The following is a 72,089-nucleotide window of genomic DNA, read 5'->3' on the forward strand; positions in this document are numbered from 1 at the left end:
TTTGAGGGTTATGTTATTTTAGACCTTGTTATTCAGTGTTATTTTTTGACCATATGGGGAGTAGAATGTTCTGAGGCCAGGTTGTTAGCCTTCATTTCAAAATAAGATGCAACTTCTCTACTTGTCTTACACTGATTTTTCTTTTGCATCAAGGTGTGTGGGAACCCATGGGTTAAATTAACAGGGTTTACTGAAGATTCAGTGTCACTCCACCCTGATACTTCGAGTTGAATGGTGACTTGTTTTCTACAGTTTCAGTTTGGGCTTAACTTCCTCGCCTTTTACATTGCAACTCATCGTGTTGACTGCAATTTTGACCCATCAGCACTCTCGCCTCACTACACACTGCCTCTGTTTGTAAACAGGCTCCCTCATCTTCAGCACCATTATCCGCCTTCCCTGCAAATCTACTTGCATTGAATGATAGACAGCTCCGGACACTGGTTGCACCATGCTCAACTTTTTGATTCCTAACTTTGTCAGAAGTCTTACCAACATCTGCCTCCACAAACTTTTCACTGGCTTTTCAGGCACTCTGGGTCCTATCATCAACTCTACCATACAATTACTAACAAACACAGACATACTGCACAGCATTAACAGCAGTGCCGTGCAATGGCTCTAAAGTAGAGCATTCATTCATAGAAACCGAAAAAAGAGTTATGGAATGAGAACACCAAAATGGCAGAGTAAATTAAGAAACTAAATTGAAACTTTAAGAGCAGGAATAGCATACCCAATATAAAATGAATATCCTGAGCAGGAAGGTTAAAAAGAAAAGCTCTTATTTAAAGGACAAATCACAAATGATCCATCAAAATATCATCCTCGTATTCCTTTAAAAACTATATATTAAGTTGTAATATCCTGCATCTCGCAACTAATCACCACTCACTTAGACAACCACAGTATACTTACAGAAGCGCAGAAAGGATGCTGTAAGGCTATGAAAGGATGTAAAGAACAATGATAATAGACTCTGCAACTGTAAATCAAGTCCGACAGAAATGTATGTTGTTATATTGACTTCCAAAAAGCACTTGATTCTGCCCGCCACTCGTAGTTAATAGATGTCTGTAATATATATGAACTACACCCAATACTTGTGAAATTCCTTCAACATCTGATGAAGCATTTGCAGAATCCAAACAACCAATCTACTAATGACCAAAAAAGGCCAAATAACATTATCAAAATAAACTGAGGCATTTTCTAGGGCAACTTTGCAAGCCCACTATTGTTCTGTCTGGTATGAAACCTACTCTCCAAATTCCTGAATCGAAAGAAAACTGGATATCAAATCTGAAGCAACAAAACAACTTATACCTTGACACACCTTCTATACATGAACAGTTTGAAATTAAATGGTCCTTTATCAGTAAAGCTAAATCAAATACTTCAAATAGTGGAACTATTTTTAAAAGATATACACATAAATTTTGGACTGGATAAGTGCAGAATATTAAACATAAAGAAAGATGCAATAGAGCTAACAGAAACAAAACAGCATCAGGGGACAATACAACCAATGGATGAACATGAAACAGATAAGTATCTGGGATATTAACAAGCAAACAAAATAGATCATAGTGTGACAATGGGAAAACTTTCAATGAATTTACTTCAAGGCTAAAGAAAATCTGCCAAAATAAGAAAAATATAACAAAAGGCATTAAACAATTTTGCGAGTCCCATATTCTTTCTCTCACTCTCCTTTTTCTCCCTCTGTCCCTCTGAATATACCCCTTGCCCATCCTTTGGGTCCCATCCCCCCCGCCGCCCTCCTTGTCTTTCTTCCCGGACCTCCTGTCCCATGTTCCTCTCGTATCCCTTTGGCCTATCACCTGTCCAGCTCTTGGCTCCATCCCTCCCCCTCCTGTCTTCTCCTATCATCTTGGATCTCCCCCTCCCGCTCCAACTTTCAAATCCCTTACTCAATCTTCCTTCAGTTAGTCCTGACGAAGGGTCTCGGCCTGAAACATCGACTCCACCTCTTCCTAGAGATGCTGCCTGGCCTGCTGTGTTCACCAGCAACTTTTATGTGTGTTGCTTGAATTTCCAGCATCTGCAGAATTCCTGTTGTTTGCCCGTATTCACGTATTCCTTCGGCATTATATCCTTTTGGTCTGAAAGTGAACTGGAAAGTTTGCAAAGAAAAATCAGAACTGAAATTACAAATGTTAGAAAACACCCCGTATAGTAGAACATGCTTAGATTAACACGAGGACAGAAGGAAGAAGACGATTAACAGCATTAAAATTTTACACAGCAGTCAGACCAATCTTCTAAAATTACCTTTTAATTAACGAAAACAAGATTCGGCACCCCAGGCAAAAACATGCAAATCTGATAAGAAGTACACACCACTAAACTTAAACGAGAGGACAACCCCGAAAAATGAAGAAATTATCACTACAGAAGAAGTTGAACAAACGAAGAGCGTGACCCCCCTCAGGAAGACATCCCCACGATCTGAGCAGACTAGATGTTGACAAGGAAGCGTCGAATGCTGGTTCAGAGTTGGGGACATGTTCCCAGAAACAGCAGGCTCCTTGTGGCAATCCAGGACACAAAAATATCAACAATGCATAAATATAATGAACAAATTCCAGACGATAAATGCGGAAATGTCGATAATCCCGGAGCGCCTCCAGTGGCAACTTGTGTAGAGCAGCAGAACTCTCAATGGATATGATTCATTATTCTCGTTGCAGCCAGATGCAGCTAAAAACACAACTGTTTCAAAGGACAGTACAGTTAACAAAGATGTCTTAATGCGATTAAATGTATTATCGCTGCTTAAAACTGACGGAAACAATGCTGACGTACTTCTCGCGGATTCCACGTAGGAAATGTGGCCTCGGGTCAGGGATACAAGTGCGTTTTAGGAGACAGGTTTTTAAACTCCCAATACCGACTCTCTTGCTGGCAAATGTGCAGTTTCCGGTGAATAGAATGGATAATATCAGAGCTGGGATGCTGACCATGAGGACATTAGGACCGCGTGTGTACTTCACGGAATCCTGATGAACCCTTCCGTGCCGAATGTAGAAATTCAGATCGATGGGGTCACGACAAACCATCAGGATAGATCTATAGAGTCTCTCAAAAGCAGAAGCGGAGGAGTATGCCCAGGGGCAAGTGGTGTTCCACAGGGGTCGCTGTTGGGACCACTTCCTCATGCTGTATATAAATGACTTAGATGATGGAATAGATGGCTTTGTTGCCAAGTTTGCGACGATACGAAGATTGGTGGAGGGGCAGGTCTTGTTAAGGAAGCAGGTAGGACAGATTAGGAGAATGGACGAGAAAGTGGGAAACGAAATACAATGTTGGAAAATGCATGGTCATGCACTTTAGTCGTAGAGATAAAGGTGCGGACTATTGTCCAAACGGGGACAAAATTCAAGAATCTGAGATGCAGAGGGACTTGGAAATCCTCGTGCAGAATACCTCGAAGATTAACTTGCAGGTTCAGTCGGTAGTGAGGAAGGCAAATGCCATGTTAGCATTCATTTCAAGAGGTCTAGTATAAAAGAGCATACAAGCATGCAATACAATACATCATAATAGAATACAGGGATGTAATGCTGATGCTTTATAAGGCACTGGTGAGGCCTCACCTTGAGTACTGTGAACAGTTATGGGCCTCTCATCTCAGAAAAGATGTGCTGGCATTGGAGAGGGTCCAGAGCGGGTTCACAAGGATGATTCCAGGAATGAGAGGGTTATCGTCTGAGGAACATTTGATAGCTCTGGGTCTGTACTCGCTGCAATTCAGAAGGATGAGGAGAGATCTCATTGAAACCTTCCGAATGTGAAAAGACCAAGACAGAGTAAATGTGGTAAGGATGTTTCCCATGGTCAGAGATTCCGGGACAAGAGGGCACAGCCTCAGGATAAAAGGGCGCCCTTTCAAAACACAGATACTTAGAACTCAAAACAATTAGAAATATAGATGGCTATGGGGAACTCTAGGTAATTTCTAAAGTAAGTACATGTTCGGCACAGCATTGTGGGCCAAAGGGCCTGTATTGTGCTGTAGGTTTTCTATGTTTCTATGTTTCTAGATGCAGAGAAATTCCTTCAGCCAAAGGGTGGTGAATTTGTGATTTGTTGCCACATGCAGCTGTGGAGGCCAGGTTGTTGGGTGTATTAAGGCAGAGATTGATAGGTTCTTGATTGGACATGGCATCAAAGGTTATGGGCAGAAGGCCGGGATCTGGCATTGAGGAGGAGAAAGAAAAAAGGATCAGCCATGGCTGAATGGCAGAGCAGGCTGGATGGGCTATATGGCCTAAACATGTTCCTATGTCATGGTCTTATGATCAATTCCTCTTGGTGCACAAATATATCAGTGCTGTCCCAATTTTGCTCACCAGACCTGGAATATCTTGCAGGTAAGTGTTGTTCATTTTGCCAATCACGGGAATTTCCGGGATCATTTTAGTAGTGATATACATTCCACCTCAGGCCAATGTCAATCAAGCTTTTGATGATCTGAGCAACAGGATCAACATGCACGAAACAGCGAAACCTAACGCCTTCACCATCATTTTAGGGGATTTTAACCAGGCCAGTCTGAAAAATATCACTAAGCAATCACCACGAACAGATCAATTGCAATATCAGAGGAAACAGCACACTAGACCTTTGTTTCAACACTACCAAGAATGCCTACCATACTATTCCTGACCCTCACGTCGGGAAGTCTGATCACCTGGCTGTACCTCGGGTTTGTGCTTAGCCCATTGCCCTACGCTTTCTATAGCCATGACTGTGTGGCTAGGCAGAGCTCAAATAGCATCTATAAATTTGTTGATGATACAACCATTATTGGTAGAATCTCTGGTGGCGACGAGAGGGCGTACAGGAGTGAGATATGCCAATTAGTGGAGTGTGTCACAGCAACGACCTGGCACTGAAAGTCAGTAAGACGAAAGGACTGATTGTGGACTTCATGAAGGGGAAGACGAAGAAACACATACCAATCCTCATAGAGAGATCAGAAGTGGAGAGAGTGAGCAGTTTCAAGTTCCTGGGTGTCAAGATCTCTGAGGATCGAACCTGGCTGTACAACTGCTCCCTGAGTAAAGGGAGAGACTGAAGACTCCAGCACCAGTAGTGAGGACAAAGAAGGTCTGGACAAGGGAAGCACAGGAGCACTTACAGGACTACTTTGAATCAGTGGTCTGGGCCGTATTCAGGGACTCATCTTCGAATCTGGATGAGTATGCTGTTGTTGTTAGCGACTTTATTTAAACCGGTGAGGATGAGTGTGTGCCTACAAAGACTTGCTGTACATTCCCAATCCAAAAGCCGTGGATGAATCAGGAGGTGTCGTATGCTGAAGGCTAGATCTGTGGCATTTAAAGATCTCCACCCGGGTCTGTAACAGAAAACCAGGTATGACTTGGGGTGGGCTATTTCAAGGACAAAGATAAAATTTGGCACAAGGCTGGATGTGACATCGGATGCACGACAACGCTGGCAGGGTGTGCAGGACATTACTTCCTACAAAGCGAAACCCAACAGCATGAATGACAGCGATTCATCACTACCAGATGAACCCAATGCCTTCTATGCCCGCTTTGAAAGGGAAAATATAACTACAGTTGTGAAGAAATCTGCTGCAGCTTACGACCCTATGAACTCTGTTGCAGAGGCTGATGTTTTTAAAGAGTAGTCTCTAAAGAGAGTGAACTCCGGCAAGGCGGAAGGTCCCGATGGCGTACCCAGTAAGGTTCTGAAAACCTCTGCCAACCAAATGGCGAGAGTATTCAAGGACATTTTCAAACTCTCACTGCTGTGGGTGGAAGTTTCCACTTGCTTCAAAAAGGCAACAATTATACCAGTGCCGAAGAAGAATAATGTGAGCTACCTTAATGACTATTGCCCAGTAACACTCACATCTACAGTGATGAAGTGCTTTCAGATGTTGATCATGCCTTGACTGAGCTCCTGCCTCAGAAATGACCTGGACCCATGGTAATTTGCCTGTCACCACAATAGGTCAATGGCAGTTGCAATCTCAATGCTCTTCACATGGCTTTAGACCACCTGGACACAGAAACACCTATGTGAGGATGCTGTTCATCGACTATAGCTCAGCATTTAATACCATCATTCCCACAATCCTGATTGAGAAGTTACAGAACCTGGGCCTCTGTACCTCTGGTTGTGATTTTATCCTTGACTTCCTAACCGGAGGACTACAATCTGTGTGGATTGGTGATAACATCTCCTCCTCACTAATGGTCAACACTGGCACACCTCGGGTTTGTGCTTAGCCCACTGCTGTACACTTTCTATAGCCATGACTGTGTGGCTAGGCAGAGCTCAGATACTATATATAAATTTGTTGATGATACAACCATTATTGGTAGAATCTCAGGTGATGACAAGAGGGCGTACAGGAGTGAGATATGCCAACTAGTGGAGAGGTGTCACAGCAACAACCTGGCATTGAACGTCAGTAAGACGAAAGGGCTGATTGTGGACTTCAAGAAGGGGAAGATGAAGAAACACGTACCAATCCTCATAGAGAGATCAGAAGTGGAGAGAGTGAGCAGAGTCAAGTTTCGGGGTGTCAAGATCTCTGAGGATGGAACCTGGTCCCAACATATCGATACTATTATAAAGAAGACAAGACAGAGACTACTCTTTATTAGGAGTTTGAAGAGATTTGGTATGTCAACAAATACACTCAAAAACTTTTATTAATGTACCAAAGTGCATGACCCTGTACTTTCCAACAAAAATAAAGAAATAGATAGAGAAATAAATAAATGAGCAAACAAACAAATGCTGAGAAGATGAATTGTATAGTCCTTGAAATGTGTACAGAATACAGACATGATGATTTTCCTTGTATTTACATTACTGAATAGTTGCAATCTCCCTGAATGGGGATGAATCACTTCCTCGCTTCCTTCATTATTTTCTTGGAGAATGGGAAATGCAAAAACAACCCTTTCTGTCTATGATAGACTTTGGTCCAATGGCAGAAAGAGGCAACAGATTCTGATCCACCCAGCAGCAACAAGTCAACAGTCTCCGATTACCAACAAATCACGTTGTCTGTACAAGGCAGTGAGGGTACTTGCACCACCTTTTGTTGGATGAAGCCCAATCTGTTTCCTGGTCGTCGATCTTTTCACCATCAAAACATGCAGACCTGTATCAGGGAATGTAAATAGATTCAGTGGATTTTCTCCAATGAAGGAATGTATGATCTAATAAGACCATAAGACCCCAAGACATAGGAGCATAATTAGGCCATTCAGCCTATGGAATCTGCACTGTCATTTCATCTTGGATTGATGTCCATTCCTGTTCCTGACTGAGGAGAACCTGTGGGAGGTGGTTCGTGTGGTAGGGGGATAGAGACAGCACAAATATGACTTTTCACAGCAGACTCCTTCCCCTAAATGCTGTGATCAAAGCTGTGCTTAACACTGCAACAGTTTTCCACAGTTTGCTCCAGATAGGTTGAGATCCAAACACAACTGGTTACATTGTTTCCCACTTTATTCTGTCTCACTTTTCTTGTCAGGACCAGTTGCCTCCCCAAACTCAGTTTCAGGATGGATTGGGAATATCAGAAGTTACGATTAAATTACTAATGAATGCATCTTGTGTTTCTTGATTGCGGATAATTCAGGGAAGAGACTAATCTGAACTCACAAATATTGATTCCATTTCTTTACGGAATCACGCATTTTATGAGAAAACATTTTCTCTGATTTACCAGCTCACTAATTTGAGATAACCCTCAACATTTAATGTCGCAAGTGTCAAAGATCAAAGCAAATTGATAACCAATGTATGTACTGTATATGTCCCCATATATTAGCTGACATTCATTTCCTTGTGACCATTCACAGTACATACAAGAAACACAATCGGATCAATGATGACTGCAAACAAGCAAAGTGAAACGTCAATAACTGTGTCAATACAAAGAGAAAACAAAAAAAAACAATAACAACAAATCAATAAATAAATAATATTGAATACAGGAGGCCTAGAAAGTGATTTCATAGGTTCTGGAATTAATTCAGAGTTGAGATGAGAGAATTCATCATTCACTGTTCAAGAACGTGATGTTTGTGGGAATTTAAATGTTCCTAAACCTGGTAATGTACAACCTAGGACCACTGTCTCTCCTTTCCAATGGCAGTAGTGGGTAGGGAGCATGGCCCAGATGGTGGGGTTTTGAGACCAATAGCATCTAAAATGACTTTGTGCTCTTTAACTTCCCATTTTTGAACCCTGCTCTGTTTTTCTTTTCCATCGAAGCTCAGCAGCATTGAGCAACAGTGATATCCATGTCTTGAAATAGAAAGGAAGAGGAAGTTTGAGGCCATGTTGTTTCATAAGAGATAGCATCAGTGACTGTGCAGAGTGAGACTGGGGACCACAGCTTATTGTGTGTCTCTGTACTTGGACCGTTGCTGCTGAATCTCTGTCCTTCAACACATCTCTCTTCCCACAATGTAGACAGCCTCACTACAGTCTCACTTCAGGGAAAGGATTGGTTTAAACAGAATGTAAAAACTGATCACTTGTACCTTTTGATCTTTTAGTCGACTAGTTCTTCTGTTCAACCTGAAACACTCAGCATCTGTGGAAAGAAAAACACAGTAGATTGTGGCAGTAAGCCTTTGTCCTGAAATATAAATTGTTTCTCTTTATTGACCTTTATAACATGGCAAATATTTTCTCTTTTTACATTAGTTTGCTATATTGCTTTATCTGCTTTTCTCAAGTTCGTCAATGAAAGGGTGTTTAGCTGACTTTAGCAACTGCCACTTGCCATGAAACTGTTTTAGACCATAAGACATAGGGGCCCAAGTAGGCTATTTTGCCCCTCAAGTCTGCTCTGCCATGTCAACTTGGCTGATCTATTTTCCCTGTCAACCCCATTCTCCTGCAACAGAAATTCCTCCTCATCACCGTTCTAAATCGATGTCTCTCTATTCTGAGATTGGGCCTTCTAGTCCTAGACTCCCTCACAATAGGGTACATCTAATCCATATCTACTCTATCTAGGCCTTTTAACATTTGATAGGTTTCAATGAGATACTCCTCAATCTTCAAAATTCCAGCAGATGCAAGCCCAGAGCCTTGCAACACTCCGGAATCGTTTTTGTGAACCTCCTTTGAACTTTGTCCAATGTCACACATCTTTTGACAGATAAGGGGCCCACAGCTGCTCACAATACTCAAAGTGTAGCCTCACCAGTGCCTTATAACGCTTCAGCATTACATCATTGTGTTTATATTCTAGTCTTCTCAAAACTAATGCTAACATTCCATTTGCCTTCCTCACCACCGACTCAAACTGCAAGTTAACTCTTGGGGAATCCTGAAAGAAGACTCCGAAGTCCCTTTGCACCTCACATTTTTGAATTTTTTCCCCATTCAGAAAATAGTCTCTTTTTATTCCTTCTGCCCACGTGCATGACCATACACCTCCCAACACAGTATTCTATCTGACACTTCTTAGATTCTACTAATCAGTCGTACAATGTCGTACCGACCAATCATTCGTTGTGCCAAGATTTCATCCACCTTATTCCAAACGTTACATGCATTTAAATACAGAACCTTCAGTCCTGTATTCTTCGCCCTTTTGAATATCGCCTCTGTTGTACAATATAGCTCTTTTGTCTGTCTGTATTTGTACCCAATCATTGACTTGTCCTTCCTTACATTCATGTTACACCTATCATCTACTTGTAAACCTGCTGGCTCATCTGCAACATTGGCTGCCCACTTGCTTTCCTGACAGTTACCCGGGTACCTGACTCCAGGATCTTAGGGGTGACTATCTCTCTGTAGCTCCTATCAATTACCTCCTCAGTTGCCTGTACGAGACAAAGATCATCAAGCTGCAGCTCCAATACCTTAAAAAGTTCTCTGAGGATCTGAAGTTCAGTTCACCTGGTGTCGATGTGATTATCCGGGATGAAGGAGGTCTCCCAGAATTCCCACATTTCTCAAAAAGAACACAACGCAGCTCCTGGAGCCATCCTCACTGTTGCAACTATGTACCAAAAGATGAGGAATGGAAAATGGAGAAGAAGAAACTTCCAGTTAAGTACCTCACACAAACTTGATAAAACTATGGTAGAAGTTATTGGTGGAAAATATGGAGACGGTGCAGAGGAGATTTTCAAGGACGTTGGAGGGACAGAGGATGAAAAGTGACGTGATAGATGTGTATAAGATGATAAGAGGCAATGATCGTGTGGCTAGGCAGAGGCTTTTTCCCGGGGCTGAAATGGCCAACATGAGAAGGCACAGTTTTAAGGTGTTTGGAAGTAGGTACAGAGGAGATGTCAGGCGTAAGTTTTTTACATAGAGAGTGGTGAGTGCGTAGAATGGGCTGCCAGTGACAGTGGCGGAGGCAGATACAATAGGGTCTTTTAAGAGACTCCTGTAAAGGGTACATTGAGCTTAGAAAACTAGAGGGCGAGGGGTCACCCTAGGTAATTTCTGAAGTAATTACATGTTTGGCACAGCATAGTGGGACAAAAGACATGTTTTGGCTTGGTTAAAAGGCTAGGTTTTCTATGTTCCCAAAACAAAGCCTCCCACTCAAACAGTTCCACTCACACAATGACCACTCCAACAATGGATGCTCTGTTTGTACCTACCATATGTTTATTTGTCCTTGCTAATGATTGCTGTTTCTTCGGGCCATCGGAAAATGGCGAATCCCGCGAATACTCTTTCTTACATCTGATGCATGGACCTGTGAAGTGCCTTCTCTCTCTCTCTTTCCCAACACAGCTAGGCTGCTGGAAAATTTCCATTGATTCTTCTTTTATTCTAGTGATGAATATCAATTCCTTAGTTTTCTTTTTAATTTTGTTCTTCTGGTTCCTTAAGAAATGTTCTTGTGCTGTTGTAGGATTCACTGTCAGCAAGTGGAACAATCATCATTGATGTGAGAGGAGACAATCTTCCAGAGCAAATAAGGTAGCTTTTGATCTGAAATTTATACAGAGAAGGATAAATGCCTATTTCAGTCATTGTTATCGTCAAAATGTCTAAATGCATAATGAATTTTAAACAATAAGTGTTCCACATTTGTCTAGCTGGTGATGATTTAGGTTCAGATTTTACACAAATCAAACATTGGTTATTTGAAATTAACAATGTAACAGCGCAGAAGTTAAAAACCAGAAACAAACACGTAAAATTCTGGAAGAACTCAGCAGATGAAATAAATGTAGAAATAAAAACAGAGGCTATGTTTCAAATAGAAGATCAATCATCAGAATTGAAAAATACTGTTGAAAAAATGCAAGTTGTCAGGAACAGAGTGTGTTGAAATTGATGGATTGGACAATGTGGTAATATCTGAGGGGTAAGGTCATAATTGTCATGGAACAAGGTGTTGATGAAGATAAATATATGAGAGGTTCATGAGGGCTTAAACAGTGAGAGGCAAGAACAAACAAAGGAAAGTAAAAGGAGATTTTAAGACAGGGCTGAACAAACTACTCAACAGGTTGTGCCATGATCATGGAGAGAGTAAAAAATGAACCAATATTAGAGGCTGATGTTTTACCAGAGAAAAGACAGATCATGGAGACATAGAGAAATCATGGTACTTCATGCCACTAATTTTGATATTGAGACATGAAAGTTGTATTGTGCCTCTGTGGCAGCTGATGTGCTGTTTCTCAAGCTTATAGTAGGTGTCATTATAACTGCCCAGTCGATAGAACAGAGGTAGGTCAGAGTGGAGTTAGAATGAAGAATTAATTTGACATGCAACAGGAAACTCTTTGTTGTTACAAGGCAGTCACCTGATATGCATTTGGTTTTTCCATTGTCGACGAGACTAACTTTCAGACAATTAATACGGTATATTAGATTGTGAAATGTGCAAGTGAATCTCTGCTTCAGTAGCTTGCAATGTTTCAGTTCTGGGATAACGGCAGGGAAGTGGAATAAAGGCAGGTGATGCATGTCCTGCAGTGGTCTGGGTAAACGCTGTGACTTGGTGAAGATAATGATGCAGCCGAGGGGGGACTGTACTTTCAGAATGTTTATACCAAAGACTTGTCTACCGGTGGAATTTTGTTAAAGAAAACAGAAAGTCCAAAGGATGACCACTGAAGTCCATCAGTTTTAATGAATACCCATCACTCACCAAATCAGAGAGGAAGCTGGGCAATTTCAGAAAGTGATGGGTAGACATGTTTTGTGGAGGTGTGTTTGCATAGAGGATAGCCAAACGCAATTACAACACCAGAGTCATGGGTTTAATTCTCTCATAGGGTATGAGGAGTTTATACATTTTCCCCATGACTACGGGGATTTCCCCTGGATGCTCTGGTTTCCTCCTACATTTGAAACATGCACAGGATAGTCTGTGAATTGGTCACATGTGTGATAAGTTGGAACAGGCTCGTTCGGCTGGAAGGGCCTGTTACTGTGCTGGAACTCTAAATACGAAAAAAATCCAGAGATAGACTGTATGAAAATGTGAGCAGAGTGCAAATTTTCAGCACAAGTAAAGAAAGATTTGAGTCCTGTACAAGGGTAGGAAGCAGAGTCAATAGATCTGACATTGTAGCAAAGAAATGGTTGAAGAAGGGAGCCCAAATTGTGTAGAAACTTCTCCACCTGTAGTGCTGTGCAAAAGTCTGAGGCACATATATATAGCTAGGGTGCCTCAGATTTTGCAGAGTACTGTAGTAATTTTATATATTTCACTCTACTTCTGATGCAAACGATCAAATTTCATCACACATGTGAGTGATGACATGCCTGATTCTGATATGGGTCTCAATTGTGGATGGAGAATGGGAAGGGAGCAAGGAGAGGGGATCATAGATGGGAAAATGGTAAGGACGATGGGAGCGTGACATTCTGTTGTGATGAATAAATCAATTTTCAAATACCTTGCCTGGTGTCTCAGGACTGGGTGTGTCTGCACCCGTGCCATCTCCCAATCCTGGCACTGCTTCTCTGCCACCTGTCCCACACCCTCGCCATTTCCAACATTGTTTGCTCTTGTCAGATTTACAACGTCGTTCTCCTCTCAACATTGATAAATACAGTATACTGTAAAAGTCTTAGGTCCTCTCTGGTTCTCTGACTGCCCTGGATCATTTAACTTTAATCAGTTGCAAAATGCGTTTCAAAAGGGAAAACTGACATTGTACACTGGGCAGACTGTTAGTAAGACTTTTGTGCTTAGACCATTGTCGGGTCTCTTGGAGAGGTTGGAAATGAGGATTACACCAGTATTGTTGAGTAACAAGTTTAGAAATTCATGTCAACAATGATGACAGACGAATAGTGAATGTCCATGTAAGGATGGACCAAGTCACAGAGTCGTGAGAGTACAGCGCAGAAACAGGCCCTTCGGCCCATCTATCCCTGAATGAGATGAAGATCTTGCTGTTCCTTGCTTTCCATATTGCTTTCATGTCAATGGAGAATGTTGGATTCCAGGGTGCTGTTAGAGAAACTGTTGCCATATCACCTTCTTTATGGTGGGACCATGAGTCTACAGTGAACCAACAGAGAAAGGAATCAGTATCTGAGAGTATCAATAGGCATCTCTTCCCGGCGGCCAATCTATTCTGGATATCAGTGAGTGTCTTTTGTTGTTAGAGCCTCACACTTCCATTAAATTAGAGAACATTACTTTATATCTCTCACATACACTGTCAATGTCAGAGAATAAGAGAAGCATGAGACCTCACTGCCCACCTCCTCACAACATCCTGCTCTGATCTGGTCCATTGGCCATTTGGCTGGTTCATTAGATTTTCTGATCATGTCAACTGTCAACAAGTGTTTGTTGGGATTTGCTGATACTCATTCCACAACATGATGTTACCGTGGAGACCTGATCAACACATAGGCAGACACAAGAATATAATAATTTTTCTGACTTCCTATCCTCAGTTAGATCAATTTGTTTAGTTCCCGACCAGTGCAAATTATAACAGTTCAGGACAATTTTAACAAGTGTGCTGTTCTTTACTGTTCTCACAACTGAAAGAGGAACCAAAACGATGCTGTCATTTTCTTTGGAAATGAAAAGAGTAATCTTTATCTATATTGTGACAGGAAGAGGGTGTGACTGTGAACAGTTACAGTTTGCAATTGGAATGAGCAAAATACTTTGTTTCTCTTTCCTTCAGACTCCGAGGTGTTAAAAACATTGACTAAATCCACTCCAGATTTACTTCTGGTCATTTCAGAAGACTGGATCTACACGTTTCAGTATTTGTTTCACTCTGACAGGGAAAGAGATGGAACCTGTGAAATGAAGTTTTAAGCTGGCTGCAGCAAAATGTCCTCTCTTGTGATATTCAGTTTATTTGTTTCGCTCCTTCAGTCTGGTTTCACCCAAAGTAAGTACTTTAGCTCACCGATTAGTCACTGTTGTTTTCTGCATTTTCAGTGCTTGTACATATCAGGAGGGACTGTGGATCCAGTGTGTCTGGACATTTAGTTGTTCCTTCAGTAAGGTTGTACGCAAGAAGTTAAAAGAAAATGACGTGGATGGTATTGGGTGTAATATGGAGATGTGCACCAAGGATATTCCAACAATTCAGGTGCTGTGGATATAGTTCAGCAAAACAGGTGAAGCGGACTGGAACTGAATTATTCAGAGGTTAAAAGAGTTCAAGATGATCTTACCGAAACATACAAAATTCTGTGGTGTATAGAGTCAGGCCAAGAAAAATGAAAAAAAAAAGATCTTTTCTGTATACTAGTTATTGTTCAGGATTTTCAGTTGTATAGAGCTGTGTACACTCTGTCATAGCAAGTACAGCGATCAATAGCATTCTGGATGTTCAAGGAATTATGTAACATGGGGTCAGTAGAAGAAAGTGGTGCTGAGGGTCAGGTCAGACATGATCTTGTTGAATGATATAGCAGGAATGATGGGCTGAATGGTATACTGCTGCTTCAATATTATTACTTATTGAACAAAAAGGTTCTTGAACAAAAGGGGATAACGACACACATTTAAGTACTCTTTTATCTTTCTACTTCATGCTCATTATTTATTGCTATTTATTTATAACTGCATTTGCACAGATTATTCTCCATTGATCCTGTTTACAGTTACTGTTCTATAGATTTTCTATGTAGGCGCACAGAAAAAGAATCTCTGGGTTGTATGTGGTTCCATGTATGTACTCTGATAATATATTTCACTTTGAACTTTGAATTTCTTGAAGTCATACACTGGTTATTCAGAAAACAAGTGTGCTCTTGATGTCCACAGCTCCACACCTTACAATCTGTCTAAAAATTCTTTCAGCTTCCACAAGACAAACAGCATCTCAGCTACTTTACCTGGAGTTTGGAGGAGCCATCACATTGCTTAATATTATAAATATATTTTAGATGGGATACTTGTGTCCTCAGAAACTGAACAGGACAGCACAGCAATGGGCTATTCTTCCCACTGTGTCGATGTCAAACATGATGTCAATTTAAACTGTATGACTGTCTGCACATTGTCTATATTGTTCTCCTCCTCTGTCTTCTCTCAAGCTTGTTTAAACACCTCTTCAATGTTGCTCCTGTATCTGCTTCTACTAACTTCCCTGGCAGCAAATTCCAGGCCCCCTCTAATCTCTCCTTATAAAAACTTGTCTCATAAGTTTCATTTAAACATTCCCTCTCTCACATTAAAGCTATGCCATCTCGTGTTTCACTTTTACACACTGAGAAAACGAGTATCTCAGTTATGCCTCTTATAACTAAAAAATTCTCCAAAATCTCTCCTTGGCATTGGAAAAAAAGCAATACATTTGTCTAATTTCTCTTTATAGCTAATACTGTTTAATTCAAGCTACATCCAGATGAGACTCTTTCCCAGCTCTCCAAAGCCTCTAAACTGTCCACACTTTCTGTTTCACTGCGACTGGAACAGCACACAACACTCCAATGTGGCGTAACCAATGGTTTACACAGCTGCAACACAACCTGCTGACTTTTATACTCAGCACCCTGACCATTGAAGGCAAGTATACTGCGAGGCTTCTTTACCAATCTATCAGAGACCAGTGGACTCGTACCACAAGGTGCTTGTGTACATCAGCAGCCCTGTGGGACATGGCATTTACTGTATATTTACCTCTTGCAATTGATGTCCTCAAGATCAACACATCACATTTGTGTGCATTAAATTCCATCAGGCATTGCACTGTCCCAATTTATAACTGGTCTGTAAACTGCTGAATTCTATGACAACTTTATTCATTATCCACAATCCACTAACATACCAAATTCCATTTTTCTCCAAATCATTGACATATATCAATGATCACTGTGGTACATGACTGGCAACAGACTTCCCGTCAGACTGACACCAATCTACCACTTCCCTCTGTCTCCTATGGCCAAACTGATTTGGAGTCCCACCTATCAACTCTCCATGGATCCTATGTGGTTTTATGTTCAGTATCAGTGAATCACTGGGGATCATGTTGAAAGCTTTACCATGTCTGTGTATACAGCATTCACTGTCCTATCCTCACAAATCATTTGTTATCTCCTCAAAAAATGTCAATCAAGTTTGTAAGACAAGATGCCCCCATGCAGGGCATGCTGATTATTCCTAAAGCTGGTTGTCCAGATGTGAGAACTCCCCCTCCTAACAGGATTTTCAAACAATTTCCATACAACTGATGTAAGACTCTCTAGCGTGTGTGGATTTTGTGAATAAAACATGTGAGATTCACCTGGCTTGGGTCTTATGTGCCTTGGTTGGAATAGCAACGTGTCTCTGAGCCGTCCTGGGGTGTGCTGACACCCACATGGTCATGTCGTGATGCAGAGGGTATGATAATGGAACCATCCAGGTCCTGTGGGCTAATTTAAGACAATCTTCAAAACTACATTCAGGTTTACCTTTCCGAACTACAATAAAAGTCTTTTTGCTCCTTTTTCCAATGCAGAATAGACGATTGTAAGAGGGCTTAAGGAGGGATTGATGTGCATCATTGCAGACAAAAAGGAACGAGGCGGAACATAGGTCAACTGGAACCCAGTAAAGCTGTATGGCGTGGTGTGAGATAGGAAAAGGATTAAAGGAACTGATTTCTCTGAGCAAGGCAGATCGTTGCTGAGAAGCCAACCAAGTAGTCATGACATCAGGAATAAAATCACCCGCAGATAATGCCACTGCAGATAAACCAACTCACCTGCTGAGGGCAGCAAATCATGTTTTAGAGCCATTCCAAAACACAGGAGGACCCACAGGAGATGATCGTGCCAATATTTGACCATCAGAAGGGCCCTGAGAGCTGTCTTTAAGGAATAGTGAAACTGCTCACACAGGCCATTGGATTGCGGGTGATATGCTATGGTGTGATGTAGTTTAACACCGAGCTTCGGGACCACTGCAGCGCAGAGGTTGGGTGTGATTTGGGGACTACGGTCAGAAGAACTATCAGGTCGGGCCCTGAACCGAGTGACCCAGTTATTGTTGAATGCCCAAAACACGTCCACTGCTGTCATTGACACTCCAGAGACAAACTGTAGCCACCTGGTGGTGTGGTCCACCATGGTAAGGAGGTGTGTGAACCTACAGTTGTGGGCGGTGAGAGGACTAACCAGGTCCACTTTAATGTTGTCAAACCGTCTCTCTGGGACATGGAAAGCTTTGCCGGTGCCCGCATATGACAATTAATCTCGCACTCCAGTCTCGCGCAACCTTTCTAAGGCCATGCCACACAAACTTTAGAGCAACCAGTTTCGGTGAAGCCTTGTCGCCAAGTTGCGAAAGGCTGTGAATGGAGTTATAAACTGTCTGCCTCCAGTTTGCAGGCACTATGGGGTGAGGGCAACCAGTTGAGACATCAGATAGGAGAGAAACTCCAGCGTCCCTTCAGCACGTGACCTCTATCCTGTAAGCCTCTATTCGGTAGTTTGGTCGGATGCCATGCCAGCTTAGTCAACCCTGATGTGTACGGCATCAATGGCAGGCCATGAGAGGCAATCAGCCACAGCATTATTTTTCCCTTCAATGTGCTGTATGTCAATCATGAATTCCAAAATACAGGCCAGGTGGCATGGCTGCCATGCAAACCAAGGGCCTGATTCTTTGGCCATCACATACACAAAGGGTTTGTGGTCATTGAACACTGTAAACTGCTAACCCTCCAGTAGAAAACAAAATTGACAGATGACCAGATGTAGACCACGGAGCTCATGGTCAAACATCCCTCAGAGGGATAGAGGATCCAGCTGAAGAACATAAACGGCTACCACTCTCCTGTAACCAACTGTCCACGCACGGCGCACACAGCAGAGACTAAAGAGTCAACAGTGATGGCTGTAGGTTATTGGCGAACAGGTGCGCCTGTTGAATCATGCTCGAAAGAGCTTGTTTAGTCTCATCAAATGCTCTGATCATGTCTGCTGACCACTCAAGAATGTGACTGGAGCTCTGCTTTTAAGGGCACTTTTCAATCGGAGCAGAATTTTAGCAGTTTGTGGAATTAAATGGTGATCGAAATTCATCATACTTTGAACTCTTTCTGTGCTTCAGTAGTGCGAAGCGGTGGAAGTCCATAATAGTGGTGCCCTTGATAGCTGGGGCCAGAAGGTGGCAAGAAATTTGATAGTAGACAACCAGAACAGGCATTTGGCGGGATCAATAAGCATAGAACGTTGGCTTAAGCACTTGAAAAGTATTCGGTTTTGGATGTGCTGGTGACAAGAATGTCATCCAGGTAAACAAAAAGATCATCTGAATCTTTTAACATAGAGTTGATTAGGCATGGCATTTTCAGCCCCAGTGGCAGGCATAGAAACTCAAATAGGCCAGACGGGTTTATAAACATGCAGCTTTGGGAATGTTCTCACTGCATGTTGGCAATGAATGGTAGCTCCTGAGTAAGTCCACTTTAGAAAATTTCATCTTAATGACTAAACATGCTGAAAAACCTTGAATATGTGAGTCTGGGCAATAATTGGGTGTGGTGGTCTCATTCTGTTGGTGATAATCACTACATGGACGGCAACCACCATCGGGCTTAGTGACCATGTGGGGAGGTGAAGCCCGAGGGCGATTCGACCCATGTACAATGTCAAGCATTTCCGTGTTTACAATCTCAGCTTTTGTTTTGGCCAGCTTTTCTGATACTTGTCTACACGGACGGGCATGGAGTGATGAGCCAGTTGTGCAAGTGTGGTGCCCAATCCCATGCTTTGTGACTATAGTGGAAACTGTGGGTTTGTTGAGGTTTGTGAGTTTGCCCAGCAAGTGAGTGAATTCACATGTGCTGGTGCGTAGAAACATGGGAACATAGAAAGCCTGCAGCACAATACAGGGCCTGTCGCACACAGGAAATCTGCACCAAGCAGATGTCTGGCAAATTTAGCCAAGACAGAATCCCATATGTAGCATCATCCACTGAAGCATCGCGTCACGTGTCGTGTCCCTGTTGCCACTGGCAGCCTCCATTGAGGATCCTTTGCTCTCTGCCTTATCGACGATGCCAGCAGCACACTCACTTCAGCAGCAAGATCACACAGCTAGTGTCACCAGCACATCCACTGCCAATTTCTCTCACCCTCCTCTCCACGCTAATACTGACCCCTGTCGATGAGCAATCAGAGTAAATTTTGTCTATCATCCCTTTTCAATGTCAATTGTTTTGTTTCAATGATACATGACTGTAGCCATGACTACATTGAGCGTAGAGTATTATTGCCCATTTGTATTTGTAATGGATGCCACCTTGGTAAAGCAGGCAACATAATCAAAGTCTCCTTTCATCCTGGACATTCCTTTTTCTCCCCAATCCCATCGGGCAGAAGATGCAAAAGTCTGAAAGCATTTATCATCAGGCTCAATGAAAGCTTCTGTTCTGCTGTTGACGACAATGCAATGGATCTCTAGTACAATAAGATAGATTCTTGATCTCACAATCCACCTCATCATGGCTTTGCAGCGTATTACTTGCCTACACTGTACTTCCTCTGTATCTGTAACAGTTTATTATGCATTGTGTAATTGCTTTCCCTTGTCCTGCCTGAAGTGCTGAAGCCATTATATGAACTGTGTAGAAGGCAGTTTAACAAAGCTGCCTCACCACCCCTCCCACAATGTGTATCTCCCACACCACCCTTCCCACAGTGTGTATCTCCCTCACCACCACTCCCACAGTGTGTATCTCCCCCACCCCACCCCTCCCACAGCATGGAGTTCTCTCACCATCACCTCCCACAGAGTGGATTTCCCTCACCATCCCTCCCATTGCATTGTATTCTCTCACCACCCACCTACAATGTGGAGTTCCCTCACCATCACCTCCCACAGTGTGTATCTCCCTCACCACCTCTCCCACAATCTGTATCTCCCTCACCACCTCTCCGACAATCTGTGTCTCCCACACCACCACTCCCACAGTGTGTATCTCCCTCACCACCCCTCCCACAATGCACATTTCCCTCACCACCCCTCCCACAGTACAGATTTCCCTCCTGTCCTTGGTACATATGGCAGTAATGAACCATCTTACCATTTTAATTGTGTTAGTGGTTTTTTTGTGATCAACTGATAATTGTAATACTGCACCAATGGAACATTGATACTGAGTGAAATAGAATGAAACGTTTGTGATTTCATGTTGTAACATTTTCATTGTTTCTCTTTTTTAACAGAAAATCCAAAACATTTTTATATTTTTGATAAAATAGATATAATTGTCTTCACTGGACTGGACACAGTGTGTATCTCCCTCACCACCCTTCCCACAGTGTGTCTCTCCCTCACCACCTTTCCCACAGTGTGTATCTCCCTCACCAACCCTCCCACAATCTGTATCTCCCTCACCACCCCTCCCACAGTGTGTATCTCCGTCACCACCTCTCCCACAATCTGTATCTCCCTTCATCACCCCTCCCACAATGTGTATCTCCCTCACCACCCCTCCCACAGTACAGATTTCCGTCCTGTACCTTGGTACATATGATAGTAATGAACCATCTTACCTTTTTAATTGTGTTAGTGGTTTTGTTGTGTTCAACTGTTAAAATAGTAATACTGCACCAATGGAACATTGATACCGAGTGAAATAGAATGAAACATTTGTGATTTCATGTTCTAACATTTTCATTGTTTCTCTTTTTTAACAGAAAATCTGAAACATTTTTATATTTTTGATAAGATAGATAAAATTGTGTTCACTGGACTGGACATTCCTGGAAATGGCTCTGTTGGCTGGGATTGGAAACCAAGCTACAAGCAAGGCACACAGCAACTTGTGACATTTTATAAAGATGTATCCGGAGGGTGGAACCCACGTTGGGAAATACACTTCAAACGCTATGGCATCTTTCATGTTATGAACAATAAGGCTGGTACCATTGATCTGATAATTACTCAGCCCACATCTAAATTTGCAGGATCTATCATCTTGGTGCAAAGAGAGCCCAGTTATGAAATCTTGAAGCAATATGAAATTTTTGCGATCAAAGGTAAATGGGACAAAGATTTGAAAAGTGTAAAAAATGTTTTTCTTCATGAATAATTTACTTTCCAGTACTGAACGTTTTACAGGGATCATGTGAGGTTTGTTTTCTCTGCTCATTTACACTCACAGGGAGAAAGTTCTGTTCATTTTGGTAAACACAAAATAATCTGCAGATGCTGGGGTCAAAGCAACACTCACAACATGCTGGAGGAACGCAGCAGGTCGGGCAGCATCCGTGGAAATGATCAGTCAACGTTTTGGGCCGGAACCCTTCGTCAGGACTGTAGGGGAAGGGGCAGAGGCCCTATAAAGAAGGTGGGGGGAGGGTGGGAAGGAGAAGTCTGGTAGGTCCCAGGTGAAAAACCAGTAAGGGGAAAGATAAAGGGGTGGGGGAGGGGAGGCAGGGAGGGGATAGGCAGGAAAGGTGAAGAAGGAATAGGGGAAAACACAATGGGTAGTAGAAGGAGGCGGACCATGAGGAAGGTAGTAGGCAGCTGGGGGAGGGGGCAGAGTGAAATAGGGATAAGGGAATGGAGGGGGAGGGAATTACCGGAAGTTGGAGAATTCAATGTTCATACCAAGGGCCTGGAGACTACCTAGACGGTATATGAAGTGTTGCTCCTCCAGTCTGAGTTTGGCCTCATCATGGCAGTAGAAGAGGCATATCCAAATGGGAGTGTGAAGCAGAGTTGAAATGGGTGGCAACCGGGAGATCCTGTCTGTTGTGGCGGACGGAGTGGAGGTGCTCGACAAAGTGGTCACCCAATCTGCATCGGGTTTCACTGATGTAGAGGAGGCCGCACCGGGAGCACCGGATGCAATAGAAGACCCCAACAGACTCACAAGTGAAGTGTTGCCTCACCTGGCCAGCTGAACCCTGACATTCCATCAGGTTCAGGAGCGGGATGTGGTAAAAAGTTAATTCCCTCTGCTCTGTCTCACTGAATTTGGTGTAACCAGACTGAGAGTTTGTGTGCCCATTGTGTTATTCTGTGTCGGAGACCCAGCACTCTCTGTCCTGTAGCAAGACACAAGTGCTGATCACGGTCAGCTCCTGAGGTCAGTTTGAACCGAGTCATTGGACATGTTACTACTCACTCCACCCATCTAATATTCGGACCAAATATTGAAAGGCTGAGATAGATCAGATGCGCAGATGATGTTTCCGATAGTGGGGGAGGAGAGGACCAGTGGGCACAGACTCAGACTACAAGAATTTCCCATAGAACAGAGGGTGAAGAATCTACGAAATTCATCGCCACAGGTGGCTGTGGAGACCAAGTCACTGGATCCATTTAAAGCAGAGGTTTAAATAAAGGTTCTTGATTAATAAAGTTGTGAAAGGTTACAGGGAGAAGGTGTATGAAAGTGGTTGGGAAAGAAAATAAATCAGGCATGTTGGAATGGCAGAGCAGACGCAAGTGTCAGAATGGACTAATTCTGCTCCTGTGTCATTTTGACTTATGGTCTTATTTCTCACAGTTGTAGCAAATCCACGATCACCTGTGGAGGGCAGTGACGTCACCCTCAGCTGTACCATCTCCAGACTCCCAGATACCGTCAGTCTCCACTGGAAACCAGTGGGCTCATCCCAGCCGAACAGGAGGAACACCGATCAGATCCGGCTCAATAACACCGTCTATCTGATGGTCCGACACGTTACAGTGGAGGATGGGAAGTTGTATCAGTGTGAAGTACAGGAAAACGGAAACATTGTTGGAACAGGGCAAGCAGACTTTACTGTAGACACGGGTAAGTGTTGTTACCTCACTGTACGTATTGGGCTGGAATACATCTGTCTGGTAGGAGGTTGTTAAAAATAGTACAGGAAGAGTTCATGGCCAGGTCTAAATGGATATTTCTCATTAATATTTACAATGCAGAGGAAATGGAAATTAGTGAATTCAGGCCAGAGAAAAGTGATAACGTGACGCATATCAACATTATGAAGGAGGAGACATTGGCAGTCTGTAAACTATGGAGTCGTACAGCATGGAAACAGGCTTTTCAGCACAACTGGTCCATGCGGATCTAAGCTCGTCCCATTAGTGTCAATTTATAGTAATTTGTAATACATAGTATATACAACAGGACAGTCAATAAAACATAGAAATACAATTGTATCAGCATGAATTAGTCCGTCTGATGTCCTGTTGGAAGAAGCTGTTGGTCCTGGCTTTTATGCTGCAGTACAGTTTCCTGGATGGTAGCTGCCTGAACAGTTTGCGGTTGGTGTGACTCGGGTCCCCAATGGTCTTTCGGGCCCTTCTACACACCTGTCTCTGCAAATGCCTTTGTTGAAAATTCTTCGGATTTGGGGGCCGATACCAAACTTCCTCAACGGTCTGAGGTGAAAGAGCTGCTGCTGTGTGTTTTATACTACGCAGCCAGTTTGTACAGAGCATGTGAGATCATCACTGATGTTTATCTCGAGGAACTTAAAGCTGTTCACCCTCTCAACCCCAGTCTATTGAGGTCAATAGGGGTTATCCTGTCTGCATTTATTCTGTAGTCCACAACCAGCTCCTTTGTTTTTGCGACATTGAGGGAGAGGTTGTTTTCTTGACACCACTGTGTCAGGGTGATGACCTCTTCTCTGTCGGCTACCTCACTATTATTTGAGATTACGCCAATCAGTATGGTGTCATCAGCAAATTTAATTAACAGATTAATTAACATTCATACAGTCATGGGTATACAGAGAGTAAAGGAGGGGGCTTAGGACACAGTCTTGAGGGACACCCGTTTTGAGGGTCAGAGTGGCAGTGGTGAGGGAGCCCACTCTTACCACCTGCTGGCGATCTGACAGGAAGTCCAGGATCCAGTTACACAAGGCAAAGTGAAGGCTGTGGTCTCTGAGCTTCTCGTTGAGCCTGGAGGGAATTATGGTTTAGAATGGTGAACTGCAGTCCAAGAACAGCATTCTCACATAAGTAGTTTTGATGGGAATCATACCGATCATTCAATATGTCAGCGCAACATTCTCCAACTCGGAGACTAAAACCAATCATAATCACGATTCAGTACTGTAAATGTCCAACTGCAGTGGTGGATATTAAAGTGTTACTCATGTACTCAGTGGTGGATATTAAAATGTTACTCATGTACTCAGTGGTGGATATTAAAGTGTTACTCATGTACTCAGTGGTGGATATTAAAGTGTTACTCATGTACTCAGTGGTGGATATTAAAGTGTTACTCATGTCAAAGTGTTACAGTGAAGGAGGAGTCAACACGACAACCACCAGCACTTCCAACTCACACTCAGCACTGGGTCCCGGTTCTCATAGCAACACTGAACAACAAACCATTCTCTCTCTCACTGACCCTTTCTGCCAAGTCTTTATCGTATTTGCTGTGATTCCAGCTTCAATGACAGACTCAGGCTTCAGTGGAGATTAGGTCTCAAGTGTGGACCAATGAGATGTTGCAGCACTTGAGGTCCATTCAGAAACTGAAGCTGAATATGTGACTTAAACAAATTAGGAGAATGGGCTATTTTCTAAGCAGGGAGAAAATTCAAAATTCAGAAGTAAAAAGGGGCTCAATCGTCCTTGTGCAGGATTCCCTAAAGGTTAGCTTTCAGGTTGATTAAGTGGTGAGAAATGTAAATGCAATGTTAGTAATCATTTTGAGAGGATTAGGATATAAAAGCAAGGATGTCAAGGCTTTACAAGACATTATTGAGACTGGACTTGGAGAATGGTGAGCAATTTTGGGTCCCTTCTCTCAAAAAGGATGTTCTGTTTTGCAGATGGTCTAGTGGAGTGTCATCAGAATGACTCTGGGAATGAAAGGGTTAAGAATGAGGAGTATCTGATGGTTCAAGGCCTTTCCTCTGGAGTTTAGAAGAATGCGGGAGGTCTCATTGAAACCTATTGAAGTTTGTAAGGGCTGAACAGAGTGGATGCGGAGAGGATGTTTCCAATAGTGGGAGAGTCTAAAATCAGAGAGCACAACTCTGCATAGAATGTCATCCATTTATGGATGAAGAGGGTGGTGAATCCTTCGCCAGAGGGTGGGGAATCTGTGCAATTAATTTAAAGTAGTAAGTGATAGGTTCATAATTAGACAGGGCATCGAAGATTAACAGGAGAAGACAGAAGAATGGATTTGAGAGGGATAATAAATCTGCCATGTTGTAATGGCAGAAGAGACTCGATGGGCTGAATGGCCTAATGTTGCTCCTATGCTTTATGGTTTTATGGCGGCTTCTCATCACTGCCTCCAGAATGGCATTGTAACATTTTAATGAGTTCTCCTCTCTTTCATGCAGATCGATATGATAAACGTTACACACTTTATCGCTCAGTTACGGATCACAGTGAATTCCACCTCTTCTGTTACAGTCATTATGTTTACTACAGTGCTGCCTGGACTTGGCTGTCACATGTTCATCAAAGTCCGTGGAAAACAATTGCAACAGCATTGGAATCTCAGCCCGTGAATGTCAGTGAGAGCCACTTTGTGAATCGACTGATGCTCACAGAGACACCTTTTAACGGCAAGAATTTCAGTATGAGGGTTTTTCCTGTGGTGTTTGAAGATGCAGGAGAATACAAGTGTACTCTGGAAGCAAATGTATTTATGACAATGAGACTAATCACAGTTAAAGGTAGGAGACAGAATGTGTGACAACAGATTTCCCAAAACCACAGCATTTTGCTTTTGTGCAGTATGTCACTCCTGTTTTTAAGGAGACTAATAACGTTTTTCTTGTTTCCACAGTCACGGCTGAACCGTCTGATACAGTGACTGAGGGAGACGCCGTTGCCCTGAGCTGCTCTGTGTCTGGCGTCACTGCATCGACCAGACTGGTTTGGATCAATGGAGACGGTGAAACTGTTGGAGACAAAACACTGACTGGGGAAGAGAGATCACTGAGTCTGATCGTACAGAAAGCTGACAGAGGCAGAGGGAAATGGACGTGTGGTGTGTTTGATCAGAAAACTCTCCAGCTTTCAGTACCATATAATCTGGAAGTCAGAGGTAAGAGTCTCGTGTTTTTCCCAATGTACTGAGTTTCATGATGAGGCTTGGTTCTGTCTGCAAGCAGCATCCTTTTACTTCCACACTGTGTGGGAGAATCCCACAGAGGTAAAGCTTAGAATTACAGTACTGTACAATAGTCTCAGGCACATACAGCTTGGATGCCCCAGACCTTTGCACAGTACTGTATTTATCAATGTGAGAGGAGAGCGAGTTTGTAAACTTGGTGGGGAGCAAAGGATTTTGGGAATGGAGTTGGTTGGGTGCTGGAGCAGAGGAGTGGGGCATGTGACAGAGGGGTGGGGCATGTGACGGGTGGTGCTGGGGGGACATGTGACAGAGGGGTGCTGGGGTGTGGGACATTGACAGAGGGGTGCTGGGGGGGCCATGTGACAGAGGGGTGCTGAGGTGTGGGCCATGTGACAGAGGGGTGCTGAGATGGGGACATGTGACAGAGGTGTGCTGAGGGTGGGGGAATGCACGGGTGCTGAGGTGGGAGAATGCGCGGGTGCAGACACAACAAGCCATGAGACACCAGGCAAGGACATTTGCTTCCAAGCAGTTGTTTTCTTGATCGTTATGGAATGTTTCTCTGTTGCTTCACGCTCCCTCCCCTCTCCCTGTCCCTTTTCCCAACCATGATTTCCGTCTCCTTACCCCCTTCCCACTCTCAGTCCACAACAGAAAACTGTATCAGAATCTGATTAATCTTTATTCACATTTGTCATGAAATATGTAGTTTTTTTGCAGCAGCAGTATAGTACAATACATACAATTACTGCAGTACTATTCCAAAGTCTTAGGCACATCAACTGTATATATGTACCTTAGACTTTTGCATAGTACTCTAGTTTGTATTGAAACCAGGTTTGTGTATGTGTGACACAACCTATCTTCTAAACTCTAGTGAATACTTGTCCAACCTCCCCAGTCTTTCCTCATTGATGCAAACTAGGTATCCAGATATCAGCCCAGTAAAATTAAATGAGATCAATACTCCTCAAAATACTCCAGATATGGTGTCATAAATACTTCTATTTATTTATTTATTGAGATACAGCACAGGTCAACACTTCCAACCCTTTAAGCCATGCTGGCTAGCAATCACCTGACTGCATCCTATACTAATCACGGGATAATTTACAATGACCAATTAGCCTACCAACCGATAGGTCTTTGGACTGTGGGAGGGAAACCCACGTGATCACGGGGAGAGGGTACAAGCTCCTTAGAGGCAGCAGTGGGAATGCAACTTGGGTCGCCTGTACTGTAAAGCATTGTGCTAACCACTATGCTACCATGCCTCTACTCAATATCATTGAAGTATGTAAGTATCATTAAAGTGTGAGATCCTACTTTTGTGTACAACTCTCTTTGCAGTAAATGGAACATGTTAACTTCCCCGTTTATATACTCTGGCAGTATTTCATGCCCCAGGATCCCCAGATTCCTCTGGATCTCAAAGCTCTAATATCTCTCAACATTTAGATGATAAGCTTCTTTTTCCCTTTCATTTATTCAACCAGATTACTCCACCAACATCTGTATCATAAGAATGACAAGGGTGCATGGGAGCAGGTCCACCAGCATGTTTCCCCTCTAAGTTGCATGATTTTGAAATGTATCTTTCAATGCTTATTGATTATAAGACCCAAATCCTGGACCTCCCCACCCAACAGCAACATGGGGGGACTTCACAAGAAAGTCAGTGTGAGTACTCCCACCACTTTGTCATGGACAATAAGCGAGCAACAATGAATGTTGCTCTTGGAACGACACCACATTCTGCAAAATAATTCCTTTGAAAATAGATCTGTGCACGTTTAGGCTGTGATCAAGTGATGGAATATGAGTGAAGTCAGTAACTTTTTTCCAACAAGCACAAACATAATGGCTCAATGCCCTCTTGTCTAGTAAATTTTATATCAGCCCATGAAATATGTAATATTACACAAAGGCAATATCTTCCTTACCTTGTTTAGTTTTCCTCTGAAATAGTAATTATTTCAGTGTCAGTCTAGAACAGGGGTTCCCAACTTTTTTATATGACATTGACCCCTGTCATTAATGGAGGGGTCCGTGGACCCCATGTTGGGAGCTCCTGGTCTAGACAATGAGCAATATACACTCCGTGTCCTTTTATTATGTACACCTGCTCCTTAATGCAAATATCTGATTAGTCAATCCTACATTGATAAGGCCAAGTGTTCATTTGTTGATAGGATCAAACATCTGAACGGGGAAGAAATGTAAACTAAGTGACTTTGATCATGGAATAATTGTTGGTGCCAGATGGAGTAGTTTTTGTATCTCAAAAACAGCTGATCTGTAATATTCACACACAACAGTTTCTAGAGTTTACAGAGAATTGTCTGAGAGAGGAAAAAATCCAGTGGGAAGCAGTTCTGAAAGTGGCTTGTTAATGAGATAAGTCAGAAGAGAATGGGCAGACTTGTTGAAGCTGACAGGAAGTCGGCAGTAACTCAAATAACCACACATTACAGCAGTGGTGTGCAGAAGAGCACCTCGAATGCACAACAACTTGAACTTTCAAGCGGATGGGCTGCAACAGCAGAAGATCACAAGCATATTCTCAGTGCCCACTTTATTTGGTACAATAAAGATTCCACTGAGTTTATGGCTGTTGTACAGCAAAAAGTGTAAAGCTGAATCAGATCCTTTATTGATCAGCCAACTCTCCATATCTTCCAGATGGAATCTTTCAGCTAATACCATGAATGAAATCCCTGTGTGATTTATTTTTGCTGTATCTCTGTCAGGAGGGTCATTTGTAATACTCCAGTCTTCTTGTTTGGTTAATTTGGATTAGGAATCTAATGCAAAAGCATTTGGTCTTTCAGAGATCTTTTAAATAATGATTAATTACTGTAATCTAAAGGTGAAATTTGTGCTTACTCTTCTGCCAGATAACTACACCAATATTGCTATTATTGGAAGTCTAGTTCTTCTAGTTCTTCTTCTCATCATTATCCTGGGACTGGTGTTGTGTTTGAAGAAATGCAAGAGTAAAGGTGAGATGCATGACAAAAATCTTAATGAAAGCCCAAATCCAAAACAAAATTATCATTGAGGATTTTATCTTAGATGCACTTACATGCAATCTGTTAAATATTGAGTGCATGCCAATGCCTGATGTGATACTTCTTAAGTAATTGTTTATGCTTTAAAACTTAGCATTGGTAGGGAGGGTTATGGTAAGGGTTTAGAATTCATTTGTGGTGAGAAATATGGTAGCTGCAGTTGTACCAAGAGTTAGAGCGATCGTTTTCACTCAAAGTTTGGACAATAGTATATGCAATGAAAGGTCAATTTGCTGATAATTTGATGCTGGTGATGGGCAATGATCTTTACGTTCAAGCTTATTGTCATTCAACCGTACACATATATACAGCTAAACAAAACAACATTCCTCAGGAACCAAGGTGTAATTAGCTATGTAACTGACGGATGGAGTATAGTATAGGAAAACGGAGACCTTGAGAGGAGAATGAAAAAAATAACTGATTATTTATATGAATGATACTACTAAATTTTGTGAGAAAAAGGGATACGAGTGCCCTATAGTGTGAAATACAAAGAGTTTGCATGCAGATACAACAGGTAATTAGGAAGGGAGATAGAATATCTATGGAGAATAACAGTTAAGAAGTTTTTATTCAACTTTATAGAGCATGCTGAAATCGTATCTGGAGTATTTGTGATAGTATTGGTTTGCATACATAAGGAAGGATACGTGGATAAAATTCTCTGCATTGATTTCTGAAATGAAGGGCTTTAGAATTTACAGCAAAGTGTCCGTGTGCAGGTATCCAGAACTGGAGTGTGGGGAAATGGTTCAGAATAAGGGATTGTTCTTTTAAAATGGAATTTCTTCTGTGAGCTCTTGATGCTTTGTAATTCTCTATTCTTGAGCAATGTGAAGGTGTGGATCATTCAAGGTGGAAATAGACATTTGTCTAAACTACAGTGGAGTTAAAGGGTGTGGAGAGAGTGGGAAGTGGTGTTATTCAATCATGATTAAACTGATTGGCACAGCAAGTTTTAGCGGTCAAGTGACTATTCTTGCTACGTCTTCTTAAGTTGATAGGGTTGTGAGTTGTGATTTCATTCCACCGGGATGCAACACAGAGCGTCATAGGAAGTCATTCCTGCCTGTGGCCATCAAACTTTACAACTCCTCCCTTGGAGGATCAGACACCCTGAGCCAATAGGCTGGTCCTGGACTTTTTTCCTGGCATAACTTACATATTACTATTTAATTATTTATGGTTTTATTACTATTTAATTATTTATGGTGCAACTGTAACGAAAACCAATTTCTCCCAGGATCAATAAAGTATGACTATGACTAGTATGCATTTGGATATCTATTTCAGTGTTCACAAACTGACAACGGAGCTCTCCCTCAGTATTATATAGATGACCAGACCCAATCATGTGCCCATGATAAAGAAAAGGTCCTGATGCCAAAACACTTGAAAACAAACTGCATTGTACTGTATCTTCATATCTGTGTCCAGTTTCATTACATGTTATAATAATGTATTTCATACAATGAAGCACTGCAGCAAATCAAGCATTTTATAGAGTTTTAGGAGAATACAAGGAAATCATAAGAAAAAATGAATGTGTTTTAATATGTGTCATCTATGTAAACAGATTCAGGAAATCAAAAACGAAAGCCTCTTCAAACAGGTGGAAATGAAGAAGAAACATCTCATCTTTATTCAAATACTGTTGAAATCCAGCAAATGCAAGGTAACATGGAAACATCTAAACCAAAACTGGGCTTTTACTCACCGAGTGTTCCAATGCTGTTGGCAATGGTTCAGTCACTTTTGCCATTTTCAGATTAGGAACTCTTTATGGCACAAGTTGTGTATTTATTTAGCTTCACTCAAAACCTCAGAGGACTTGAGACAATTTGACAATTCTCCACAGTCTCACTTGTTGCTTTGTCACAGGCACACAAGACACACAAAGTGCTGAAACAACTCAGCACGTCAGGTAGCATCTATGGAAACGAATAGACAGACAACATTTTCCAACATCTGTAGACTTTCTCATGTTTATGATTTACGGATTTTATATAATACATTTTCTCTATAGAGATCCTGAACAATTGCTCAAGTTGCTACAATCAGCCACCCAAAACCCAATGAATGTCATTCATTCAAAGCAGTGGAAATGATCTGGAATATTTACAGTTGAGTTCACTACTAATTGATGATGTGATGTGGATACCAATGATTGTCAAATTTTACATGCAAGACAATGTATCACGTTCTAATTTTATTCTTCATTCCCTGTAAGCATTGGGAAAACATAGCATGCAATAATCACTTGCATGAAGTTAAATCTTACTGATGATTAACTTGCACCTTGATGCATCCTAAAAATAATGATGCCATACTGACTGGATAATTGTTTACTTCCAGGAGTGATCCTGCATTGCTTGTGAAATCAGCCTTCTGCCATTAAAATAATCTAATATACACCCAGTGTACTTTATTAGGTACACCTATATACCTGCTCATTAACGGAAATATCTGATCAGCCAATCGTGTCAGAAACTCAATGCATAAATGCATGCAGGCATGATCAAGAGATTCAATTGTTGTTCAATCCAAACATCAGATTGGGGAAGAAATTCAGTCTAAGTAAGTTTGACTGTGGAATGATTGTTGGTGCCAGACAGGGTGGTTTGAGTATCTTAGAAACTACTGATCTCCTGGGATATTCACACACACCCATCTCTAGGGTTTATAGAAAATGTTGTGAAAAACAAAAAAACATCAAGTGAGCAGTGGTTCTGAAAATGCCTTGTTAATGAGAGAGGTCAGAAGAGAATGGTCATAGTGGTTCAAGCTAACAGAAGGGTAACAGTAACTCAGATAACCACACATTACAGTGGTGGTGTGCAGAAGAGCATCTCTGAATAAACAACACATCAAATCTTGAAATGGATAGGCTACAGCTGTAGAACACCATGAACATACACTCAGTGGCCATTTTATTAGTTACCGGTGATACCGAATAAAGTGGCCATTGAGGATATTTCACAAATTATCTTCAGAGATGAAGTTATAGATTCTCTCTGCAATGAGCATTGCTTTTACATAGGATAGTTTTCTCTGATGGACAATACACATTCTGGTTGCTCTCTATAGCAATTGACTACTTTTTGTGTATATATATCTGGGAAAAATGTTTTAAAGTTAATCTGAATTAGAAAAATATGTATATTTTCCAGGAGATCAGACACCTGTAACTGAGACCAGTCATGTAGCTGAATATATGTCTGTCGATAACCAGTCAAAGCAAAAAGGTAAGGAGATGAATCCAGTTATACACCTCTCAATGCAAGTTTTTTTTTGCTTGCACACCACTGTTTCTGACTGGCAACAAGGTTGTTCTTGGCAAGCGGTTAAAGTTCCTGGACTTCATGCATCATCATTTCAGAGGCATTCTGTCAGAAACCTCAACGCAGGTTGTCATGATAGAACTGACAGTCCCTTAGGAAGAATGGATTGAGGATGAGTTTGAGTGTAAGAAAGTCAAACACCAGCAACAGCAGGTAGAGCAGTGCCAGAGACAGGGTGGAGCACACAGTGCAAGCTGATAGAGCTGGAGTGTTGAAGTTTGGCTGGCTGTTCGCTATGTAGAATCTACTCTCTCCTTGGCATACCAGGGGCTGCAAAGAAAAGAGCTATCAAGACTGTAACAGAGGCTGCTGAAGCAGCCTCAAGATGGCTCTGGATCAAGAGGTGTAACTCGTGGACCAATGCTTCTGGGACACAAGCCAGGGCCTGATCTATCCTGGCCGGGTTGCCTGGGCGAGAGTGTCTGATGTTGAAAGACCAGAAACTCCCAATGACCCCAGGTTACATCACAGATGATGTGTCCCAGCTCTTCCGAGGATGTATCTCAGCATTCTTTAAATAAAGACGCTGCCATATTTCACAGAGCTAAAGCTTTTGTTGGCAATTTCGTATTTTGTACTGGAAGCCCTATATATTTGTCATGAAGTCTGAACAATCTTAGGTAATGTTTGATTTTGTACTGCTGTGTAATCATGTGTTATAATGATGGTCCTGAGTTTTGATTTTTTTTTTCAGCAGTACCTTACCAAGCAAACCTTACAGAATGTTAAAAATCTTTATTGGCCTCTCACTACTTAATGTTCACTTTACACATTCCAATATTTGCATCATTTATTAAAAATATCACTCCATATTTCTGAAATCATCCTTATGAAATGTTGTACCTTCTCCATTTGCTTTTCTAATACAATGTCTGAATGTGGTCAAACTAACATTTGGTGAAAGTTCACTTCCTCTCAACAATATTTTCATTGTCCTTATTAAATTGTGACCCTACCTTTAGTGAGTTACGTATTTCGTTCCTGGACTCCTTTGCTTAAATTTGATTATTTTTTAATCCCTTCCATATTGTTCTTGCCAAACAATAAAATATTACCTTTATAATTGACAACTGGATGTCAACACTGATAATTCTATTCTGAAGTTTCTTGAAACTTCCTGCAAACTTCCTCAGTCATGACAGTTCCTTCACCTGCACCAAAGGCCTGAATTAGATGGCCTTTCAGATGTTCCTCTACTCTCCCAAGGTCAGATTATTGTAAATTTGTTCCGTGTTTGTCTTGCTTTACATTCTCAAACTGCTGCTACTCAGCTGCAACAGTACAAATCCTTGATACTTCATAATCTTGATATTTCACATTCTCCAGTAATTTGTAGATGGGAAAATGAATAAATTATGTCCGAAGGAGCAAATGTGGCTGTCAGGAGCACATTTGACTTTGCGACTTCACATAATCATTTAGCTTCCCATCACTATTCAGGCTGAAGGAATAAAGCACGTTGGGTTACAAGCCAGAAAACTCTTGGTATTGGTAGAAACACAGCATGACTCTATTCTTAGTTGGTGCAACTATAACGAAACCCAATTTTCCTCGGGATCAATAAGGTATGACTATGACTATGACTATGACATCGCAGAGATAGGAGTAAAGAAAAATAACCTGGAAAAGAAAATGTGATTAATTGCAATGTTCTTAATTTCAGTTAGTTAGCTACATAAGACAGAACCTATTTGACAATAGTATAATTTTGAAAATAGAATTCTGGGTTCAAAGCCCACTTTATCTAATCTAATCTAATCTATGGCTTTGAATGTGTTCTTTCTATTGACAAAACATTTGGAGAACTAAATTTGGAAAAGTGTCACCTTTCAGATGAAACCTTCCTTAAGAACATATAACATAGAAATTTATAGCACATTACCGGCCCTTTGGCCCACAATGTTGTGCCAGCCATGTAACCTACTCTAGAAATTGCCTAAAATTTCCCTAGCACATAGTACCTCTATTTTTCTAGGCTCCATGTACCTATCTAAGAGGCTCTTAAAAGACCCTATTCCATGCACTCACCACTCTCTGTGTGAAAAACTTACCCCTGACGTCCCCTCAGTACCTATTTCCAAGCACCTTAAAACTATGCCCCCTCATATTAGCCATTTCAAACCCAGGAAAAAGCCTCTAGCTATCCACACGATCAATGCCTCTCATGATCTTAAACAGCTCTGTCAGGTCACCCCTCATCCTCCGTCGCTCCAAGGAGAAAAGGCTAAGTACACTCAACCTATTTTCATAAGGTACGCCCGCCAACATCCTTGTAAGTCTCCTCTGCACTCTCTCTATAGTATCCACATCCTTCCAGTAGCGAGGTGACCAGAACGGAACACAGTAAAATTAATGTTCAAATTAATGCTGATTGTATTGATTGAGGGAAACCAGAGGAGTGGACGGGTGAAAACTCTTCCCTAAACTGATAAGACAACTACAGAGTAACTATTTGATTTTTCTTTCTTTTTCAATCTTTTTATTAATATCAAAATGTTAAACATAACATAGTATTAATACAAAGCTATTGGGATTACATTGTTAATAATTAATATATATTTATATATAAATATAAACTCAGTTGACACACAGGTATTAAACCTCCCAAAATCGTGCAAAATATGAATATAATATACAAAAAAAAACAAAAATAGCATGAAAAAAGAAAAAACAATACCTCCCCCCAATAAAAACTAATAACAATGCTCACCAACTAAACTAAGGAAAAGAAAAAGACATGGGCTGTTGTGTAATGTCAAAAAGAACCATTAGTGTCAATTTCCTATTTTTAGAAGTGTGAATAATGTTTGTCTGACATTAATATTTCCATTTTTAAGTCCAATGTATGCATTATGTAAGTTTTATGTTACTTGTCTCTGCAGATACAGAGAAAGCTATTCATTATGGGGATATATACTTCAAAAATGAATCATCAGGTAATGAAAACACTTTTTTCAAATTTCTTTTTCATTTTTGCTTTATCTTTTCAGGCAGTTAGTGCTGTGTAAGAAAATTCATTGCTGTTAGTCTCCTTCGAACAGCTAAGAAGATGCTGGTGTAAAGCTTCTCACTATGTACCTCATCAGGAAATTAGCAGCAGAGGCACAATCAGTTACACATGCATCTCTGAGTCAAATCAGTGGTTTAATTGTTTTAAGAATGTTGGTTTACTGGTATCCATCTGTCTCAAAGGACAATGGGTGAGGATCATCATCATCCCAGGCCTGGGCAGAAGGTATGGAGATCCTGAGATGCCCAGTTGTCAAGATCCCTCTCTTGGCTTCACCAGTGTAGTCCAAAGGAAAGCTTATGAAGCAATATGTTTGGCATCAGCCTTGTTGCAAGAGCTGCTGGAAGGATGTTCAATGACATCCAGCCACCTTAGGAGCTCCACTCCAGATTTGCGGTCTAGGTTCACTTCCATAGCCTACGTCTTTCCTGAGACTGCCCACAAGGCAGGGGGGCTACTTACTCATAGCTGGGTATCTGCTTCACGAGCACCAGGCCGTGTCCACACACTGGTGGGCTTGTATGCTACATCTGCAGCGGCCAGACCTCCTCCCCATTCTCTGTGACTGAGTCCGAATAAGTTCGACTTCATATGTCACTAGCAAGGGGGCATTACATGAGGCTTGCTGTTGGAGAGGTTATGTACTGGCAGCAGACTTACACATTCAGCTCACCTTTTCGCAAAACTGCTAGCCAGTGATGTAAGCTGAAAGTGAGAGCGACAAGCACTACCCACTGCACTAACACTCTAGATCCATCACAACAACCATTTTGACACCAGTATTTTAAGATTATTAAAACACAGGAAACTATAATAATGGCCAAAAGTGCTGCTTTTCGGATAAAATGTTACACTGAGGCATTGTTTGCACACTCGGGTGATCACAAAGCTCTTCATTTCAGTGTTCCTTTTGATAAATACATTCATTTACATATCAAATAGGAACACAATGTGGAATTTTGAAAGAAATATTCTACATGTTGTCTCAAATTATTAGAAATTGTATTGAGATTTCAGAACTTGAAACAAATAACAAGAAAACATAAAGGGCAGCCCAAGCACTCAATTTGTTATCGAATATGACAAAGCTAAATTGAATTTGTCTTTCTTTACCAGGATAATGTTGAGGGCTTCACAGGACAATTTACATGAAAGCTGCTGGGACTTAAGGACATGAATTATAGGGAAAAGTTGAGGAGGTTAGGACTATTCCTGGAAAGTAGGAAAATAAGGGAAGATTAGATAGAGGTATAAAAGATTATGAGGAGTACAGAATGAGTTAATGTATGCTTTTACCATTGAGCTTCTGTGAGACTAGAAATAGAGGTCATATGTTCTGGGTGGAAAGTTAAATATTAAAGAGGAAGCTAAGGGGGAAGCTCTTTACACAGAGAGTGACATAAATATGGAATGACCTGTCTGCGGAAGTGGTACTAGCAATTTCAATTGCAAAATTTAAAACAAGCTTGGACAAGTACATTTATGCAAGGGGTTTAGATCATAAGATATAGGAGCAGAATTAGGCCATTTGCCCAACCAGTCTCCCCAACAGTTCAATCACGACCAATCCTATTTTTCCCCCTCCTCAGCCCCATTCCCTGGTCTACTCCCCATAACCTTTGATCCCGTGGCAATCAAGACCTTCACAGCTGCCTATGGTAACAAATTCCACAAATTCACCACCCTCTGGCTAAAGAAATTTCTCCAGATCTCTGTTTTAAATGGATACCCCTCTACCCTCAGGCTGTGCCCTTTTGTCCTATACTCTCACACACGGGAAACATCCTTTCCACATCTTCTCCGCCTGGACCTTTCAACATTCAAATAGTTTCAATGAAATCCCCCTCATCCTTCTAAATTTCAGTGAATACAGGCCCAGAGACATCAGAAGTCACTCATATAATAACTCTTTAATTCCCAGAATCATCCTTGTTAAACTCCTCTAGACCGCTCCAATGCCAGCACATCTTTTCCTGGATGAGGAGCTCAAATCTGTTCACAATAGTCAAGAAAAGGGCTCACCAGTGCCTTATAAAGCCTCAGCATCACTTCCTTACTCTATGTATCCTAGACCTCTTGAAATGAATGCTAACACTCCATTTGCCTTCCTCACCAGCAATTCTACCTGCATGTTAACCTTCAGGGTGTTCTGCGCATGGACTCCCAAGTCCCTTTGCATCACATATATTTTGGATTTTCTCCCCGCTTAGAAGATAATCTGCACATTTATTTTTTCTACCAAGGTGCATAACCATGCACTTTCCAGCACTGTATTTCATTTGCCACTTTCTTGCCCATTCTCCTAATCTGTCTAAATCCTTCTGCAGCCTCCTTGTTTCCTTGACACTACCTGTTCCTCCACCAATCTTCATATCATCTGCAAACTTGGTAACAAAGCCACCTATTCCATGATCTAAATCATTGATAAGCATAAGCATAAAAAGAAGTGGTCCCAACACCGACCCTTGTGGAACACCACTAGTCACTGGCAGCCAACCAGAAAAGGATCCTTTTATTCCCACTCACTGCCTCCTACCAATCAGCCAATGTTCTAACCATGCTAGAAGCTTTCCTGTTATACCATGGGGTTATAACTTAGTAAGGTGCCTCATGTGTAGCATCTTGTCAAAAGCCTGAAAATCCAAATATATAACATCCACTGTATCCCCTTTATCTATCCTACTTGCAGTCTCCTCATAAATTCCTACAGGTTCATCAGGCTAGAGTTTCCTTGAAGGAAACCATGCTAACTTTGTACTATCTTGTCCTGTGTCACCAAGTACTTCATCACCTAATCCCCAACATTGACTCCAGCATCTTCCCAACCACTGAAGACAGGCTAACTGGACTATAATTTCTTATCTACTGCTTCCCTCCTTTCTTAAAGAGTGGAGTGACATGTACAATTTTCTAGTTCTCCAGAATCATGCCAAAGTCTGAAGATTCTTGAAAGATCATTACCAATGCTTCCATAATCTCTAGTGCTACCTCTGTCAGAACCCTAGGATGCAGTTCATCTGATCCAGGTGATTTATGTACCTTTAGGTCTTTTAGCTTTTTCAGCACCTCTTTTGTAATAGTAATTGCACTCACTTCTCTTCCCTCATATCCTTTAACACGTGGCACACTGTTAGAGTCTTCCACAGTGCGAGCTGATACAAAATATTTATTTAGTTCATCTGCCATCTCTATGTTCCCCCTTATCATTTCTCTGGCCTCATTTTCTTGTGGCCCTATATCCACTCTCATCTCTTTTTTTTATATACTTGAAAAGGATTTTTCTATCCATCTTGATATTATTTGCTAGCTTGCTTTCATATTTCATTTTTTCCCTCTTAATAATTCTTTCAGTTGCTTTCTGTAGGTTTTTAAATGCTTTCCAATCCTCTATCTTCCTCAAACATGAGAAAAGCTTCCCAATCCTCCATCTTTCTGCTAATTTTTGCATCGTTGTATGCCCTCTCTTTTATTTTTACATTAGCTTTGACATCCCTTGTCAGCCATAGTTGAACTATTTTGTCATTTGAGTATGTTTTTTTTGGATTACATCTATCCTGCAACTTCCTCATTTTCCCCAGAAATTCAAGCCATTTCTGCTCTGCTGTCATCCCTGCCAGCTTCTCCTTCCAATTTACATTGGACAACATCTCTCTCCTACCAGTGCAATTTCCTTTACTCCAGTGAAATACTGCTATATCAGATTTTACTTTCTCTATATAACATTTCAAGTTGACCTCAATCATATTGTGATCACTGTCTCCTAAGGGTTCCTTTACCTCAAGCTCCACCATCACCTCCGGTTCATTACATAATACCCAATCCAGTATAGTAAGCTCATCGACAAACTGCTCTGAAAGCCATCTCATAAGCAGTCAACAAATTCACTCATTTTGAGATCCATTACCAACCTGATTTCCCCAATTGACCTGCATGTTAAAATCTCCCATGACATTCATAACAGTTCCCTTTTGACTCGCCCTTTCTATTTCCTGTTGCCATCTGTTGTCCACATCCCAGCTACTGTTTGGAGGCCTGTATATTACTGCTATCAGAGTCCTTTTACCATTGCAGTTTCTAAACTCAACCCACAAGGATTCAACATCTTCTGATCCTGTATCACATCTTTCTAATGATTTGATGCCATTCTTCACCAGCAGAGCCACACCTTCCTATCCCTCTGATACAATGTGTAACCTTGGACATTCAGCTCTCAACTACACGCATCCTTCAGCCACGATTCAGTGATGGCCACAACCTGATACTCGACAATCTGTAAAAGTGCAACAAGATCAAGCACCTGATTTCTTATACTCCATATATTGAGATATGACACTTTGAGAAATGCATTTTCTATCTTTTTTTTTGTTTCCTGAATGCACTAATACTCGCCCTGCTGGCTGCAATTGTCCTGTCATCTATCTGCCCTTCCTGAAAGTCTAACTGTGCACTGTCTTTGTTCTCCTACTATCTGTCCTGTCCTGAGTACTTTCACTACAGTTCCCAGATCCCTGGCAAATGAGTTTAAACCCTTCTCAATACCTCTAACAAACCTGCCTGCGAGAATATTGGAGGGCTATGATCTACATGCCAGTCGATAGGACTAGGCATAATATCAGCGTGTCATGGACTAGATGGGCAGAAGGGCCTGTTTCTGTGTGGTGCTGCCCTCTGATTCTACAATATTTCAGTACCTCAATAACTAAATTATCATGGGGGCAAAAGTGAAAAAGGTGATGAAGGCCAGACTGAAGGTGTTATATTTGAATGAAAACTGTATACGGAATGTTAGATCATGTTGTACCACAATTGCAGATTAGTAGGTATGATGTTGTGGGCATCACTGAATCCCGGCTGAAAGATTATAGTTAGGAGCTTGACATCCAAGGACACACCTTGTATCTAAAGGACAGGCAGGTAAGAAGAGGGGGTGAGATTTCTGTGTTTGTAAAAAGTAAAATAAAATCCTTCACAAGAGGTGACTTCAGATTGGAAGATGCAGGATCCTTGTGGGTAGAATTAGGAAACTGCAAGGGTAAAAAGATCCTGATGGGAGTTATGAACAGGCTTCCAGTGGTCAGGATATGGGATACAAATTGCAATCGGAGATAGATAAAGATTGTAAAAAAGGCAATGCTAAGATAATAATAGGGGATTGCAAGATGCAGGTAGCTTGGAAAAATCAAGCTGATGCTGGATCCCTAGAAATGGAATTTGTAGAATTCCTACAAGTTTGCTTTTTACAGCAGTTTATGGTTGATCCTACTAGGGGATCAGCTTTTCTGGAGTAGGTGTTGTATAATGAACTGGAGTTGATTAGAGAGCTTAAGGTAAAAGAAACGTTAGGAGACAGTGATCATAATATGACAGAATTCACTCTGCAATCTGAAAGGGAGAAGCTAAAAATCAAACGTATGGTATCAGTATTACAGTGGAATAAATGGAATTACAGAGGCATGAGAGAAGAGCTGGCCAAAGTTGATTGGAAGGGGACACTACCACAGATGACAGCAGATCAGCAGTGGGTGGAGTTTCTCTGAGCAATTCAGAGTGTGTAGGATAGATACATCCCGAAGATGAAAAGTATTTTGAAAGGAAGGATGAGGCAACAGTGGCTGACAAGGGAAGTCAAAGACAGCATAAAAGCTTAAGAGAGGGCAGCGAATATATGCAAAAATATATGCAGGATGTCAGAGGCTTCCAGTCAGAGAGTTAACCATCTACTACCACTCTCTAGCTTCTCTCACAAAACCAGATTCCCTTGAGGTGAGTGCAGTTGGTTCCACCTCACAGACCCCTAGCCAAGCCAGCCTTGCCACCAGTCCTGACAAGCAATAGGTTGAGAAGGCTGTTTCCCAACTCCGAAACAGCAAGATCTCTGGAGCAGACAAAACAATCAAATCCAATGGATGGACAGTGAAGGGACAAAATTTATTGTGAATTGATGGGTAAGGTTCCCCTCCAGGTTACATACCATCCTAAATCAGAGACATATCCACTATGCGTCATTATCACCGTCTGAATTCAGAGATTAAAGACGTATGGTCATAGAACACTACAGCACAGAAAGAGTTTTTTCAGCCCATCTGGTCCCCTTAAACATTTCACCTTTCTGACAGGCTGCATCACTGTCAGGCATGGGTGGGGGTATGGGGTTTGTTACTGCACGGGATTGACAGAAGCTTTAGAAAGTTGAAAACTTAGTCAGCTCCATCATGGGTACTAGCCTCCATAGTATTCAGGACATCTTCAAGGATCGGTGCCGAAGAAAGATGGCATCCATGATTAAGGACCCCCATCACCTAGGACATGCCTTCTTCTCATTGTTACAATCAGAAAGGAGATACAGAAGCCTGAAGGCACACACTCCTTGTTTTAGAAACAGCTTCTTTCCCTCTGCCATCCGATTTCTGTGGACATTGAACCCATGAACACTACCTCACTTCTTTATCATTTCTGTTTTTGTACTATTCTTAATTTAACTATTTAATATATCTATTAAAAATTACTGTAAATGTTTTTATATTTATCATGTACTTCTGCTATGTTAACAAATTTTACGATGTATATCAGTAATATTAAACCTGATTCTGATTCTGATCTCCCATAACTGTTAGTTGTAGTCTCACCCTACCTGAGTGGAAAAAGCCTGCTTGCATTTACCCTATCAATACCCCTCATAGTTTTGTATACCTCTTTCAAATCTCCCCTCAGTCTTTTATGTTCTTGGGAATGAAGTCCTAACCTATTTAACCTATCCCGATAATGGAGATCCTCAAGTCCCAGCAACTACCTTGTAAACTTTCTCTGCACTCTTTCAATCTTAATCACAATTTTCCTATAGGTGGGTGACCACAACTGCACAGAATACTCTAAATTGGGCCTCAACAATGTCTTATATAATTTCAACACAACATCCCAGCTCCTGTACTCAGTACATTGATGTTTGAAGGCCAACAGGCCAAAAACCTTCTTTGCAACTTTTCTACCTGTGATGCTACTTTCAAGAAATTATGGATCTATATTTCCATATTTCTCTGTTCTACCACACTTCTCAGTTCTCTACAGCTTACTGTGTAATACCTACCCTGTTAGTCCTCCCAAAGTGCAACGCCTCATTTTGTCAGCCTATTTTTCCAGCTGGTCCAGATCCTGCTGCAAGCCTTGATAGCCGTCCCAGCTGTCCATTACACCCCCAACCTTGCTGTCATCAGCAAAGTTGCTGATCCAGTTTACCCAGTTATCATCCAGATCATTGACATAGGTAACAACAACAAACAGACCCAGGACCAATCCCTACGGCACACCACTAGTATTAGCCCTCGGATCAGAGAGGCAACCATCCCTACCCAACCATGGGAATATCTTAATCAGAAAATACCAGTGCTTTGCCAGTATCACTGCCAGGAGAGGTTGATGAGCAAATGGAGCCAGTTGGGAAATATGAAAGTAGAGACAGAGGCTGGGAGGTGATAAGTGGAGAAATCAAAGGTTGTCAGGTTCTGGAATATGATCAATAAAGAGTAAGATAAGTGGATGTAAATAAGGGAAAAATGATGACCTTCGCTAAATATTCCATCATCAATATTTTGGGAATTATCATTTCCTAGAAAATTAACTGTTCCTTGGATTCACTTGAAAAAACACATGGCCAAAAATTCCTAACTGAGTTATCAGTGAATAATACCACTCATAAAGGAACTTAGTCCACTTGCTTCCCTGTGTAAATACTATAATTAGTTTGGATTTGACTCTCAGAGATGGCAACTAAGTCACTGTCAATTTGTGCCTTTGTTGACCTATTGTCTGTAAAAGGCAAAGGCGACACAAAAAGGATAGTTGTATCTTATTACGTTATTAATTAATATTATCTTTAATTGTGTTTGCAATTATCACAGATAGCAGACATGTCATGCAGGGCAGTAACAAATCATCAACTGTTGTAAGTAAATCAATTCCTATTGATCAAATCTTGAATTATTTTTTACTTGATGTTGCAAATTTATAAATTGTTCTGTAATGAAAAAGGTCTAAAGATAGATTACCTTTACAAATATTTATTCTGTCTTCTCTTTCAGGATGTTGGTGATTCAAAGGATGATCAACGTGTTGTCATTTATGCACAAATAGCACAAGTAACATGAATAAACTCATAAACACAAGAAATCCTGCAGACGCTGGAAATCCAAAGCAACGTAAACAAAATGCTGGAGGAACTCACCAGATCAAACAGCATTCACGGAAATAAACAGTCAATGTTTTGGGCCAAGACTCTTCTCCAGGACTGGAAAAGAAGGTGGAAGATGCTGATATAAAAAAGTGGGGGGAGGGGAAGAAGGATGGCTGGAAGGTGATAGATGAAGCCAGCTGGGTGGGAAAGGGAAAGGGAAAGGGCTGGAGATGAAGGAATCTGACAGGAGAAGAGAGTGGACCATAGGAGAAAAGGAAGGAGGAGGAGTACCAGTGGAATGTGATAAGCAGGTGAAAAGATGTAAGAAGTCAGATTGGGGAATTGAAGAAAAGGGGAAGGGAAAAATGTTGTACCACTCTTCTCTCCTATCAGATTCTTCCATCTCCAGTCCTTTACCTTTCCTACCCATTTGGCTTCACGTATCACCTTCTAGCTATTCTCTTTCCCCCTCCCTCCAATATTTTTTTTTCTGGCATCTTCCCCCATTTTCATTCCAGTCCTGAAGGAAGGTCTTGACTCGAAACACCAACTGTTCATTTCCATGAATGCTGCCTGACCTGCTGATTTCACCCAACATTTTGATATGAGTGAACCGTTCAGAATATAAACCAAAATTTTGTAATTGTATGTTTTTGGGATTTGAAATCTTTCCCTTGGAACTGTTCTGTACATGTTTTTCATGGGAATCTGTTCTGAGATAACATTATTCAAAGAAAATCCTCAATTTATGAAAAATTTCGTGGCAGTAAGAATTTTTTTTGAGTTTGAAAATGTTTTCACAATTGCTGAAGATGCTATGTAAAAATGCAACTCCATTATGCAAACTATTTTGAACATTAGTGGTGACTTTACAATTGACTCAACAAATATTTCAAAATTGCAACTTTTTATGACTTAATCTGAGCATGAAAAACACAAGCTGTCAGTGATAAGGGAGTGCAATACATTCTGGGACATTGTGCTATTTACGTTGTCCACACTGGAGTGTCAAAAATGTAAAAATCACCTGCAGATTATTCCATTGACCCACCTTCAAAGTGGCTGTAATTGATCAGCTTGTGATGAGTAATTTGCAAGGCAAAAAACAAGGAAACAGCACAGCTGCCCAAGAATTATCAACTATTTGCACAGTACAGTGTTGTTACTACCTAAAAAGCCAGAGCAATTTCTAGATTTCCATGGATACCAACCGAAAAGGGCAATTTCTAGATTTCCATGGATACCAACCGAAAAGGGCAACTGGCAGAAGGTGAAAGGCAACCAGATGAATATTCAAGTGTCAGTCCCTGAAATAAAAATAATCACATATTGCCACTACTTAAATGTACATAAGGCAATTTCCATTTAATTTCTTGGAGAGAAGGCAATTTCTTTTTTGTTTAAGAGAAAGAGAAATTAAAGAGAAAATAAAACTTCTAAAATATTACTTCACTAAAAGAATGATGCATTTCTTTTTTACTTTACTGGGTAATAATTTTGAATGGTGTTTTTTCACATTTTTTGAAGCTGCAAAACATACTGTCGGTTACCATGTTTTTGATATTTATAAAATAGTGAAATTATAAAGGAAATTTAAAAGTAGAAAATGCTCAAAGGCTTGAATACAACAGAATGATTGCTGTAGAAGGACAGGAGAAAATTAAAGGGAAATGAGGAAGTACCAAGCATCAGAGTTGGTGATTGGTTCATTATTGACACCTGTACCAAGGTGCAGAAAAACATTTTGTTTGCATGCTGTTTAATCAATCAGATTATTCCAGATGTAGGGAGTATATGTTAAAATAATAAAAAAGATCAGAATGCAGAGGCTGATGTGAATTCAAGATTTCTCATCAATATTAGAGGTGTGTTTGCTTGTTTGGATGAGAATTTACCAAATGCAATATGGTAAAAGCATTATTAGATGTGAACAGTATTTGTTTCTTTAAGGCTCCTACCCCTTTAGGAGTCATAGGACTGAGTGCTCTCGGGGTTGCAACAAAATGTATGTAAAATTTTGAAGGAATAAACGTATTCGTGTTCCTTGTGTCTCCATGTGTATCAAATTTGTGCAAAGGTTTGCTGGAGCTGTATGAAGGGTGGAGGTTGTTAAACTAGAGTGCAGGAAAGAGGGAACCCGAATGCCAGACCAGATAGTGGAGTGGTTGAGTGGCTGTGGAGAAAGATGATGTTAAGCCCACATACAAGGCTAGCTCAGAAAGTTGACTTATGTTCTGAGCTGTCAATGTAAGGAATATTGTAGTTAAGGCAGATGAGCTTAGGGTATGGATCAAAATGTGGAATTATGACATTGACGCCATTAGTGAGGCTTGGTTGTAGGAGGGGGAGGACTGGCAGCTCAATGTTCGGGGGTGCCGCTATTTTAGATGTGATAAGAGTTGAAGAGATTAAAGGGGGATGGATGGCATTAATAGTTGGGGAATATGTCATGGCAGTGGTCAGTCAGGATAGACTAGAGAGCACATCTAGTGAGGCTTTATGGGTAGAACTGAGGAATAAAAAGGGGATGACCATGTTAATGGGATTATATCATAGACCACCCACAGTCCATTGGATTTAGAGGAACAAATTTGCAGAGAGATCGCAGACTGTTGCAAGAAACACAATGCTGTGACTGTAGGTGACTTTATTTTTCTACATATTGACTGGGACTCCAACACTAATGGATGGGAAAAAGTTTGACGTGTTCAAGAAAGTTTCCTTAATCAGTATAGCAGTCCCAACTAAAGTTTTAAACTAAACTAGATCTCCTATTAGGGAATGAGACAGGGCAGGTGACAGACATTTGTGTAGAGGAAAACTTTGCATCTAGTAATCATAATGCCATTAGTTTCAAGTTAATTCTGGGAAAGGTGGGTCTGGTCCTTGGATTGAGATTGTAAATTAGCGAAAGGCCAGTTTTGATGGTATCAGAAAGGATCTGCCAAGGGTGTCCATGATAAACAGAAGGCTTCAAAATTGAAATTTTGAGAGTCAGAGATTGTATGTTCCTGTTTGAATAAAAGGCAAGGATAACAGTTTTATGGAAAATTGGTTTTCAAGAGCTGTTGTGGGCTTGGTTATGAAAAAGAGGAAGTAAATAACAGTTATAGCAGGTAGAAACAAATGAGGTACTTCAGGAGTATAATAAAAGCAAGAGAACACTTAAGAAGGAAATCAGGAAGGCTAAAATAAGGCATTAGGTTGTTCTAGCAGACAGATGTATTCAGAACAAATGGAGAGCAAGGGACAAAATTGGTCCTCTGGAAGATCAGATGAGTAGGTGATTGCTGGTAAACTAGATCAGCAAATTCGCTGATGATACCAAGATTAGGGATATGGTGGACAGTGAGGATGACTATCAAAACTTGCAGTGGGATCCGGACCAGCCAAAAAAACTGTGCTGAGAAATGGTCAATGGAAATTAATGCAGACAAGTATTAAGTGTTGCACTTTGGGAGGTGTTGCACCTAGTGAGTGGTAGGGCACTGAGGAGTGTGGTAGAACAGAAGGATCTGGGAATAGAGATCTATAATTTCTTGAAAGTGGCGCCACAGGTAGATAGGGTCTTCAAGAATCAATGAGCTGAGTACAGGATCCTGTACTGAAATTGCATAAAACATTAGTGAGACATAATCTAAAGAGTTGTGTGCAGTTTTGGTCACCTGCTTACAGGAAAGATGTAAATAAGATTGAAAGTGTGCAGAGAAAATTTACAAGGCTGTTGTTGGTACTCGAGGACCTGAATTGCAGGGAAAGGTTGAATAGGTCAGGGCTTTATTCTCTAGAACTTAGAAGAATTAGTGGAGATTAGATAGCTGTATAGAAAATTCTGAGGAGTATAGATAGGGTAAATATGAGCAAGCTTATTCCACTGAGGTTGGATGAGACTGTAACAAGAGGCCTGGCTTAAAGGTGAAACATTTAAGGGGAACATGAGGGGGAAACAACTTCACTCAAAAGGTGATGAAGATGCGGAATGTGCTTCACATGAAAATGATGGATGCAGGGTTGATTTCAGCATTAAAGAAAAATTTGGATAGGTAAGTGGATGGGACGGTTATCCAGAGCTATGGTCCAGGTGCAGTTCAATGTCATTAGGCAGACTATATGGGTTAAACGACCTCTTTGTGCTCTATGACTTGATAACTTTATAATCTGCAATGGCCTGGCAAAGAATGATTACAAACACGTGACAAAGCAGCAATAAAATACCTGGTTATCTTTTGACCATTTGGCCATGTTGACAGTAAGTCAGTGAAGATCACAATAAATCACGTCTAAACAATAGACTTAAGAGTGAAAAAAAGAGGGAGAGAAAAGGCACTGTGTGCAAAATTAATTGCAGTTAGAAACAAATCTGGTGATTATCACAGTGTAAATAATATCGCATAGCAGGTCAGTCCCAAATTGGAGGAACACCTAGTGGTTTTGACATAGCCCTTGCATATTAAATAGAGTTATTGACATAGATGAGCATGCTCAAAACCAGGCCACCTGTGGATATGTGAAGGAGACATGTGCAGTTTAGTAAATTTACCTGCCTGTTATCAGTCAATTAATGCCCACTTCAATAAACCAATAGAGACAATCCTTTCAACCTTGCAGAAAAGTTCAAGTTTGGAAGGCATAACCAGAGTCAGGAGAAAATGTTTGGAATCGAGGATCTTGAAAGAGGGAGAAATGGAAAGAAGTACGAATTAGGGAAATTCATGAGAAGCCAATATACACTCAGTGGCCACTTTATTAGGTACACCTGTACACCTACTTGTTAATGCAAATATCTAATCAGCCAATCACCTGGTAGCGACTCAATGCATAAAAGCATACTGACATATTTAAGAGGTTCAGTTGTTCAGACCAAACATCTGAAAGGAGAAGAAATGTGATCTAAGTACTTTGACCCTGGAATTATTATTGGTGCCAGACAAGATGTTTTGAGTATCTCAGAATCTGCTGATTTCCTGGAGTTTTCACGGGTAACAGTCTATAGAGTTTATAGTTAATGATACAATAAACAAAAATATCCAGCAGAAGATCACTAAGATATATTCAATGACTGATTTGTTAGGTACATCCGTACACAATCAAGTGGCCACTGGGTGTGTACCTAGGTTCTGATAACCTACACTTCACAGTACTTCAGGAAGTGACTAGACACAGTGGATGAATTGACCATCATTTTCCAACATTTTTTTTGATTCTCCATCAGTTGCTATGGAGTATATCAATCATAGCTGATATTATTTTTAGCTCCATTGTCCTGCATTCTCCCTGTATGTAACTGTTAACACTTTATCAATGAAGAACCTATCAATTTTTACCATAGATACACCCAGTGACTGGACTGCACAGCCCTTTGTGATAATGAATTCCATAGATTCACCATTCACTGGCTGAAGAAATTCCTTTTAAAGGGAAGTTTCTTTTAACTGAGGCTGTGCCCTAAAATCCCAGATTCTCTATCAATAGAAACATCCTCCCTGCATCCACTTTTTCTAGGCCATTCAGTATCTGGTAGGTTTCATGGAGATACCCTCATCCTTCTGAACTCTGTCGAGCGTAGCCCCAGAAATATCAAAAGCCTTCATATGTTAATTCTTGTGAACCTCCTCTGGACTCTGTCCAAGGCCAGTGCATCTTTTCTTAGATACAGGGCCCTGAATTGTTCAAATATTCCAAATGCAGCCTGGACAATACCTTGTAAAGCCCAAGGAATACAGTACATCTTAGCTTTTATATTCTAGTCCTCTAGAAATGAAGGCTAACATTTCACTTGCCTTCTGTACTACTGACTGAATCAAGAAGCTAATTGTAAAGAAATCCTAACCTAGGTCTAGCAACACACACAAAAAGCTGGTGAATGCAGCAGGCCAGGCAGCATCTATAGGAAGAGGTACAGGCAACATTTTGGGCCGAGATCCTTCATCGTGTTTGCTAACCTAGGTCCTTTCTGGATTTTCTTCCTACTTAGATAATAGTCTACACCTTGATTCTACCTACCAAAAAGCATAAGCTTATATTTCCATAAGTGGTATTCTGTCCACCACTTCTTTACCCACTTTTCTAACTTATTAAAATAATTCTGCAGATTCCCTGACACTGTGACACTATGTTTTCTGCTTATTTTGCTATCTTCTGGAAATTTGACATCAGTTCCTTCATCGATTTCTTTAATGTTGAAAGGGAAATGATGCAATCCCAACATGAACCTTTGGAACACCATTTGTCACTGGCAACCATCCTGAAGAGGACCACTTTATCACCAGTCAATCTTCTCTCCATTCTGGTACCTTGCCTCTCATGCCATGGGCTACTACGTTGTTTAGCAGCCCTCTGAGCAGCACCTTGTCAAAGGCTTTCTGAAAATCCAAATGAATAATATCCACTGACCCTCCTTTATCTAACCTGCTTGCAAATCCTCAAAGAATTTGAATAAATTTGTCAAATAATTACAATATTAACATAGAAAGTTGGGCATTGCAGGATGATTATGTTTGACAAATTTATGTAAACTCCAGAAGGCTTACTTATGACAAGGTCTTACATGATAGATTAGTGTTTGAAATTAATGTGTATGGGATTAGGGTTAATGTACTGTCATACAAAGAAAGCTGATTGGCAGCCAGGAAGAAAAACGATGGAATGAGTGGTTTTACCACTTTTTCCAAGTGGGAAATAGTGACCAGTGAAATATCACAGGGTTCATCTCTTGTACACACAACTGTTCACTATATTAGTAACACACACAAATTGCTGGAAGAACTCAGCAGGTCAGGCAGTATCTATGTAAAAGAGTAAGCAGTTGACGTTTTGGGCTGAGACCCTTTGTCCAGACCTTCACCAGTGCAGATGAAAGATCTCAGCCTGTAATGTCAACTGTTCACTCATATCCACACATGCTGCCTGGTCTGCTGAGTTCCTCCAGCATTTTGTCAGCATTACTTTGATTTCAAGCACCTGCAGATCTTCTCTTGTTTGTGTCCACTAAGTTGGTAACTTAGATGAAAGAAGTAAGACCATAAGACCAGAAGATATAGGAGCAGAATTAGGCCATTAGGCCCATCGAGTCTACTCTGCCATGCAATCTTGGTTGATCATTTTTCCCTCTCCTAAGCCCCATTCCTGGGCCTTCTCCTTGTAACATATGATGCCACGTCCAATCAATAACCTTCCAAACTCTATCATAAATACACCCAACAAGATGGCATCCATAGCTGCCTGTGGTGATAAATTCCAGAAATTCACCATCCTCTAGCTAAAGAAATTTCTCTGCATCTCTGTTTTAAATGGATATCCTTCTATCCTGAGGTTATGCCCTCTTGTCCTAGACTCCCCCACCATGGAAAATATGCTTTCTACGTCTACTCTTTCAAGGGCTTTCAACATTCAAAAGGTTTTCAATGAGATGCCCCCTCATCCTTCTAAATTCCAGCGAATACAGACCCAGAGCCATCAAGAGTTTCTCATCTGCTAACCCTTTAATTCCCGGAATCATCCTCGTGATCCTCCTCTGAACCTCCTCCAATGCCAGCACACATTTTCTTCGATGAGGAGCCAAAACTGTTCATAATATTCAAGGTGAGGCCTCACCAGTGCCTTATTAAGCCTCAGCATCACATCCCTGCTCTTCTATTCTAGACCATTTGAAATGAATGACAACATTACATTTGCCTTCCTCACCATCAACCCTAACTGCAAGTTATCCTTTGGGGTGTTCTGCACAAGGACTCCCAAGTCCCTTTGCATCTCAGATTTTTGGATTTTCTCACCATTCAGAAAATAATTTGCACATTTATTTCTATTACCAAAGTGCATGACCATGCATTTCCAAGATTGTATTTCATTTGCCACTTTCTTGCCTATTCTCCTGATCTGTCTAAGTCCTTCTGCAGCCAGCCAGTTTCATCAATTGTACCTGCCCCTCCACCAATCATTGTATCATCTGCATACTTGGCAACAAAGCCATCTATTCCATCATCTAAGTCATTGATATACAGAATCAAAATAAGCGGTCCCAACACCGACCCCTGCGGAACACCACTAGCCACCAGCAGCCAAACAGAAAAAGATCCTTTTATTCCCACTCACTGCCTCCTACCAATCAACCAATGCTCTAACCATGCCAGTAACTTTCCTGTAATACCATGGGCTCTTAACTTGATAAGCGGCCTCATGTGTGGCAGTTTGTCAAAAGCCTGAAAATCCAAACATACATCTACTGCATCCCCTTTAACTATTCTACTTGAAATTTCTTCAAAGAATTCCAACAGGTTTGCCAGGCAAGATTTTCCCTTAAGAAAACCATGCTGACTTTGTCCTATCTTGTCCTTGATCACTAAGTACTCTGTAACCTCATTCTTAACAATTGACTCCAAATAATAGAATACTGTCTCTAGCTCACATGATCTCAAAGGGCAAAAAAAGCAGTTCAGGCAGGAAAGTTTGCTCCCATTGCTCTATGAATTGCTCAGGTTAGTGGGCTTCCACAAAACGCTGCTGTACAAATCCAGCAGCATCTTGAAAAGCCTATTCCATCTGCGTTTGACCTGCCTCCCTCTCTTCTCACCGTTACCTTTGTGTGGGAGGTACAGGAGTAATGGTTCCCATGCTGCCAGGTCTGGAACAGTTCATGCCCTGAAGCCACGAGTTTCTGAACCGGCTTCACCCTCCTCAGTGCTGAACAAACAAGTTTATTGTCATTTAACTATACACATGTATACCGTTAAACAAGACAACGTTTCTCTGAACAAGGATGCAAGACGCAGTAGTACACATAACGCACCCATTCAGTGCCTATAAAAAGTATTCATCCCCCCATGTAATATTGTTTTACATTGGATTTAATTTGGTTTTTCAACACTAATCAACAGAAAAAGACTCTTCTGTTCTCATTTTGACATTCTGTTCTCATTTTTAGATCTCTACAAAGTGATCTAAATTAATTATAAATATAAAACAGAAAATAATTGATTGCGTAAGTATTCACCCCCTTCATGTCAGTATTTAGTAGATGTACCTTTGGCAGCAATTATACCCTTGAGTCTGTGTGGATAGGTCTCTATCAAGTTTGCACAAGTTTGCACATCTGGACACTCAGATTTTCCCCATTCTTTTTTACAAAATTGTTCAAGCTCTGTCAGATTGCATGGGAATCCCGACTGAACAGCCCTTTTCAAATTCAGCCACAAATTCTCAATTGGATTGAGGTCTGGTGTTTGAATTGGCCACTGTAGGACATTAACTTTGTTGTCTTTTTTAAGCCATTCCTGTGTAGCTTTGGCTTTAAACTTGGGACATTGTCTTGCTAAAAAACAAATCTTATCCCAAGTTGCAATTCTCTTTTAGACTGCATCAGGTTTTCCTCCAGAATTTCCTTATATTTTGCTGCATTCATTTTACCCTCTACTTTCACAAGCCTCCCAGGGCCTACTGCAGTGAAGCATCCCCACAGCATGATGCAGCCACCACTATGCTTCACAGTAAGGATGGTGTGTTTTTGATGAAGTACTGTGTTTGGCTTATGCCAAAAATGGAGTTTACTCTGATGGCCAAGAAGCACAATTTTGGTTTATAAGCCCAAAGAACCTTCTTCCAGCTGACTTCAGAGTCTCCCACAGGCCTTCTGGCAAACTCTAGCTGAGATTTCATGCCAGTTTTTTTCAACAATGGCTTTCTCTTTGCCACTCTCCCATAAAGTGCCTGGGCAACAGTTGTTTTATGTGCATTCTCATCTGTCTCAGCCACTGAAGCTTGTAACACCTCCAGAGTTGTCATAGGTCTCTTGGTGGCCTCCCTCACTACTCCCCTGCTTGCATAGTCACTCAGGTTTTGAGGATGACCTGCTCTAAGTAGATTTGCAGCTGTGTCACATTCTTTCCATTTCTTGATGATTGACTTAACTGTACTCCAAGGGATATTCAGTGACTTGGAGATGTTCTTGTATCCATATCGACTTGTGCTTTTTAATAACCTTTTTGTGGAGTTGCTTGTAGTGTTCTTTTCTCTACATGATGTAGTTTTTGCAGGATACTGACTCACCAGCTGTTGGACCTTCCAGATCCAGGGGCATTTTTACTACCATCAATTGAAACACCTTGACTGCACACAGGCCTCCAGAAACAGATCTCCAATTAACAAATTATGTGACTTCTAAAACCAATTTGCTGCACCAGTGATGATTTGGTGTGTCATATTAAAGGAGGGTGAATAATTATGCAATCAATTATTTTGTGTTTTATATTTGTAATTAATTTAGATCACTTTGTAGAGATCTGTTTTCATTTTAACATGAAAGAGTCTTTTATCCTGTTGATCAGTGTCAAAAAAGTCAGATTAAATCCATTGTGATTCAATGTGTAAAACGATAAAACATGAAAACTTCCAAGAGGGTTAAATATTTTTATAGACACACAATATCTTAGCAGAGTAAGGATAAAACTTACAGATGAGTTACACATAAGTAAACAAAGTAAATAGTCATAGTCATACTTTATTAATCCCAGGAGAAATTGATTTTCATTACAGTTGCTCCATAAATAGTAATAGAACCATAAATAGGTAAACAGTAATATGTAAATTATGCCAGTACATTATAAAATAAGTCCAGGACCAGCCTATTGGATCAGGGTGTCTGACCCCCCAAGGGAGGAGTTGTAAAGTTTGATGGCCACTGGCGGGAATGACTTCCTATGACGCTCAGTGCTGCATCTCGGTGGAATGAGTCTCTGGCTGAACGTACTCCTGTGCCCACCCAGTACATTATGTAGTGGATGGGAAACATTGACCAAGATGGCATGCAACTTAGACAGCATCCTCTTTTCAGACACCACCGTGAGAGAGTCCAGTTCCATCCCCACCACATCACTGGCCTTACGAATGAGTTTGTTGATTCTTCTGCCACCCTCAGCCTGCTGCCCCAGCACACAACAGCAAACATGATAGCACTGGCCACCACAGACTCGTAGAACATCCTCCGGCAGATGTTAAAGGACCTCAGTCTCCTCAGGAAATAGAGACGGCTCTGACCCTTCTTGTAGACAGCCTCAGTGTTCTTTGACCAGTCCAGTTTATTGTCAATTCGTAACCCCAGGTATTTGTAATTCTCCACCATGTCCACACTGACCTCCTGGATGGACGTGCATAAATTAAATACTGTAAGGTACAGAACAGATTAGCCAGTGTCACTTCGAATGTGATCTGCCAGGGAGTTCAAAAGCCTGATGACTTGGGGGAAGAAACAGTTTCCCATCCTGATCATTCTTGTTTTTATGCATCAGAGTTTCCTGCCTAATGGTACAAAGTCAAGGAGAATGCTGGATGGACAGGTGAGATCCCAGATAATACTAAGAACCCTGTGTACTCAGCATTCCTGACAAATGTCCTCAGTGGATGCTAGGGAGACCCCACAAATGTCTCAGTACTTTGTAGAGACTTCCAGTCTGATGCTAGGCTGCTTGCATACCAGATTGAAGTGAAATTTGTCAGGACACTCTCAATGGTGCTCCTCTAAAAATCAGTTAAGATTTGGAGAGGGCAGTGGAGCCTGTGGGCTCACTTTCAGGGTCTCTACAGTTAGTATTCTATGTATTATTTCTTTACTTTTTTATTATCTGCACAACTTGTTCTCCGTTGTGCGTTGGATGTGAATTGCTCTTTGTTATATGTGTTTTTTGTAGATTTCTTTGTTTTGCAGTGGGTGTCTACAAGACAATGAATCTCCAGGTTGTGTATGGTATGCATACTTTGATTATATATTTATTTTGTACTTTGAACTTCAGTGGTGTTGGTTGAAAGCAGCCAGTTGCTTTGTTTGTAAAGTGTGGAATATGGCAAACCTAAGGAGTGGCAATAGGCAGTGTTCAAACAGAAGAAAAACATCCCACCACAGAACAGGGGATTACACAACCGTTACAAACCGATGGTTGAGTAAAGTGGGAATTGCATTACACCCTGTATACACAGATTAAATCAGATTACAAAAAGACAAATTCCTGAGTTTAGATGTTGACCTTGCTCATGTTTGAAAAACAATCAGACATGAACATTTCATCCAAGAATGAACAGCTGATATTTAAAAATGTGTTAAGATAGACAGAAACATACAACATTTATCCATATAAAACAATACAGAATATTATTCTGATAATATGTTTTGGGTCTTGGGTCAATAAAATGTGAGTCCATAGAGTTGCTGTAACACAAAATAAATCTCTCTCTGCATTCTCTACTGGAAAGTGTGATAAAATGTATTGTTACTTTAACCACAGCATGCTAGTATCATTGGCAAAGCCAATAGTTATTGTCTACTAACTGGTGAGCTGACTCCTTAAACAACTAAGATTCATGTGTCAAAGCTGCAACGATGGTAAGAGCTCTGTAATTTTGATCTGGTTACACATTTGCTTCCATATTTAGCAAACATTGCAACAGTTTAGCAGTGCAAACACGAGGAATTCTGCAGACACTGGAAATTCAAGCAACACACATCAAAGTTGCTGGTGAACGCAGCAGGCCAGGCAGCATCTCTAGGAAGAGGTTCAGTCGACGTTTTGGGCCGAGACCCTAACTGAAAGAAGAGCTAGTGAGAGATTTGAAAAGAGAAATGAAACAACTAAGTTTCATGTGTCAAAGCTGCAACAGTGGTAAGAAATCTATGTTTTCATCTAGTTACACATTTGCTTCCATATTTAGCAACTTGACAAATTATTTCCCTGTTTCAAACTGCCACAGTCTGTTAATATAAATGAGGAAGTGGATAATGACGATGTTTCCTCATCCATGTGTTGCAACAATTTAGCTAGTGTGTTCATTTCTAATTGATATTAACTATTTTTTCCCCTGAATTCCATAGGATGCAAATGTATTTCTTTCTCAATTCACACATGGTGAACTGTAAAATCTGATTAAGTTAACAGGAAGTTTCTGAAAAGCTGACTGAATGTCAGAAAAGCTGAGAACTCATAAAAGTGGTGAAATCTTAATAAATAGCCCCAAACAAAACTACCAGTTCCAAATTGTAACTTAGTCCGGTAAATTCCTATTTTAGTGCAAGGTTTTGGGATCTGAGCTTTCAGGTTACAACTTAAACTGAATTCCACTAAGTACACTCGATTATGCTAACAACACTCATGCCACAAAAGTTTTCGGAAGAGTGTTGTATAAAGCAAGACAAAAAATGTGTTATACAGTAGTGCATCCCCGAAAAGGGTATGAACATTGCAGATGTTGAAATTATTTGCAGACACCACTAGCATTTATTGTGCATTTTGGAATCTGGGATGAGGCAGCCGCCTATTAATGGAAGCATGTTTCAGATTTGCTCGAGGCTGATATCCAAAGACTGAGGAGCACCTTGGTGAGTGGCAGTGGATCTCTCGCTATAAGTGGGAAGAAGCAAATGAGGCTAAGGATGGGCCAAGAACATGGTAAAGCTGCAAACACCAAAGTTTGATGATGTTAGCAGTGGAACCTCATGAACCTACTGTAGTTGGACCTCCCACCTCTGCAGTTGGCTGGACAGACAGACTGCCTGGGTGCCAGATAGGAAGAAACTTAAATGTTACAGAAAATAGGGACACTAAACATCATTCCTCAGGAAATAGGAGGAAGGGGTAAATCAAAAACTAATATTAACTGATAATTATTATAAATAGACTTGATCAGATGTCTGGATTATTGTCTTACAATACGGCTGCCCCTTCTGGTTCAGCTCCTCCTGAATGTGACACAGAGGAAAGCGGAAGCTCCAACTGCACTGGGACTTTTTAATATAACATTTATAGTTCATGTGAAATCTGCTGCAATACAACAAATTTCATGACATACGTCAATGATACTGGACCTCATACTAGTTTCCATGTGATCAGTTTGCTACCAAACTTTACACTTACGTAAATGTTGATGCCAGATATTTATATTTGGGTTGGCTGAACGCAATACCAAGGAAGTGGAAGATGAAAGCTCGGGACCTTCTACATTAGATCATCATCATGGTCCCAGAAATACTGTCATCCTTGGACAGATCTGAATGCTCATGTCACAACTGGAGATCAAGGGGACAGTGCAGGGTATCTGTGCATGATGGATGTGTTATGAACCCACAGGTTTTGTTTACTGTGGGCTGTCACTTTAAGAGCACTTAAATGAGGCGGGACTATGATGTTCACTGACTGACTTGCAGCTTGTTTAACTTTAAAACAAGGACACAGACATTCATGGTCAGAAGTCAGAAGGGGGGGGAGAGAGAGAGAGAGAGAGAGAGAGAGAGAAAGAAAAAGAGAAAAAAAAAAGACCAGCTGCTGAAACTTCAGCTGGTCACTGTGATGGTTTGAAACTCTTTTGCACAACGAATGTGGGACTATCACTTCGTATAATCCAAAGGAGTGGATCTTTCGGGATATCCTGTGGAGACCACTTATGTATTAACCCTTGCCTGGGTATGTTGTGTGGTAATCATTTGAAGATGATATCCCTGTGACAGGTCACTTTCGGTGATAACTAGTATGTGGATTTGGAACAATACAACAGAAAAAATCTTCGATGATAATACTTTCATTTACCTGTGAAATTCGACGCAACCACCTTTTCTCTACATTTCACCCTGGATTATAAATATCTCTCTCCTATCTTTCATTCCATGGATGAACTGAACTTCCCTACTTTACCATCTCAAGACTCTAAGACTTTGTTTCCCCAAGCTCAACATAGTTTAGGAGCTATATATACACATAACATTGTTAACTTTTGTTTATCTTGGTTAAGTTACTATATTATAAGTGGATACTAATAAAGATAGTGGTTTTAACATTAAAATCAGACTCAGTGTGAAATCTCTTGCTGCTGGTTTATTTCTAAAATGTTACAATTTGTAACAGATGTCAACAACAATGATCTTTCAACGATAGTGAATCATTGATTCGTACTCTCCTTGATTCATACAGAAGTTAAACTCCGACTTTAAAATTCTCAGGGAATCTTGTCAACAGTTAAAGAAAACGGTGTGATTTCAGTGTTGGAAAATCTTGGAGTCTTGGAGTTTTCTGTTTTCTTTTTCTTTTGAAGTATTGCTGGATTGCAGTTCTTGAACACTGGCTGTTTTGATATTGATGACTAACAATGGCCAGCTCACTAGTACAGTTCATAACCAATCTGCTAAATGCAGATTTCCTTTGTCTCATGATTAGCTGGAGGAATTTTTTTAGCTGTTGGGAAAGTCTCACCAGCTGATGTCCTCACTCAGCCACTGTAACACAATGCTGGCCAATCTCTTGTCTTTACCTCGATAAATGAGGTCTACCAAAAATGTGTTGCTTGTGTTCTAAGTCACCCCCAGTCACTTTCACACATCACTCCGAAGTGTGACAATGTATGATGGCTTCCAGGTAAGCAACTTCACAAGCTTACATTCAATTTTTCTCTTTTCCCAAATCCTTTCAAGGAGTAACCTCTCCCTGTTTTGCAGTGGTCATGAGATTTCTCTGTTCCTTCAGTTATTTCCCTATGAGCTTCCCAGCCTGCATAATTGCTGATAGTGCCTTTGGGTGGATGTAATTGTACTGGAGAGGTTGCAGAAAAAATTCACCAAGGTGTTGCCTGAATTAAAATACTTTAATTATGGGAAGAGATTGGGTAGGTTGGTCTTGTTTACTTTCCCTGGAGCAAAGGACTGATCTTATACCTATCTAAAATTATAAGAGGCATAGATACAATTGAGCACATCTTGAGATATTGATTTATCCATTCACTGTTGTTGATGGTGGAGTTCTACTACACAGAGCAGAGACACATTTCAAATCGATATACTGCTTCAACAGCTTAATTGATTGAATATGTAATAAATAATTTTAAAGTATTAAGAATATTAACATTTAATAAAATCTTTAATTATTGAGATTTTGCTAAATTGAGTCTCCCCTATTGACTGAGTGGCTTGTTAATTTTATCAATATAAATATTCTGAACTGGCTCTGGAATAGAAAGATCTGAAAGGGGAACAATATCTGCCTCGCACATTCCAAAGACATACAGGTTAGTGTTAGTAAGCTGTGGACGTTCTTTGTTGGCACTGGAAGTGTGGCGATATTTGTGGGCTGCCCCAGCATATATTAAATTATGAACCTCAAATCCAGTGCAAGTTAGAGTTAGATTCTGGTATTCTTCTTGAGTATCCAGTCAGAATTTTGTCACTGTTGTCATTGGACCGAAGACACACGATGATTTGGAGGTGAAAGTTCAGTCTAATGGCTGGCATTTACAGGCTGTTGTTAGAGAATAGCAGAATCTCCAACTGCACTGAAACTTTTTAATATAATATTTATGGCTCATAAATTTACTTTGAATAATAGAATATTTTACTTATGGTAGAGATATCAAAAACTATGCTCAGTTCACCATAACTAATGGTATCTTTTCACCTCAATATTTATCAAGAATATGTCTCAGATAATTCTGCTTTTAACAGCCTTTAAGGAGGAGTTCCAAAGGCTCGTGACCGGCTGAAGGGAAAATAGATGAACCCTTATCTTAAGACAGTGGTTTCCATGTTTCTCCCATAAGAGAATTTTGCCACCTTGTTAAACTCCCTCAGTACGTTGAATGTTTCACGTGATCATTATCTTCAAAGGGTGAATTCCTCTACACCATGGGTTCACAACTTGGGGTCCACAACCCCCTTGGTAATTGTAGGGGTCCATGGCATAAAAGAGGCTGGGATCCCCTGCTCTACACAGATCAAAATGCTGGTATTGAACAAAGCAGGGAAAGTTGACTCGTTTGTGCAGAGGCTGACATTATGTCATGTGAAGTTTTATTTTTTATTGAGTGTTCTATATTAGTTACATGTTGTGCAAAAGACCCACGCATGAGACTTGAGCACATAAACTGGGCTAACCATTTAACGCAATGCTGAGACAGTGCTGAGTTATCACGAGCTTTCATACGGATGAGATGATGAAGCAATACTCCCGTATGTCCACTCAGATAAATGCTCATTATTTCAGGACAGTGCCTGAAGTTTGGTGTAGACTTGGTGGGCCAAGAAACCACTTTTTTTTTCTGTATGTTCCTGTGCCTTTGTCCAGAATTCAAAGTTAGCCAGCATAGTGATTCCTCTTTGGACCACCAGTCCAATCACGAACTTGATGATTCCCGGACTCATTCTGGGCACATCCTCTTTTGTGGATGTGATGTTTTAACATTCTCACCTTCTGTATTTAGAATCATGTTCCAATGACAGAGATGTCTATTCCACTGCCTTCTTTCTTTTTTCAAGGCCACCAAGCAGTGATCTTCAGATTTCTTCACCATTAGCCTTAAACAGATAGCTAGCTACCAGCCCAACTTCTACGTCAATCCCATCTCACCCCCATCCAGATCGATTTTCCAGCTCTGTTGAAAGTGGCACTTTTGATGTAATCTACATGGGTTTTAACACACAATCCAACATGATCGATTGCTCAAGATAGCAAAGGTCGATGGATTCCAAGGATCTCGTTAAATTGGATTATCGAATGGATCAGTGGAAAGCTGCAGGGTTTGAGATTGGATCCGATGGGTGGAGGGGTAAAACTTATTATCACGCAGAAGTATTGACAATGGGATAGGAATAACTAGCGTATCACTAAAAGTCACCGTAGATATATTGTTGGAAGTATCTCCTGATTGGTTGCATCATTGTCTGGTATTGCAATTCAGACTGGGGCAGCATAATAGCGTAGTGGTTAGCATAACAGTTTTACAGCAACAAGGGCTCGGATTCAATTCCGCTACGATCTGTAAGGAGTTTGTACATTCTCCCCATAACTGTGGGTTTCATCTGGGTGCTCCGGTTTCCTCCCACATTTCACAATCCTATGGCTTAGCAGGTTAATTGGTCACATAGGTATAACTGGGCAGTGTGGGTCGTTGAGTTGGAAGACCTGTTACTGTGCTGTATCTCTAAAATAAAATAATATGCACAGGACCATACGTTGCAGAAAATGGTTGACTTGGCCAAATACATCAACTTCAAGCGTAATTGTCATTCAACCATACGTGATAACCCATGAATACAACCAAACAAAACAGCTTTACTCTGGGGCCAAGGTGTGAAACGCAGTACCAACAGTCACACACAGCACAACGCACATATAGCACACATAAATCAGTAAAATACAGTCACACACAAAAAACTGCAGTCCAGACCCTGAGCCCCTGAATCTTACAGCAGTTAACAGTTGAACACAATATTACTTGTCTTCTGCCGAGCGATCAGAGGGTGGACAGCACTGACTTTAGCTTGGATGCAGCACCACATTGCCTCTGACACTTCGATGGAGCAGACCAACTCCAACACCTCTCTTCTGAGTGGCTATAAACAGGCAACATCGGGGCTTGAGGCCGAGTCCTTGCTATGACCGAGGCCACGCAGCTCCCCTGCCATCCCCCAATAAATCAGTGAATCAGACTTGCTGCAGTCCACATTGACAATGTCCAACAGAGTCTTGCGATCACAAGAAAAACAATTAAGATGATCAGTCACTGTTAGGCTTCACTTTGCCTTTGTGCACCAACTTCTCTGATGCAGGCAGCAGAATGATTGCACCAAGTCCAGCCCCTTCAGTTTCTCCACCAACAAGCAACTCACTGTTGAGGTAGACCTGCAGTACTTTAACTTCTTAATGTCCAGCAGGGTTTTGTGATCATTACGCTGCTGATGTTTAGGGCAGCAATGAAGGTCCTCCATCTCTGTTTGTGTAGAAGAATTTGTCATGCTCTTTCTGTCACAATTGTTTTTTGACCAGTCAGGGCAACCGTACCAAGAGCCAAAGCACAAGACCCTCACTCCAGACAACAAAGTTCTCCGGGTCATAGCAGCACGCACACCTCCGAAGCTGACGACAAGGTTGTGGTCCTTTGGCGGTGTGAGGATAAAAAAGAATGTTTAAAAAGGACAATAACTTTGGTTAATCTCATAGAAGCCACTGTGGCTGAGCATGCTGCCATCTTAGCGAGTCCTTGCACATCCCTTTCCACTATTGATAATATCTACAGGAGGCATTGCCTTAAAAAGGCAACATACATCATCAAAACTCCCCACCATCGGGAAGGAGGTACAGAATCCTAAAGTTACACAGCACCATGTCCAGCAGCAGCTAATTCCTTCCCAGCAACCATTTGGTTCTTGAGTCAACCAACACAACTCGAATCACTACTGTACAACATCACTATGACCACTTTGATTACTTACCACTAAAACACTGACTTCTTTTTTTGTTCTAATTCTGTTCTTTCATACAAAAGTGTCCAATTAATGTTTATGCTTTTTTGTGTGTGAATGTTTTCTACGTAATGCCTTAGCTTGTGATGCTGTTGCAGGTAAGTTTTCCATTGCACCTGTGCTTATGACAATAAATTTGACTTTGATTTTGAATTAATGTTTTGTTTTACCGGTCACTGTGGGTCCTGTGATTTTTTTTTAATGCAGAGCTGACAATGCAGGCAGCTGCTTTCAGAGAGGAGCTGCAGAGCAACAAATATACAAGTGGACTTCCAAAGCATACTGATATGAAGCCCTTATAGATGCAGAGACAAGATGTGCACAATCTCAGAAGAGCTATGTGCTATGATATGTGGACTGGATAATATTCACCAGTGTGAAAATGGTAGAACTGTATATGTTCACAGTGATCATTAGCCTCAGGGAAAGATCTTTATTGCTATTAAGTCCCACCATAGAGCACCAAGGAGGCTTTAGAAAATGCTTAGGAGCGTGTAAGTTGTCTCCTTAATGTTTGGTGCATGTGAGTAGCCAACAGGCTTAACTCAAGGCCAGAAAAGTATTGATTGTGAGGCGGTCAACCTGATGAGATGCATTTCTGATCTCTCAGCCGCCAATGAAGATTGAGGATGTTACATACCCCGTAACTGGGTTGCCAAACCAGCAGAAATGGACCACTCATTGGAGTCTGGATTACTAGGAACTAATAAAATTTTATTGAAGAAATAAGTAACGCAGTACTCTGATCGTAAGGGTATAAATGCAACAGGTTAGCAATGATAATACACACATGTACACAGAACTAGGGTAATAGGAATCAAACCAAGCTCTATCGCAGTCTAGGGGTAAAATGATCAGTCTTAAGTGACTCAGAGTTCGGTTCAGCTTAGTACAGTTCGCAGTAATCGCTGTTGTGCTGTTGGAGAGAGAGAGAGAGAGGGAGGGGGATGCAATTTGATTCAGGCAGACCTTTGATGTCTTCGCAAGTGGTTTTCGGGTGGACCCTTTTATGTCTTCTATCCTGCTGTGGTCACCGACTGTGATCCCTCTGTTCCGGTTACGATCGTTCTTCCGTGGTGAACCCGGCACCCAGGCAAGGGTGGACACACACACCAGGTTCCCACCGATCGTACCTATACACCCTGTGAGCCTATGGTCGGTTCCCGTGAACTGGACCTCCAAACACTCACCAACTTGTGGGGGTGCACCACTCTTTGCAGGGTCTCATTATCTCGTGATCTCGTGGTGTGTTCGTGTCTAGCGAACCTGCTCTTCTTATCCCCCTGCTGGGGTATCACTTGTCCATCAAACTTCAAATAGTTCAGTTTCAAAGTAACTGGTCTGTCAATAGCTGAATTGTGTTTCTTTTCTGTTAATCTCTCTCTACTCTTTCATTAACATTTTGAACGTTTTTCCATTGTCTCTCTTATCTCTCTCATTAGCATCAATTGTCTGACAATTTGGTTTGGCATCACAAGGAAATAAGATGAAAAGAGAATAAAAGAAAGGTTGCTTTCTTTTACTGACTGAGGCATAGCAAACAAAAAGAAGAGTGGTTATGTTAGAACTGTATACAATGTCAATTGGACTGCAGCTTCATTACTGTGTAGAGATCTGGTCACTATTTTACAGGGAATTATAGGTGATTTTCTTGGGCATGGACAGGAGGAAATTAAATAAGGATTGAGAACTGGAAGATTTAACTTGGAGGGGAGTCTGTGGTTCTTTTCTTGTGAAGTGTGCTGTATTTTGAGGGGCCTAGATAACTGGAAGGATTTACTTTTCCTTGCAGATGAATCATAAAATATAGGGGCTTAGTGCAGAAGAATTACAGGGATGAAGAAGAAAAATATTTTTCAATTCAGAGCTTGCCGTGAGTCAGGAGATTCTGTCTGAAAGGATGGTAGAAGCAGAAACTATCATCACATTTAAGGAAGTATTCGAGTATGCTCTTGAAGAGTTGGAACTTGCAATGCCACAAGGCTGGTGTTTCAAGGTGGGATTAACCTGATCTATTTTGTCTGGCATGGACATGATATGCCAAATGGCTTCCTTCTGGATTGTAACTGGAAAACTGTATGTTTCTATATTGCACTTGTTTTGGAAATTTTATGGCATCAGAAAATAACTATGAAGGCCACTAAAGGAGCTTGATTGGCGAATTTAGAGATATTAGAGGGTGTGTAGTAAGAACACCACTACTTGACAACTGGTCAAAGGAGAATTGCAACTGTTAGAACTAGAATGAGAAGGACAAACAAGAAAAAATCTGTAGATGAAGGAAATCCAAGCAACACACTACAAAAAATGCTGGAGGAACTCAGCAAGCCAGGCAGCATCTATAGAAAAGAGTATAGTCGACATTTCGGGTTGAGACCCTTCGTCTGGACGTCCATCGACCCTATTATCTGGAGTGCTTGTTTACTGAATAAAAAAGTATATTCTAGACTCTTTAGACAGTTACTTTGCATGTGTTATTTTGTCTTATAAAGGGAAGCATTCAGTTTGTATGTTAAATGTAATGTGTGGAACAAATGGTTTTATTTTAAGACCATTCTGCTTTCAGAAATTACCCTATTTGACCAATTGCTTTCTGTTTCAAAATGCGATTATTAGAGAAATGTAACAGTTTGACAGTTTTGTAAAGAATGTCACAGTCAAAAATATACTGATACTGTCAGCTTTCTTTTATTTAATAAAGATATCACATTCTGAATTTAATTAATGATTATTTCCCAATGTTTGAGAGAGAGAGACATAGTGAGTTAGGCTCCTCTCCAATTGTATCTGATACCCTAGTCCTTCTGTGTTTCTTCCCATTCATATACCTCACCAAACCCTGGACCTTGCCCCAATTAAGCACTAGACCTAATGCCCAATTGGGTTACAAGCCTGCTGACTATCTAATTGCGATGGTTCTTGAATATGTTGATCATTTTCACTAGCTGATTTTCTCTTGATATTCTATGCAAGTTAATAAAATTTGGCAGAGCACAAGAATTACTTTCACTGTTTTGAATGTATTTTAAAGTGTGATGTCAATGTGTTCACTGTGGTTTAAACATCCTCATATAAAGCAGGAACATTCATCTAAAAAAACTAGGCAATAGAATATAACGTGACAGGATGTGTTATTGCAATGGGTATTTCTGAAATTCTCTGCTCTATCATGTCACATCTTTGATGGAAAGAACAAACTTGGATATTGTAAAGATAGAATTTGATATACTTGCTTGGATGGTAATCAATCACTGTTCTTTTCAAGATCAAATTTTGCTGTATGGTGCTGCATAGATATTCACCATAGAATCAACACAGGACTGCAGTGTAAGTATTGGGCAAACGTGGGTTAACACTTGCCTTGTACTTGGACAGGTTTGGAAATGGCACCTACATTTCAAACATTAGTAATAGGAATTTGTGGAGTCTCTCATTAAGGATGTGATAACAGAACACCTTGAAAAACAATAATAATGTTGGGCAGAACCAGCACAGATTTATGATATCCATGTTTGATTAATCTACTGAGGTTCTTTGAGGATTTTACTGACAGAATAATTAAGGGGAAACCCGTGGATATGCAGTATTTACATTTTCAGAAGACCTTCAAAAAGATCTTGCATGAGACCATAAGACCATAAGATATAGGAGCAGAAGTAGGCCATTTGGCCTATCAAGTCTGCTCTGCCATTCAATCATGGGCTGATCTAATTCTTCCAGTCATCCCCACTCCTCTGTCTTTCCCCCATACCCTTTGATGCCATGGCTAATCAAGAACCAATCCATCTGTGCCTTAAATGCACCCATAGACTTGGCCTCCACAGCCACTCGTGGCAACAAGTTCCACAGATTTACCACCCTCTGACTAAAATAATTTCTCCGCATCTCTGTTCTAAATGGAAGTCCTTCAATCCTGAAGTCGTTCTTTCTTGTCCTAAAATCCCCTACCATAGGAAAGAACTTTGCCATATCTAATCTGTTCAGGCCTTTTAACATTGGGAATGTTTCTATGAGATCCCCCCCTCATTCTCCTGAACTCCAGGGAATACAGCCCAAGAGCTGCCAGACGTTCCTCATAGAGTAACCCTTTCATTCCTGGAATCATTCTCGTGAATCTTCTCTGAACCCTCTCCAATGTCAGTATATCCTTTCTAAAATAAGGAGCCCAAAACTGCATGCAATACTCCAAGTGTGGCCTTATAGAGCCTCAACATCACATCCCAGCTCTTATACTCTATACCTCTAGAAATGAATGCCAACATTGCATTTGCCTTCTTCACCACCAGCTCAACCTGAAGGTTATAATTTTGGGTACCTTGCACAAGGACTCCCAAGTCTCTTTGCATCTGTGCATTTTGAATTCTCTCTCCTCTGCCCATTTATTTCTTTCACCAAAGTGCATGACCATACACTTTCCAACATTGTGTTTCATTTGCCAATTCTTTGCCCATTCCCCTAAACTACCTAAGTCTCTCTGCAGGGTCTCTGTTTCCTCAACACTACCCGCTCCTCCACCTATCCTTGTATCATGGCAAATTTAGCCACAAATCCATTAATCCTATAATCCAAATCATTGACATACATCGTAAAAAGCAACGGTCCCAACACCAACCCCTGTGGAACTTCAGTGGTAGCCGGCAGCCAGCCAGAATAGGATCCCTTTATTCCCACTCTCTGTTTTCTGCTAATCAGCCAATGCTTCACCCATGCTAGTAACTTCCCTGTAATTCCATGGGCTCTTATCTTGCTAAGCAGCCTCATGTGCGGCACCTTGTCAAAAACCTTCTGAAAATCCAAGTACACCACATCTACTGCATCTCCTTTGTCTACTCTGCTTGTAATTTCCTCAAAAAAATTGCAATAGGTTAGTCAGGGAGGATCTTCCTTTCAGGAAACCATGCTGGCTTCGGCCTATCATGTGCCTCCAGGTACTCCGTAATCTCATCCCTAACAATCGATTCCAGCAACTTTCCAACCACTGATATCAGACTAACAGGTCTATAGTTTCCTTTCTGCTGCCTCCCACCCTTCTTAAATAGCGGAGTAACGTTTGCAAATTTCCAGTCATCTGGTACAATGCCAGAATCTATCGATTCTTCAAAGATCATCGTTAACGCCTTCGCAATCTCTCCATCTACTTCCTTCAGAACCCAAGGTGCATTCCATCAGGACCAGGAGATTTATCCACCCTCAGACCATTAAGCTTCCGGAGCACCTTCTCAGTCATAATTTTCACTGCACAAACTTCACTTCCCTGACACTCTTGAATGTCCGGTATACTGCAATGTCTTCCACTGTGAAGACTGATGCAAAATACACATTCAGTTTCTCTACCAACTCTGCGTCTCTCATTACAATATCTCCAGTGTCATTTTCTATTGGTCCTATATCTACCCTCAACTCATTTTTACCCTTGATATACTTCAAAAGTTTTTCATACCTTCTTTGATATTAGTCGCCAGCTTCCTTTTATAATTCATCTTTTTCTTCCTAATGACCTTCTTAGTTTCCTTCTGCAGGTTTTAATCCTCTGTCTTCACACCAGCTTTGGCTTCCTTGTATGTTCTCTTTTTTGCTTTTACTTTGGCTCTGACTTCACTTGTCAGCCACAGTAGTGACCTTCTTCCATTAGAAAATTTCTTCTTATTTGGAATACATCTGTCTTGCACCTCCCTCATTTTTCACAGAAACTCCAGCCATTTCTGCTCTGCTGTCCTTCCTGCTAGTGTCCCTTTCCAGTCAACCTTGGCCAATTCCCCTCTCATGCCATTGTAATTTCCTTTATTCCACTGAAATCCTGACACATTGGAATTTAGTTTCTCCTTCTCAAATTTCAAAGTGAACTCAATCATATTGTGATCACTGTTCCCTAAGGGTTCCTTAACCTGAAGTTCTCTTATCACCTCCAGATCATTGCACAACACCCAATCCAGCACAGCTGATCCCCTAGTGGGCTCAACAACAAGCTGTTCTAAAAAGCCATACCTTAGACATTCTCCAAATTCTCTTTTTTGAGGTCCAGTACTGGCCTGGTTTTCGCAGTCCACTTTCATGTTAAAATCCCCAACGATTATCATGACATTGCCCTTCTGACACAGCTTTTCTGTCTCCTGTTGTGATTTGTAATCCACATCCTGGCTGCTGTTTGGAGGTGACCAACAAGGTTGGAGCACTTCATACTGAGGCTGATATACATATAATTGAGTCGTAGAATCATTGAACACTAAAGCAGAGAACCAGACCCTTCAGGCCATATAGTCTAGGTTGAACCATTAATCCGCCTAGTCCCAGCTACCTGCATAGCCCTCCATACACCTCTCATTCTTGTACCTATCCAAATTTCCCTTTAATATTGAAATCAAACCCACATCTACCACTTGCACTGGCAGCTCATTCCGCACTGACACCACCCTCTGAGTGAAGCTGTTCCTCCTCATGTTCCCCTCAAGCGTTCTACTTTTCACTCTTAACCCATGACCTCTAGTTTTAGTCTCTCCCAACAATAGGGAAAAAGCCTTGCATCACCCTATCTCTACCCCTTATAATTTTATATACCTCTATCAAATCTCCTCTCTATCTTCTACATTCTAGAGAATAAATTCCTAACCTGTACAACCTTTTCCTATAACTGGGGTCTGAGCAACATCCTTGTAAATTTTCTCTGCACTCTTTCAATCTTTCCTCTAAGAAGGTGAACAAAGCTGCACATAATTCTCTAAATTAGGCCTCGTTTATGTCATATACAATTTCAGCACAACACCCCAGCTCTGCACTCTATACATTGATTTATTAAGGCCAATGTGCCCAAAGCTTTCTTTACAACCCTACCTACCTATGACACCATTTTCAAGAAATTATAGAACTGTATTGTCAGATCCCTCTGTTTTACAGCACTCCTCAGTGCCCTACGTTTCATCGTTTAAGACCTACCCTGGTTGGTCCTCCCAAAGTGCAACACCTCAAACTTGTGTGCATTAAATTCCATCTGCCATTTTCAGCCCATTTTTCCATCTGTTCCATGTCCCACTGCAAGCTTTACTAGTCTTACTTGTTGTCCACTACATCCCTGATCCAGTTAAGCATATTGTCATCCAGATTGTGGATATAGATGACAGACAACAGTAGACCCAGCTCCGATCCCTGCGCCACACTACTAGTCACGGGCCTCCAGTCAAAGAGGAAACCATTTATTACAACTCACTGGCTTCTCCCATGAAGCTAATGTCTAATCCAATTTACTACTTCATCGTGAATGCCAAGTGACTGAACCATCTTGACCAACCTCCCATGTGGGACCTTGTCAAAGGCCTTGGTAACGTCCATGTAGACAACATCCTCTGCCTTGCTGGTAGCCTCCTCAAAAAACTATAAGAATGGTTAGACGTGACCTAGCATGCATTGTTCCTATCAGTTCCCATCTATCCAAATACTTATATATATATCTTGTCCCTTAGAATACCTTCCAATAACTTTCCCGCTACTGATATCAGGCTCACCAGCCTATAATTTCCTAGTTTATTCTTAGAGCATTCCTTGAACAGTGGAACAACTTTATCTATCCTCCAATCCTCCAGCGCCTCACACGTGGCTAATTATGTTTTAAATGTTTCTGTTAGGGCCCTTGAAATTTCTGACCTAGCCTCCAATATGGTCCAAAGAGACCTCTTTTCAGGTACCACCCCAAATTCCCTCAAGACAACAAACACCTCCTCCTCTGTAATCTATAATCTGTAGAGGGTTTATGACCTCGCTACTGCTTTGCCTTACTTCTGTGGAATCTGTGTCTGTTTCCTGAGTAAATACAGATACAAAAATCAATTTACAATCTCCCCCATCTCTTTCAGTTCCACGCATAATTATCACTCTGATCTTCCAGAGGACCTATTTTGTCCCTTGTGTAGTGATTTTATTTTCATAGTTTTCTGAAAAAGCTGTGTATCCTGCTGGTAGAATCTTCCTGGTTTCAAGATGGTAGGATTGGAATAAGGCTCTAGAGTGAGCCGGGCAGAGTGAGATCTGTGATGGACAGTGGAGGGGTCGTAATTACTTGATGGGAGATGCAAAGAAGGGAAGTTTGGGAAGATTGCCTAGATGATTTGATCCAATGGGAAGACACTGTTGCAAGGAGTGCTTTACAAGATGAAGGAGTTCAAGATGGGAAGTTCTGTCAGTGATTGGTGATGAGAATTCAGTGTCATGAGTAATGGCTATACCCAGCTTTTGGAAGAAATTAGCTGCAATGGTCATGTGCACATTTAGACTGGTCTAACTCTAATGGACCCTTTCATTTTTTTCTTTCTTTTCTTTCTCTTAATCCTTGTTTGATAAAATCGAAAGTGATAAATATACTTCCTTTATAATTTAATGCTAATGTACGATTTGTCATTTCTTGGTGACTGGTAATTCTGTATGGGCAATATTTACACAACTTTCACTTAAATCGAGGTTCCGTTCATCAGAACATCCCAGCGTTCCTGTTTGGTTGAACCCCAAATCATAGCAATCCTAGACATACGTATATTGTTATAAAGGTGGTTCTTCTCACCACTGAGTCACGTGACTGTTAGCAGAGTTAGCTTTCAAGCCAAGTTCACATACGAACCCAGTGAGAGGGTTACATTTGTTACCCTTTTGCTATATTTACACTACAGAATCTGTAGAAACTCTTTGGATTATCCTTTACTTGTCTGCTTCAGCAACTTCATGCCTTCTTTTGGCCTTCCTGATTTCCTCCT

The 72,089-nt window shown here is 41.0% G+C and overlaps 1 protein-coding gene across 1 annotated transcript; it reads left to right on the forward strand.

The window, feature by feature from the left end:
* The first annotated feature begins 14,140 nt into the window (after nucleotides 1-14,140).
* On the forward strand, nucleotides 14,141-46,133 carry LOC140200884 (uncharacterized). The gene is made up of 11 exons (XM_072264523.1): nucleotides 14,141-14,393; nucleotides 21,148-21,489; nucleotides 22,968-23,237; nucleotides 25,762-26,100; nucleotides 26,214-26,474; nucleotides 29,402-29,506; nucleotides 31,155-31,253; nucleotides 32,749-32,823; nucleotides 35,802-35,855; nucleotides 43,825-43,868; nucleotides 44,005-46,133. The coding sequence occupies exons 1-11, from the start codon at nucleotides 14,333-14,335 to the stop codon at nucleotides 44,068-44,070; spliced, it is 1,716 nt and encodes a 571-aa protein (XP_072120624.1). The 5' UTR covers nucleotides 14,141-14,332; the 3' UTR covers nucleotides 44,071-46,133.
* Nucleotides 46,134-72,089: the final 25,956 nt, after the last annotated feature.

Source organism: Mobula birostris, chromosome 7 (assembly GCF_030028105.1).
Source record: "Mobula birostris isolate sMobBir1 chromosome 7, sMobBir1.hap1, whole genome shotgun sequence".
Lineage (NCBI taxonomy): Eukaryota > Metazoa > Chordata > Chondrichthyes > Myliobatiformes > Myliobatidae > Mobula > Mobula birostris.

Coding starts and splice junctions, on each gene's coding strand:
- LOC140200884 (XM_072264523.1), top strand. CDS start 14,333: ATGTCCTCTCTTGTGATATTCAGTTTATTTGTTTCGCTCCTTCAGTCT. Junction 23,238..25,761: donor AGACTTTACTGTAGACACGG/GTAAGTGTTGTT, acceptor TCTTTCATGCAG/ATCGATATGATAAACGTTAC. Junction 35,856..43,824: donor CTTCAAAAATGAATCATCAG/GTAATGAAAACA, acceptor CAATTATCACAG/ATAGCAGACATGTCATGCAG.